This window comes from Diabrotica undecimpunctata, chromosome 1, assembly GCF_040954645.1.
Source record: "Diabrotica undecimpunctata isolate CICGRU chromosome 1, icDiaUnde3, whole genome shotgun sequence".
Taxonomy (NCBI): domain Eukaryota; kingdom Metazoa; phylum Arthropoda; class Insecta; order Coleoptera; family Chrysomelidae; genus Diabrotica; species Diabrotica undecimpunctata.
This window is the reverse complement of record NC_092803.1, coordinates 187,734,944-187,807,032: the sequence shown is the minus strand read 5'-3', so window position 1 is coordinate 187,807,032 and position 72,089 is coordinate 187,734,944. Positions and strand designations below refer to the sequence as shown.

General features: G+C 32.5%; 3 protein-coding genes across 4 annotated transcripts in view; 1 reads left to right on the top strand and 2 right to left on the bottom strand.

Moving 5' to 3' along the window:
- Positions 1-11,768: 11,768 nt before the first annotated feature.
- On the bottom strand, positions 11,769-25,134 carry LOC140432730 (uncharacterized). The gene is made up of 2 exons (XM_072520806.1): positions 24,906-25,134; positions 11,769-13,308 (listed from the first exon to the last, which is right to left on the bottom strand). Exon 2 carries the CDS (start codon positions 13,283-13,285, stop codon positions 12,335-12,337), a length of 951 nt encoding a protein of 316 aa, XP_072376907.1. The 5' UTR covers positions 13,286-13,308; positions 24,906-25,134; the 3' UTR covers positions 11,769-12,334.
- Positions 25,135-26,976: 1,842 nt separating this feature from the next.
- Positions 26,977-37,021, bottom strand: LOC140441768 (uncharacterized). Its single transcript, XM_072532678.1, has 2 exons — positions 36,764-37,021; positions 26,977-28,511 (listed from the first exon to the last, which is right to left on the bottom strand). The coding sequence occupies exons 1-2, from the start codon at positions 36,927-36,929 to the stop codon at positions 27,538-27,540; spliced, it is 1,140 nt and encodes a 379-aa protein (XP_072388779.1). The 5' UTR covers positions 36,930-37,021; the 3' UTR covers positions 26,977-27,537.
- A 24,580-nt stretch (positions 37,022-61,601) lies between these two features.
- The window catches only part of bdg (sodium-dependent transporter bedraggled), a 270,270-nt gene continuing 259,782 nt past the window's right edge, over positions 61,602-72,089 (top strand). For both annotated transcript variants that reach the window (XM_072520797.1, XM_072520796.1), the window contains exon 1: positions 61,602-61,949. The gene's annotated coding sequence lies outside the window, so the exon portion shown is untranslated. The remainder of the gene's footprint in view (positions 61,950-72,089) is intronic.

Here is a 72,089-nt window from a genome sequence, read left to right as displayed (position 1 = left end):
AGTTGTATGCAATAGTAGGATACTTTAGCTATTAATACTGAGAAGTAGGAATTTTTGTGTTGTAGGTTTCCGACAATGAATCTGTCAAAATATGCCCGAGCTAAGCGAACGGAGTTTATAAGTCCACCTTGAAATGTGATGCTATTCCTTCTTTGTTTCTGTGTTGTAATTTATAGAAACTACAGAATAGCCACTGTTTAACCAATTACATTTAAATACATGTAATTAGATTAAGTGCCAAATAGATGATATCCAACGAATTTCAACATGGAATGTTAATAGTCTTTACGAACCAGGAAAACTACACAACCTTATAAAGGAAATGAATTGGCTAAAAATAAATATAATGGGAGTCAGTGAAGTCCGATGGACTGGATCTGGACAGTTTACGAAAGATAAGATTACTATGTATTACTCGTGTAGTGACCCAAAAGATAGACATCACCGACATGGAGTGGCTATTGCTCTTGACAGGAAGATCAGTAAATCGGTGACAGATTTTGTTCCAATTTCCGAACGAGTCATGTTGATCAAAATGACAGGCAAACCAGTAAACATAAATGTGACACAAGCATATGCACCAACAGCAGATAAGTCAGAAGAAGAAATAACTAAGTTCTATAAAGATCTGGAAAAAGCAATAAGACTAACAAAGAAAGAGGATATAAACATAATAATGGGCGACTTTAACGCCAAGGTGGATAAAGGAAGATATGAAGACATAATTGGAGAGTACGGCCTTGGCGTTAGAAATGAAAGAGGCGACCTGCTGTGTGAATTCTGCCAGGAGAACGGTTTTGTCGTCATGAACACATGGTTTCAGCTCCCACCTCGTAAGTTATATACTTGGAAATCACCAGGAGACCGTCCAAATCGAATAATTAGAAACCAAATTGACTACGTTTTAATAAACAGAAGATTTCGTAACGCTATCAAAAGAATCGCAGCATATCCAGGTGCTGATATTGCATCCGATCATAATCCGCTAATAGCAGATGAGAGGTTAAAACTAGCAAAAATTAAGAGAACAAATACAAACACCAGCACGCCTATAAATACAAGAGAACTGATGAGAGACGAAAATCTGAAGAAGAGTTATGCAAATCAAATTAATGAAAGAATGCGAATAATAGAACAAAATGATGATATCGAAGAGATGGTCAATGATATTAAAGGAACGATTCTGGCAGTAAACAGGGAAGTTAAAACACAGATCAGAAAGAGAAAGCATAACGAATGGATGACGGACGAAATTATGGATCTAATGGAAAAGCGAAGGCAACATAAACAACAACGTAATCAAGACAAATACAAACAGATACACAAAGAAATTCGCCAGAAAATTAAGAAAGCAAAAGAACGTTGGATGGTGGAAAGGTGCAAAGAAATAGAACAATTGCAGGAAAAAGGAGATAGTTTTGGACTACATAAGAAGATCAAAGAAATATCGAATATACACAAAAGCCACCACAGAACAAGAATACGCAACCACAGAAACGAATACATAGAGTCAGAAGAGGAGATAGCAATGGCGTGGAAAGAATACGCAGAAAGACTTTTTAATGAGGAAAGACCAACACAACCAACGCGCAAACTTCCTTCCGAAAACTTATCAGGGCCATCAATAATGCGAAGTGAAATAGAATATGCAGTTAGAACCACAAAGATGCATAAAGCAACAGGTCCAGATGAAATTAATATAGAAGCAATAAAACTACTAGACGAGGAGAATATCGAAATCTTGGTAAAGCTGTTCAATAGAATTTATGATACTGGTTACATTCCGCGAGAATGGCTGCAGTCATCCTTTGTGATGATCCCAAAAACAGCTAATGCCACAAAATGCAATGAATCCGCTTAATCAGTTTAATGAGTCACTTGCTGAAATTCTTCCTTAGGATATTACACTCAAGAATGTACAAGATACTAGAAGAACTTAGCGGGTCAACACAATTCGGTTTTAAGGGAGGACTAGGAACAAGAGAGGCAATTTTATGTTTGAACACCTTAATACAAAACTGTTTAGATCAACGAAAAGATGTCTACCTCACCTTCATCGACTACGAGAAGGCATTTGACAATGTTAAACATGATATCATGATGGAACTACTACATAGGGCCAACATTGACCAGAAGGAGATCAGAATTATTCAGAATCTATACTGGAACCAAATGGCAAAGGTGAGGATTGAGCAAGACCAATATACGGATGAATTTGAAATCCGGAAAGGTGTCCGCCAAGGCTGCATACTCTCTCCGATGCTTTTTAATTTATATGTTGAAAATATATTTGCGGAAGCATTAGAAGACACGGAATTAGGCATTAAGGTGAACGGCATACCAATTAGCAACCTACGCTATGCGGACGACACAGTGATTATAACTGATAATTTGGAAGATCAGCAGTTATTACTTGATAGGGTGAATAGCATAGGTAAAAAATATGGCCTCAAAATCAACATTTTGAAAACGAAATATATGGTCATTAGCAGAAACCCTCCAGAAAACCCGATGATATGCATAGGTGACGATCGCATAAAACGCGTGAAAACTTTTAAATACCTTGGCACCACAATCAATGACCAATCGGATCCACAACAAGAGATAAAAACCCGAATACAAATGGCAAGACAAGCTTTTGTGAAATTCAGACCGCTCCTATGTAATCAAAACCTAAATTTCGAAATACGCTACAGAATGGTTAAGTGCTACATATGGTCCATCTTGCTTTATGGCATGGAAACGTGGACTTTGAAAAAAACATCTATCAACAAACTTGAAGCATTTGAAATGTGGTCATTGAAAAGAATGATGCGCATACCTTGGGTGGATAGAGTTCGAAACGATGACGTCCTTAATAGAGCCGGCGTGGAAAGAGAACTCTTTGAATTAATTAAAAAACGCAAGATTGGTTACCTTGGGCACATATTGAGAGGAGCAAAATATGAAATACCACAGTTAATCCTACAAGGGAAGATCGAAGGTAGGAGAGGAGCCGGCCGCAAACAATTATCCTGGTTAAGGAATATTAAAGAATGGACAGGAATACACAATACAGGCGAGCTGTGTCACGCCGCCAAGAACAGAATTCTAGTAATGAGATAGTCGCCTACGCACTTTGGTGTATGGCATGTTAAGAAGAAGACATGTAATTAATGTTTATAAAAAAAATAAAGTAGAAAAAGAACCAACGTTTGTTTTATTTTTGTAATCAAACCCTCAATATTAATCTTTATATTTGAAGAATTACGAGATTTTTTAAAAAGATGTTGCTTGCCTAAGGCCGCCAGATCGCGCATTGTCCAGAAATAACCTACACAGTTTTCTATCTATTCAATAATATTCTTTATCTATTTATCAATAATATTCTTTATCTATTATTTCTTAAGTTAGTATAGTTTTATAACCTAAACTGTTAACATCTAAATAAATTTGTGCATTTCATTCAGAGTTACGTTATTTAATTCTCCAACGAACACACATCATTCTATACAGAATAAAAGTTGAGTATCTGGCTAATCGTAATGAGACTGATACCTTAAATAGATCCTGTATAACTGATGATAGTTTGGAAAATGTTGAGCCTTACCCCTCTCAAAGTATAGTAATTTCAAAAGATGTACCAACAACTTCCCAAATTGAAGCCGATCGTATTGAAAAGTTTGATTTCGATAATGACGACTCAGTGGCCGACCCTAATTATATTTCTGACAGTGACATTGGTCAAAGAAGATCATCCACCGACCCTTCAGTCAGTCAACTAATAGTTGACTCTCCTGTGAAATGTACAATAAAGAGGCAAAAACCCCCACTTAAGAGGGACATTGTTAAGAAGTTGAGAAACGAAGAGAAAGCATATTCTTCTCTGACTAGCAAAAATGTTGTACAAGCAAGAAAAATGCTGCCTCCATGTCCAGAAAACTGCAAATTTAATTGTCCATCTCGCATTAGCCATAACGATAGACAGAATATTTTCCAAAACTACTAGGATATGGGGTCTTTGCAAGCACAAAGAAACTATATTTCCAGTTCCATGGACCAAACTGTCCCAAAAATCCGGTTCACGAACAAGGAAAAACCAAGGCGTGCCAACAATTCCTTTCCTTTCAAATAGCAGGGGTAAGGATTAGAGTTTGTAAGCTCTTCTACATGAATACTCTAGGCATCAATGATCGCCCGATACAAACAGTTATTAAAAAAACAAACGATATGGGCTTTCTGTAGCCAGAAGGAAGGGGTAGACATGGCAAACATGAAACTCTTAGCCCGAAAGTTAAAGATTATATACGTTATTTCATGAAGAAGATACCAAGAATCGAGCGTCACTATACCAGGGCAAAGTCTACCCGAGAATTTATAGGTGGTGGCAAAAGCTTAGCTAAAATTTACCGTGACTATTCTATGAATTAAAAAAAAGGAAGGGGAAGAATCTGCCTCCTTGGTTACTTTTTCTCGTATATTTCGGAATGAATTTAACATTTCCTTCTTCATCCCAAAAAACGACCAATGTGGTCTGTGTGAAGGTCTCAAAAATGACCAAGAGATTCAAGAAGATTATGAAAACTATCAATACGAAAAAGTGCTGAGCAGGATTGCCAAAGAGTTAGACAAGAACAAAGCGAAGGAAAATCCGCTCCACTATGTCTGCTGCTTTGACTTACAAAAGCTTATGCAATGTCCCATTGGCAATGTTTCTCTTTTTTACTATAAGTCAAAACTTAATTGTTACAATTTCACTATAACTAATATCATTAATTCAAACAACTTGTTACTTTTGGCACCAAGGCGAGGGCATGCGACGTGCTAACGAAATAGCAACTTGTATTTTTAATTATCTCACAAAGTTGTCAAAAGAGGTAGCTAATGATAATTTAGAAGTTACTTTGTACTCTGATAATTGTTGTGGCCAAAACAAGAACAGGTACATAATATCAATGTATGCTTATGCAGTAAGAACTCTCAAGATTAAGGCAATCAACCATAATTTTTTGATTGTTGGTCACACACAAAATGAGGGGCCGCTTATGCTGTCATTGAAAAGCAAATTAAGAAGACCTTGAGAAGTGGACCCATCTTCATACCACAACAATATGTCACAATTTTAAGGACATCAACAAAACGAGAGAAAGAGTTCACTATTAATGAACTGTCTTACAAAGACTTTTTAGATTTCAAATGTCTTCAGAAGCAGCTGGGATCAAATTTTGAGATTGATCAATCAGGCCAGAAGCACAAAATAACTGAAATTAAAATGATGATGTTTGAGAAGTCCCAACCAAATTCTTTTTACTTGAACACAAGGCCACAAGCTACGAAGACGCTTTATATAAATTATGTATTGACATTGACAATTATTATTATTTTGACAAATTAATCAACCAATATCAAATATTATAGGTTGTATATGATTACAGTGAAAAATAGTGCGATGCGCTTGGCCAAGCACCTAAGAGGTGGAGGCCAAGAGAGGTGTCAACGAGTACAGTCTGTGGAAAATCATTACACTTTGAACTTATTCGACGAATAACTAACTGTGGATTACAAATAGTCTACTAATATTCTACTAATAAATTTTATTCGACGATTAACTATTCAGTGATTTATTTGTTGTTGGTGAAACCGGTCCATAAGGGCCAAATTGTTCGTTCTTAAGTTATCAAAACGATTCTTTTGCTTTTTCCTTTGATCGCATTGTTTTTCCCTTATATTTTCTAACTGATTATTATACGAAATTTCATCAAATTCTCTATCATTTTTATAAGGAAATACTAAACTATAGGGTGTAGTGGATGTTGAATGATGTTTACTAGAATTATACGAGTGTATAGCGACTAAAAGTGCATCTTCTAAGTCACACTGGTTATGTTCTAAAAGATAACTTCGCAAAGTATCTGTTATCGTAGCATGGAAACGCTCAATTATACCGTTAGAGGCATGGTACTCAGACGAAGTAAGGTGCCATTCGATATTCAATGAATTAGTAAAACTTTGCACCTTTTTATTATTAAATTCACCCCCGTGATCTGACATAATCATCTTAGGAAGGCCGAAAAGCGAAAAATAATTTTTTAATTTACCGGACTAGCATTTTCAGGGTTAGTACGGATACTATATTTTATTCGACTGCTAAAAGTTAGATGTTCGTTAGGTAACGAGAATATATTTTGGAACTTCACGTGAATATCTTTTATCTTTGTTTGTAACCTTTTATCGAGATGGTCTAATTGTAGTTTACTTACAATAGTATCGATTTTTTCATTTAAGTCGATAACATTATCACTTCGGACTTGATGTTCGTGTATATTATTTAGACTAAATATACTATGTTCCCGATCAGATGAAAACAATGGGATTTCCTCACGATTAGCAAATAAAGTATTCGAACCAAAATCAATAACACATTTATTCTTTTCTAAAAAATCATAACCAAGTATTCCATCAAAAGGAGAATTTATGTCTACTATATAGAATTTTTGAACACTCGAAAATAACTTAAAGTTTACGCTTTTTGTAACTTGAATTGGTTTGTTATTAATACCAAATATTTTAAAATTTTCATTATCAAAGTGATAAGAATCTAAAATTTTACCTGGTTTCAATATTGATATAGCTGCGCCTGAATGAATTAATAACTTAATATTCAAATTTTTAATATGCGCGTAAAGAGGCGGTTTATTTGCTACTTGGTAAACTGTAAAGTTGTTAGCGGAACTTGTACTAAAAAATCCTGATCAACTTCGATTTCTATTTCTTTTCCGAACTATCAATGTCGCAATAGGTATTATGAACAACATTGTGAGATTGTGGTTTACGATAACATTTTTCTGCTTTATGTCCATATTTATGGCAAACAGTGCACTTGGGAATGGTTAATTTAATTGGTGGATTTATCGATTGATTTGTTGAACCGGGATCAGAAAATGTTTTTTGCGTAGAAATTTTATTGTCATTATTTATATTTAATTTAGAAAAATTGTCATTTGTTTGTTTGAAATATTGTTGGTTTTCATAATCGTTTAAAATTTGCTTAATTTGAATTAACGAAGTAGGATTTAAAGAGCGAAGCATTTGACACAAAGGTTCTTTTATGCCCGTAATAGCGGTCAGAATTGCAGTCTTACTATGAAAATTATTTAAACATTTTTTCTCAACATTGTTCAAATTTGAATCGTATTAGATAACTTTATTGATTCTTATTAATTGTTTTTCAATTCTATCAAAAAAATGAAAAAGACAGCAAAGATTTGATTTCACGTACAAAGCGTCTATGTAACTGTTCTGATGAGACTTATTAAGTCGAAATACGTATCAACAGATACATAGACGCTTTGTACGTGAAATCAAATCTTTGCTGTCTTTTTCATTTTATTCGGATCTACTCTATATGAGTACAAGAAACAAATTCGTTAAGGATTTCTGCTTAGTTGATTGACATGTCGTGGAATGCAAATTTTAGATTCCCCATGTCTCTATTAACATCTTTATCAACGTCTGTTATACCTTGCATTTATAGAAGGTTCAGATTAAAGCAGAAATCTGAATTTGTTTCGAAACTATCTTACCGATTTTTCTATCAACAAAATTTGTAGGTTTTTCATTAGAACGTTGCTTAAAATAACATAACTCAAAATTTACACACTGCAAATCCAAATTTTCACCAAACTGATAAAGGAGAGCATTTTTTATCTCTTGCCATGCATTTTCCCTCTAACCTGCTTTTTACAATAAAAGGAAAAATTTGCAATTTCGCTGGGTCAAATTTTGCAAAAAGGAAATCAACAGAATGTATAAAATAATATAATTTTGAAGAAGACCCATCAAAAATATTTATAAGCTTGATAGCTTTGTCACAATTAATATAATTATTAGAAGTGGTAGCGGAAATTATTGGCGTAGTTGCTGTTACGTCGTTAGTTGCCATTGTATTATCAAAAATAAATTAAACAATTAAAAAAAATGCAAATACTAGATATGATAGCTTAAAAGTTTGAAAATTGCGAAACAGAGTAAAATAAAAAAAATGAAAACAAATAAAAAATTAATATAATTCGACTAACCTCAAGTACTTCCGTGAGAACGTGGCTTTACATCGGAACGGGTAGAAAACGTTGCAGCGTCTCAGATCAAGTGGATTTACACTGGAACGGGTAGAGAACGGGTGGAGAACGTTGTACCTTCTGGATCAACTGGGTTTACACTGGAACTGGTCGGAATTCTAAACTGTATGTAGTCGAAATGGTAGCCGAGATGTTATTGTTTTTTCTGTGGAAATGCTTCACCGTTTCCAGGGTCGAGTGGCTTTTCATTGAAGCTGGTTGAGAAGATTTCACGAAGTTGCTAGTTGCGCCTCCCCAGAACTTCCGAATTACTTTGTGGCTTTACACAACAAGTGGCCTTACACTTGGAATTCTTCGAAGTTGCTTACGGGTTCATTCAGTTTTCCTTCCTCGTGGCCTTACACTCGGAACTCAAATACTAAGTCATTACACTCGGAACTCAAATACTAAGTCACTAATTCTCCAATTTTCCAATTAACGATTAAAATCGATTAAAAAAGGCTTTACTTTTTCTAATTGGAAATTCTACTGACTGTGCTACTTTTATTCTGTATAGAATGATGTGTGTTCGTTGGAGAATTAAATAACGTAACTCTGAATGAAATGCACAAATTTATTTAGATGTTAACAGTTTAGGGTATAAAACTATACTAACTTAAGAAATACAAACTATATCCTAAAAATCACTCATAGTTCTTGATCATATCGTAAACACCTCGAGATACTCAGCGTGGGTGTTTATCATCTTCTAAGTAGTCTGAATATTGAGATAAAACACACACACACACACAGTGGCGTGCTCGCCATAACACTCATCGTTCTCTTGGACTGTGTTTTCCCCAGATTCGAGATGAAAAGGTGTCGAAGGCTTAAGATAACATTGAATACCTAACAGCCATAGTTTTGTTACAGTCATTGTTTTCAGACTTATCAATATGATTGACTTCAATTTGGGAAGTTGTTGGAACAAACTTTGAAAGAATAACACTTTCTGTGTGGAAGGGCGCTACATTCTCTAAATTGGCATAGGTTACAGAAGAACTATTTAAGGTGTCAGTCTCGTTACGGTTCGTTAGGCACTTATCGGTCTCTTGAATTATGCTCTCTCCCGATCGCAGAAGAAATAATGGTTCAGCATGTTGTGTTACAGCCACGTCTTCTAGACACTCGATGTATCCAGGTCCTGCTTCATCAGGATGATCACTTTCAACCCCTAGAAGCAAAACATAATAATAATTAATGATTACGTTATACATTTAGGTCTAAAAAAGATTTGTGTAGCATTTGCACGTGTAGCAAACTCACAGTTAGAAGAAAGGCTAGGTAGATTAACTAGCTACTTGCAGTTTTACTTGAAGAGGAAAGTGGTGTCTCGTCTTTTTTCTGCTTCACTATTTCGTAGGCAGCAGCTGCGATAGTTTAAGCATTAATGCTCCCCTTGAGTTCATTTTATGGTCATAGACTTATGCTGATGCATCTTTAAAAAATAGGAATTAATCTGCTAGGCTACTCTAAGCACCAAGTCGATATCAAAGCCAAATACACAATCTGGAATAAACAATAAAATAATTATATGTCAAGGTAGAATGAGTAATAATAGTCTCGTTTTTACAAATAATGATAAAGTCACATCACCCTGTTAAGACAGTTATTATCAAACTAATTACCAAAATTGATCATAAATAATGTCACAACGCAACTGTTAATACTATATGCTACATAGAATCCAGTCACATCAGTCTACAACAATGCCATATCATAAAATATGACACTGTTTAAAAAACAATTGCCATTTTTTGCAATAATTTGGACCACAACAGTGCCGTAACAAACTTAAGTCAATATTAATGTTCCATATCGTGTATTTTTATTGATACTCACACCATATCAATAACGCATCATTACATAATAAGGCAATATTTATAATCGAAAAAAGCTTACCATTGACCGACAGCAGGGTTATGGCACTATTTCACTCTCCGTGTGCATCCTCACTTGTGTCGCTGGTCACGGACAAATTAGCTTGTCAGCTTGTGGCAGTGTAGCAGACTGGGTTTCAACAGAAAATGCTCGAGGCCATACCGACACAATGCGTTCCAGGTGGTTATTTGTGACACTGCAGTTACAACGTTAATGCTGTCCGAAGATACCGATTTTTAAAGTCATTTGCGACAAAAACCTCATTTTGAATTTTTTTTGTGTGTTATGCCACTATTTAAGTCGATGAGCGATATATACAGGTGTATAAGATTTACAACCATCTTTTTACTGCTCAGATAAGGTAAAAGTTTGCATGTAATTGTATTGGCGAATTTTTTTACTTTTATATTTCAACCATTTGTTGAAATAAATTGTTTTAAACTGACATAGGTATTTATTTATTCTACTACTAGCAAGTCTCGTGATTAAATATTACATTTAAACAAGTTGATAGTTCTATCAACGAATATAGACGTATATGCGTCTATATTCCTTGGTTCTATTTCTATCAGAAAGTAAAGATCAGGCTGTGCAAATCTGCTATTTGTTCAGTATATTTATTTACATTTAATCAACGATTTTAACTTCCATATTTTTTACAATTTTGGTTTTTAGAACATAATTTGTTTGTTCCTAATTGTCCTCTACATCAAAGGTTTCTTAACTTTCTCCTTTTATTCACAAAAATTTGAGTGGCGCCCTTTTTCTTCTTATCTAAGGTAATCTTGTCCATTTATCTTATTTTATCTCTGGTAATTTGTTCTGTTGTACCAAATACCAATTTCAAAACCTAGTTTCGAGCCCACGAAACAATTTCCATCAACTATGTAGCTGCCGCTCGCATTATATCAATTGGTGACTTTTCAAGCTACATCATAAAACGGTTTACACATTGGTATAAGCTTTAAACGCGCTTTATCCAATATTTACTTCCAAATTCGTTACAAATGATTTACTTTTAACTGGTAGAGAAAAGTTCTTAAATTGGTGCAGTTTTGGGCTTGAATTATTAGATAATAATGTAAAAAGTCCACCGAAGCCACTTCAGAATACATAGAGGTTTTGGTTATAGAGGTAAATAAAACTCAGCTTGTCTAATACCTGGCCGTGTCAAAGTCCCCAACAAGGTACTTTCTTACCTTATTTCTCTGGGTACTTATTAAGAATTAATAAGAGCTCTAGTGGAGGTGAAAATTACACTATTATGTGAAATATTTGATTTAAAATGAATTCAGAAATTTTTTTCAATTTGGCAACAATTTCAACTTAGATATCTCTGACATAGATAATGACGTGCATCGGGATTTATATTTAAATACAGTTACTAATTTTATAACTTTCAAAAATTTGACATAGCAAACAATTAATTCATTTAATCAGTATAGTATTCCATTCAAAATATATCTCAGTGACCTTAAGACGCCAACTTTAAATCAATTGTTTTAATTTAACCTCAGGTTTCTTCTTTAAGTTCTGAAATGCCTTTGACTTATAATAGTGTAAAAACATACATGATTAAAAGGAAATAAAAGAGAAATGCAAATAAAAAAAATCATATTTTATATATTGATAAAACACACTGAAAATTATTATTACACATGTAAAACAAACCATATATATATATATATATATATATATATATATATATATATATATATATATATATATATATATATATATATATATATATATATATATATATATATATATATATATATATATATACATGGTTTCAGTTGTTTTCCGGGTTTGACTCCGCGTTAAATATTTTTGGTTTTTAGAAAAACCATTGTTTTGGCGACGTTTCGGCAAGGTCACACTTGCCATTGTCAAGTCAGATTAGTTCTACTTCGTCTTGATGTTCCAGGCGAACTGATCAGATCAGTTAATTAAGAATTATCCTTATAGTAACTGGTATGAAACAAAAGGAATTTACGTAAAAAGTAACAAGAATAAAAAAACGTGCTGAAATGATTTTTAAGACAGTGGCGTAGATTGTGAGGGGAGAAAGGAAGTATCTATCCCTACATTACGCCTATCGTAACAGTGGAAAACTATCTTTCGCTAGTTAAAGTATGCTAACACGTGTAAACTTTCAAGTTTGAACAAAAAATATTGGTCTAAGATGATTTTAAAATATTTGTAATAAAACACGCTATACATAGGTGAGGAGGATAATTTTATTTTAAATTTTTTAGGTTAAATCTTCGTATTTTGTGCTAAGGTTTCTCCAGTTACTATATGGACAATTCTTAATGAAAGAGCCTGTACATATGACTGCTATCGACAATAAGAGGTTAATCGCCATGCGCCACAGAGTTGAGTAAATTCTTTAAAAAATATTTCGCACCGTTTTTAAAAGGTAACCGTAAAGGTTTTTCTTCAGTATGTGTCATCAAGTGTGATTTCAAAGTACTTGCTAGAGTAAACTGCTTAAAACAAATTTCACACTTGTAAGGTTTTTCTTCAGTGTGTGTCATCAAGTGCGATTTCAAAATACTTGCTCGAGTAAACTGCTTAAAACAAATTTCACACTTGTAAGGTTTTTGTCCAGTGTGCATTCCAAAATGGTTTTTCAAAGTACTTGACTGGGAAAATTGCTTAAAACAAATTTCACACTTGTAAGGTTTTTCTCCAGTGTGTGTTCTCAAATGTAATTTCAAACTGCAAGCATATGCAAACTGCTTGAAGCAAGTAATACACTTGTAAGTTTTTTCTCTAGTGTGTATTCTCAAATGTATTTTCAAATTACCGGCTTGAGTAAATCGCTTCAAACAAATATCACACTTGTAAGGTTTTTGTCCAGTGTGCATTGCAAAATGGTTTTTCAAAGTACCTGACTGGGAAAATTGCTTAAAACAAATTTCACACTTGTAAGGTTTTTCTCCAGTGTGTGTTCTCAAATGTAATTTCAAACTGCAAGCATATGCAAACTGCTTGAAGCAAGTAATGCACTTGTAAGGTTTTTCTCTAGTGTGTGTGTTCAAATGCCTTTTCATAAAAGCGTTTTGAGTAAACGACTTCAAACAAATTTCACACTTGTAAGGCCTTTCTTTAGTATGTATTCTCGAATGTAGTTTCAAATTAAATAGCAGTGAAAATTGTTTTAAACAAATTTTACATTTGTAAGATCTTTTTCCAGTCTGAACTTTCATATTTTCATTTAATAGTTTTTGTTCACCACTTGTACTCATATCTTCTTCTTTACAAGATGAATAATGTTCAGTTAATGTTTTCATAATGTTCATTTTGTCCTTTTTCTGCAGACAACCTAAAATATAAACCAACTATATAAATATTTAATGTTTATGTAAAATAACGTGAAGCACGTAATTACTTAAGAATAATATTCCTGAAGTGAGTAAATGTTGTGGTTATAAGGAAGTAAACCACAATTGACACTTTAACAATTACAATTTAACTTGCTACAAGAAAACAGTTTCAAAATCTTATTAAACAAGATATAGTGAGTAAGTTAGGTCCAATACAAATTGCATATTTGCGCAAAGACACAGCTAATAAAAAGTTGTTACGTAAAATAAATATTTAAGACATATTAAGTCAAATTTATATATATAATAAGTTTTTAACATCTTCTTTATCATCGTCTGGTCATGTCTTGCAATTTTTAGAAGGCTCCAGATTAAAGCAGAAATCTGAATTTGTTTCGAAACTATCTTACCGATTTTTCTATCAGATGTCGCTATTGCGTCCATAATGAAGCCATGTTATTGTTGCTTCTAATAAGACACAGAAGATTATTTTTCACGTTAAGAACGGCTATGAATAACTATTCTGATGAGACTTTTTAAGTCGAAATACGTATCAATAGATACATAGACGCTTTGAACGTGAAATCAAATCTTTTCTGTCTTTTTCGTTTTATTCGGATCTACTCTGTATGAGTACGAGAAACAAATTCGTTAGGATTTCTGCCTAGATGAATAGACATGTCGTGGAATGCAAATTTTAGATTCCCCATGTCTCTTTTAACATCTTCTTTATCATCGTCTGGTCATGTCTTGCAATTTTTAGAAGGCTCCAGATTAAAGCAGAAATCTGAATTTGTTTCGAAACTATCTTACCGATTTTTCTATCAGATGTCGCTATTGCGTCCATAATGAAGCCATGTTATTGTTGCTTCTAATAAGACACAGAAGATTATTTTTCACGTTAAGAACGGCTATGAATAACTATTCTGATGAGACTTTTTAAGTCGAAATACGTATCAATAGATACATAGACGCTTTGAACGTGAAATCAAATCTTTTCTGTCTTTTTCGTTTAATAAGTTTTTGTTTTGGTATCGACCATACATTATTTAAAATAATTTTCTTTGGTATATGTCAAGTTCTGTCGGTCTGGAATTAAAACAATTCTATTTTTATTAACTCTTTTAATGACAAAATACAATTTACTGTTAAAAGAGAAACTAACAATAGCGTACCTTTCTTGGACACTAAAGTTATCCGCACGGAAGACAATTATGTAATACTAGATTGGTATTAAAAACCTACTGCATCAGGCAGATTTCTAAACTTTTTTTCCAACCACCCAAAAAACCAGAAATACAGTACATTTCTTGCTATGAAAAACAGAATACTCAACATATGCGACGACTGGTTTCTAAGTAACAATTAGAGCAAATTACTTGAGATATTCATTAACAACAGTTATCCGAAGATACTCCTTAAACAATTAATTTACAACTCCCACTATTATGATAGACAATTGGATAGAGATGCGCCACAAAACTTTACATATAAAAGATTGGCCTTCGTTGATAATTTAAAAAATAAGATTACAGCCCCCTTCAAACCATACAATAACATCAGAATTGGTAGAAAGTCTATTTTCTTGTGTTAAATATAAAGTAATGTGTACTACCAATACGATCTATAAAATATCGTTTAGGCTGCGAAGGTTTCTATATTGGACAGACAAGCCAATGGTTAAAACAACGTATTACCCAGCATAAAAGTGACTACCACAAAGGTAAAAACACATGCGCGAACACTCCATCAACACAAGTCACAAATTTGACTATACTAATGTTGAAATCCTACAAACAGTAACTAATTATAAAAACAGGCTGTTTCTCGAAATGTGTTATATTACTGACACAAAAAATGTAATAAATTACAAAGCAGATACGAATCAGTTAAGCAGTATCTACAGCAATATTCTGGAATCCATTCAAGTCAAAATGAATTTACCATGTACCTGCTACTTTATTCTATATATAAAAATATAAAGAAATTCTTCTATTCCACTATACACTTTTTGTTGTTATATGTGTATTTTAACTTATTTTATCATATTTATTTGTCAGTCTAATTGTGAAAGTGTAAAACAAATGTTCGTCTTGTTTTTTTTTGTGAACAGTTCTACCTCTGTAAGTAAATACTTTTGTAACACTTTGTAACACTTTTTGTTGTTATTATGTGTATTTTAACTTATTTTATCATATTTATTTGTCAGTCTAATTGTGAAAGTGTAAAACAAATGTTCGTCTTGTTTTTTTTTTGTGAACAGTTCTACCTCTGTAAGTAAATATTTATGTAATTTTATCTTAATGTTGCTTATCTCTTTGTTTTAATAAATTTGTGCACTTCTGATGAAGCCAAAAATCAATATTGGCGAAATATTAAGTGACAAAAAAAATAGACTTGTTTTAATTCCAGACCGAAAAAACCTGACATATACCAAGGAAAATTATATTTATATAATATATTGTTATGATATGTAAAATCGAGAAAAATATTGGTTTGTTTAAAAATATTTCAAAGTTCAAAAACATTAAAATAATTCAGATAAGTAGGATAATATCCAACAAACATTTCGGAGAAGGAAAGTTATTAAATCCTTGGATTTCCTGTACTAAACATAGTGTAAGCTTTGCATAAATTATTTCTTTGTTATACTTGAGTGACCCGCATAAGTTTAAGTGAAAGCCACAGACAATTGAACGGGGTTTTTTCAAAATACATTAATGCAGTGATTAAAGACAATAGAAGGGATTATAGAAAGTGGTTTTTGTTAGTTTTTAAGAATTATAGAAAAATATTATTTGTAAATAAGTTTTAGGAAATTTATAAGTATAGGTAAAAATTTGTTTGTTATCGAAATGAAAAAATGGGGGAATTGTGATGAGTTGTGATTGGCGGAGATTGAAAAAAGTGGGATAAGTATGTAGGAAAAAGTTTAGCGAGATTGAGGAGGAGAAAAGATAGAGTCAGTTGGTTTCCAAGTCTGGGAGAGGAACGGTGATTGTTCTCTGGCGGTTCCTGAAATGTAGCAAGCAGTAGTGGAATGTTAGTGAGTTTTTGTGGAGTTAGTGTATCTGACAGAAGCTGAAGCAGCAAAATATTGTAAGTCATATTTCTCTACTTATATTCCAAGAGTCACTGTTCAGGCCAACGAGAGATTCAGTTTATCGTAAAGAGAAGATATTCCAAGAGTCATTTTTCACTCGGGCCAACGAGAGATTCAGTTTATCGAGAGGAGAAAGGCTATCATAATTTGAATGATTTGTGCTTTTGAAGGAGATCATTAAGGACGATATACTTGCAACAATCCGTGTAAGATTGCTGTTTACATAGGGAGCGGTTGAGAGGAGATAATATAGTCTACCAGGAACAAGGATTTGGACCACTCATCATCAGAGAGAGATATTTTGTTTTCTGCAGTTTTTTTCTTTTATTGATAACAAAATTTTACACGTAATTGAGAAAGGATATAAATATTTTGATTAAGAGAGTTAGAATAGTTTGGGATTTTGAGTTTTCAATTAATATTGTTTGTACCATAAATTTTGATTGTTCACGTACGGAGAACAAAATTTTGAGAATCCTTATATGAGATTTGTTTATTGAAAACTTTTGAGTGTGAATTATTTCATTATTTTTATTTCAATATATAGTGTTAGATCATATGTGTTTTTTATTATTCCGGTATTCTCTGGACCTTACCTTTCACATGTAATAGCATAGATATTGAAGCACGAATTTAACCCTGAGATAAAAGAATTAAAAATTGTGATAGAGTCATAATCATATCATTTAAATAATTTTAATTAATCAAAAAAATTAATTAGCTAATTATTGCTTGGCGCACCAAGACTATAAATATCACAATAATATATATATATATATATATATATATATATATATATATATATATATATATATATATATATATATCTAAGTCTAAGACTATCCAGAAGATACACCATCCAAATTGTGCAAGTATATGCACCAACCATATCCCACTCCAATGAGGAAATAGAGGAATTCTACAATGAAATAACTGAGGTGCTTAACAAGAACAAAAGCCAATTTAAGTATCTAGTCGGGGACTTTAATGCCAAAGTGGGTAAACAATCAAATCAAGAACAATGTGTCGGCAACTTTGGCATTGGAGAAAGAAATGAAAGGGGAGAGAGACTGGTTCAATACGCACATTACCAGAACCTCTCAATCGCCAATACCTATTTTAAGAAGAACCTCAATAGGAAATGGACATGGTTAGCTCCCAATGCAACTACCAAGAACGAAATAGATTTCATCCTAACTAATAAGTTGAAAACCATAAAGGATGTAAGTGTGCTCAACAAATTCCGAACAGGTAGCGATCACAGACTAATTAGATCTCGGGTCGTTCTAAACACTAAACTAGAAAGAATGAAATTACTCCAGAAACCAACTGCAGGGGTAAATATCACTAACCTAAGCAACAACTCGGAACGCTATCAAAATTTAATTCAAGAAAAATTACAAGACCCAACGAATAGCACACACTTAATGGAAACAATCTTAAATTGCGCCAAAGAAGTTGGAGGATCACAAGCACACAACAGCAATAGAAAACTTTCAGATGAAACAACAGCTCTCCTGAAACAACGAAGAGAAATGAAAATTAACTCCAATATTAATAGAATTGAATATACCGAACTGTGCAAAGTAATACGGAAAAAAATCGCAGAAGATATAAAAACCTACAATGAACGACTTGTACAAAATACAATCGAAAACCATAAAAACTATAGGAAAACCAAGAGGAAGTTGGCAATCGGTAGAAAGCAAATAATAGCATTGGGAAACAACAACGAAAGGATCACAAATAGGGATGAAATAATAAAACATGTAACCGAATTCTATGAGGGTCTATATAAAGCTCCGGAAGCACAAGAAATAGGCGAAGAAGAAATTGCGGTTCAAGAAGATGTACCAGATGTTCTCGTGGATGAGGTAGAGGCAGCTCTTAAGAGCATGAAGAACGGCAAGGCAGCCGGTAATGACGGTGTTACAGCCGAACTTCTAAAGATTGCTGGTCAAACAACTTGGAAAATCCTAGCAAAAATATACACAGACTGCCTAAAATCGAGACATATTCCAAAAAAGTGGAATTCAGCCAACATAATCCTTATTTACAAGAAAGGTAGCAAGGAAGACATTAGAAATTATAGACCGATCAGCTTGCTACCTGTGATATACAAGGTATTCACCAAAATCATTAACAACAGAATACAGAACACACTTGACGCTGCACAACCCCGAGAGCAAGCAGGCTTTAGAAGTGGCTTCAGCACAATGGATCATATTCAAACATTAAGGGAAGTAATGAGCAGAACAAAAGAATATGATCTACCACTGGCGCTAGCATTCATAGACTTCGAGAAAGCATTTGACTCCGTATACCCAAGAGCAGTCATAGAAGCTCTTGTCGACCAAGGAGTAGATAAACCATATGTCGAAACGCTAGCAAATATATACAAAGAGGCCACAGCTAGAGTAAGCATATATGAAAATACCCCAGAATTTCCCACTCAGAAAGGAGTCCGACAAGGAGACACCATATCCCCTAAGCTCTTCACTGCAACCTTAGAAAATATCTTCCGGAAATTAGACTGGAACAACCAAGGTCTATGTATAGATGGAGAATACCTAAACCATCTTAGATTCGCTGATGACATCATTCTAATTGCTAGAAATCCTGAAGAATTACAACTGCAAATTAATGACCTTAATACAGCCAGCAATGAGGTAGGCCTAAAAATGAACCTAGCAAAGACTAAAATAATGTGCAATGATCTGATCGCCAACGTGGAAATAAAAATTAATGAAACCTCGCTAGAAGTAGTAGATGAATACATATACCTGGGACAGCTCATACATAAATCGGGATCACTACTTCCGGAAATCAACAGACGAATAAAACAAGCGTGGTCAGCATTCGGACGAAATTCCATAGTCTTCAAGTCCAAAATGCCACTATACCTCAAGAAGAGAGTATTTGATCAATGCATATTACCCGTCTTGACATATGGATGTGAAACTTGGATATTAAAGAGAGAAATAACGTCGAAACTCCAAGTAACTCAAAGAGCAATGGAAAGATGTATGCTAGGGATAACAAAGAGGGATCGTAAAAGAATTGAATGGATACGGAGGCAAACCCAGGTGACTGATGTAATCCAAAGAATAAAATCCCTGAAATGGCAATGGGCAGGACATATGGCAAGAAGAACAGATAACAGATGGACCACTAGAACAACTACGTGGTACCCCAGGAACGCTAAGAGACCAAAGGGGCGCCCAAATCTCAGATGGGATTATGATATTAGAAAATTAACAGGAACAACGTGGTCTCGAATAGCACAAGATAGAAAAATATGGGCGCAAATGAGCGCAAATTATTAGAACAACGTATAACTAAGACATCGTCGAATAATAATAAGAACATAAAATAACATTGAAATAAGGGAGGCTGCACCGTAATTGGAAACGGTTGATAAAGCTGCACATGATGATGATGATGATATATATATATATATATATATATATATATATATATATATATATATATATATATATATATATATATATATATATATATAAAGTAGACTCCCTCTATAACGAGAACTGAAATGGCAGACTAATTACCTCGTTATAAGCGGATCTCGTTATATCCAACAACAATAATACTGTGCATACATATGAATATGTAGTTTTCTAAAACATTAACTTTCTATAGCGAAGACATTCGGAGCAATATAAGATGCTAATAAATATTGTTTGAATGGCGTTTTTGAAAAAAAGTTGTTTACTTTTATTGTCAATGAAATACATTAAAATAAAAAAGGGTTGTTTACTTTTATTGTCAATGATATACGTTAAAACAAAAAATCTGTACATCTGTAAATCTGTATAAAGCGTATTTTCAAGAATAACATAAACTACTGCGTCTGCAATTGGAAGAAGTCTGTCATTTTTAACTGCTTTAAATTGTCCAGTATTCTATTTATCATATTTTCTAAAGATGTGAAACAGTTTTATGCTTCTTCATTTGCGTTTTTTCTTTGGATAAAGTTTCTGACCACCTTTAAAACACTTTCCACATCTTGTCTATTAGGACCTATATTATTAGGTGTTAATGGTCAACCCCCTACAATGACACTTGTGAATCATAAATTATAAGAAGTTTATTGCAGACGGCATTTAAAAAGGTATTTATTTATAGCTACGGTCGGGCCAAAACCGACCCGAGATTTGCTCGTTATAAGCAAATTTACCTCGCTATAGAGGGTTATAGTTTAATAGAAATTTCACGTTACATCTAATGTACCTCGTTATAGGCGAAAACTCGTAATAACATTGTTCGATATAGAGAGAGTATACTATATATATATATATATATATATATATATATATATATATATATATATATATATATATATATATATATATATATATATATATATATATATATATATATATATATATATATATATATATATATATATATATATATATATATATATATATATATATATATATATATATATATATATATATATATATATATATATATATATATATATATATATATATATATATATATATATATATATATATATATATATATATATATATATATATATATATATATATATATATATATATATATATATATATATATATATATATATATATATATATATATATATATATATATATATATATATATATATATATATATATATATATATATATATATATATATATATATATATATATATATATATATATATATATATATATATATATATATATATATATATATATATATATATATATATATATATATATATATATATATATATATATATATATATATATATAGTGGGGCACCTAGAAATCTTTTGTGGGGTGGGGTTGGGTTGGGCAGCGAATTTTTTTATGCTACCTCCATTTTGAGTTCTTAAAATTTGGGTTTTAGTTACTAGTGTACCAATGCCAAAGATAGCAGTGCCAAATATTCAGGTATCTATATTTTAAGGGTTTAATACCTCTTCTTCATCTATTTGAATATCCTGATGGATAAACATCAAAGCTAAACCATTTAGTCAATCTTCGCTAGTACAATTTCTTAACCCTCCATTAGTCGCTATCGGTGTCACACACCGACGACAGAATTATTCATTCGGGATTTATAAATAAATGTTAGTTTTCTATCGCCACTTTCAGTGTATCGCCGTTAGTGTACATTCTTACCTGCCTGGGTACAGTTGTGCAAGTTTTATAGATATTTTCGGTGCGAGAGTCCGTAGCGACTAACTTTGTTGTTATTACTTGCTGGCATAACTTACAGATCAGGTAAATATTTAGCATCTTATTATTATCTCATTTTATCGTTTTTGTCAATTCTTATTTATAGATGTCCTTTGAAGCCGAACAAAAACGGTAAAATTGAATCGGAACAAGATGTGACAGACGATTAAGAAGAAAGTGGAAGTAATACCTTAGCGTTTCTCGGAAAAGATGGAGTTACCAGATAGAAAAAGGCTGTTCCATCGAGAAATGTTAGAACAAGACAGGAAAATTACGTAGTACGTTAGCCGATGTCGCGATTATCTACACGTGACTTGAAGACTCCTAGTGATATTTGGAAATATTTTGTGAATAACGCTATGTTAGAAATTATTTTGGAAAGTACAAAAAAATATATAGACTCAATAAGAAATAACTTTGTTCGTGATAGGGATGCTATACACACTGATGTATTAGAAGTGCAGGCAGTAATAGGACTGATTTATTACACAGCACATCTGAAAGGTAATCGTGTGAATCCAGATGAGTTTTGGAACTCTGGTGGATCAATTATAGAAATGTTCAGCCTGACTATGTCACTCCCACGATTTAAATTTCTCCTTTGGTGTATGCGACTCGATGACAAAGCAACTCGTGAAAACGGACAAAAGGAAGACAAGTTGGCTCGTATATGAAGTTTTTTCGACACTTTTGTAACTCATTGTAGAAGTTTATACAGTCTTTCTGAATATATCACCATCGATGAGATGTTACCAGGATTTAGGGGTAAGTGTCGATTTCGTCAGTATATCCCATCAAATCTGAACAAGTAAGGCATAAAAATTTTTGCTCTCTCTGATGCTAAAATGTTTTATATGGCTAATTTAGAGGTATATGTTGGCCAACAACCTGAAGGACGTTTTCAAGTTAGTAACAGACCTAGGTATGTTGTTCAACGGTTATGTGAACCTATTTGTGATTCAGGCCGAAATCTAACAATTGATAACTGGTTTATAAGTATCGAGTTGATCGGAAGCCCCCAAGGAAACAGAACAAGAGGAAGGCCCCGTAAAAGATGGATAGACGACGTAGAGAGGGATCTTAAAACCATGAACATCAGGCAGTGGCGAAGGAAAGTATCCGACAGGGCAGAATGGAAGAACATTGTTAAGCAGGCCAAGACTCACAAAGGGTTGTAGCGCCCATTAGAAGAAGAAGAAGAAGAAGTATCGAGTTGGTGAACAAGTTATACGAGAAGAAAATTACAGTAGTGGGAACCATTAGGAAGAATAAAAGATAATTGCGTTTGAATTCACAAAACCAAAGCATCCTATAAATTCAAGTATGTTTGGTTTTAATCAACATATTACATTAGTTTCTCATATTCCTAAAAAAAATTAAAATGTATTGCTTTTATCCTCACTACATCATGATGATGCAATTGATTATAGTAGGGGTAATTAAAATAAACCAGAAATTATCGCCATATACAATTCAACAAAAATAGGAGTCGACATGGTAGACCAGCTCAGTGCTAACTACAACTGTTCAAGAAGCACAAAGCATTGGCCAATGGTTATATTCTATGCCATATTGAATATATCTGGCATTAATTCAATGGTTTTCTTCAAAGCAAACGATAAGAAGGAGAAAAACGTAAAACGATGTGATTTTCTAAGAAACCTTGCAAATGAGCTTATATATCCTTATTTAAAAAGTCGAGTTACTACTACAAATCTGCCAGTTAGCCTCAAATGCCAAATTCGCGAAATTTGCGGCATCACAGATGTAACTCCTGCAATTCCAGAAAGAAATCCAACAAAGGGTCGTTGTGCATTTTGTACTACCAAAAAGCACAGGTGTATTTGCTTTTAATGCACAAAATGCAAAAATTCATGTGCCATGAACATATTCAAGGAATATGTCAGCTTTGCCTGAGTGACACTACAACATAAAATGTCTCAATTCACTTACTAAATCAAGTGAAATATTTACTTTATATTTTTGTTAAAAACCTGAGATATTTTTTTAAGTTAATCTATATTTCTCTTAACTAAAAATTACAAACTGTTTTTCCATTTCAAAGATTTGAAGAACTTTTTTTTTAAATTTAATTTAATATTACAAATAACAATATATTGTTATATTAGTGTTTTTCATTTTGTATCTGTTGTTTTTCAATAAAATATTTTCAAAAATATTTTTCAGTCATTCCTATACACAATATAAAATATTTGTATGAATTTTATAGCAATAACTATTTTTTATAATTGTCAGTCTCAGACACTGTAGCGACTCTTGATGCTCAGTTTTTCCTAGCAACTAACAGAGGGTTAAATAAGTCTTTAGTACTTTCAGCAATGAAAATGTAGAGTATAGTAGATTGCAGACGATAGTAGTAAAAAATATGTATTTTTGTAATTAATGTATTACATGTACAATGTAATTATGCACAATAACTCCACCTAATCCACTGCAAGACCAGAATAGGATTCTGCCCTAGAGGTCTATGCTATATAAAAATACTTAATAAATACTTGACCACATCAGAATATCCAATAGGGTATCTTTTGCTATTTCACTGAGTTATTAGACTGACAGAATATAAGGTAACTGTGAACAGACCAACATAAATAAATGATGAACAAAACTAAAGACGGAAAGGAAAACAAAGACATACCACAACAGATTTTAAAGAACTAAACAGAAAACGAAGAAAAAATAAAAAGATGAAAGAGATTACAATAGCACAGATATTTAAAAAACCTACTGAAATAAGGTACTAAGATTATAAATCTCCCCAGCAATAATTAGGATCACAACAATTAGAAAAGAACATAAAATACTGCTTGTGAGCATGGTGGTTTATTATCTTATAAAACATCATGAGATAATAAACGTGAGAGAGGACAACAAATGGAAAACAATGAATTTACAAGAAGACCAATTCATAAAAGAAATGTGAAATATGGGACTACAAACACTAGACACTACCATAAAGGTTATTTACCATAACGGATTTAGGAAAACACTTTAACACTATTATACTGTATAAATTTTAATAGAAAGAAAACGCACTAAATATAACTCTTCACTATTTCAAAATACTCTCTAAAAAATAGTGTTTTTATAAAATCTATGGGTATGCTAGAATTAATTTAAAATTTATTCTGATTATTACCAAAAATATATGGAAAACCAAATATTGTATTATTACCAAAGAATATAGACGCTTCTAGCGTCTATATTCTTTGTTATTAGGTACTTCTTGCCTCACCTGAATGTTCTTCCTCTGGTTCATTTTTTAAGTCTTGGATATCTACTAATGTCGTTAGTTGATCCTCTATATATGTTTGGTTATAATCAGTACATTCTTTCTTAATTTCAATAACTTCATGGCTAAATTAACTAAATGAATGAAAATAATATTAACAAATATTGATTTAATGCTCTATATACGATTTTAGCAAAAATGACAGCTAAACCGGAGTTAGTTAAAGTATGTTGCCAGATTTCACCTTGTCAACGCCAAATTTATTTTTCGCCATGAATTAGTCCACACAACACACATAAAGGTCTCTGATCACCTAACATCTTAACCCTAGACGTATATTAACATATTGTATACATGTATGTAACACATATATACAATTGTATAAGATTTAAATTAAATTATTAGGTTTAGAGTTTCCCTTCATCAACTCGAGTTAAGTCCTGACCCAGTAAAGATTAATTTTTTTGTTTTATGATTAACTACAACCATCTTTTTACTGCTCAGATAAGGTAAAAGTTTGCATGTAATTGTATTGGCGAATTTTTTTACTTTTATATTTCAACCATTTGTTGAAATAAATTGTTTTTGTTTTAAACTGACATAGGTATTTATTTATTCTACTACCAGCAAGTCTCCCGATTAAATATTACATTTTAACAAGTTGATAGTTATATCAAAGAATATAGAGGTATATGCGTCTATATTCCTTGGTTCTACTTCAATCAGAAAGTAAAGATCAGGCTGTGCAAATCTGCTATTTGTTCAGTATATTTATTTACATTTAATCAACGATTTTAACTTCCATATTTTTTACAATTTTGGTTTTTCTTAAAAATTACTTAACCTTTAGTTAAACTAAAGGTTTCTTAACTTTCCCCTTTTATTTACAAAAAGTTAAGTGGCGCCCTTTTTCTTCTTATCTAAGGTAATCTTGTCCATTTATCTTATTTTATCTCTGGTAATTTGTTCTGTTGTACCAAATACCAATTTCAAAACCTAGTTTCGAGCCCACGAAACAATTTCCATCAACTATGTAGCTGCCGCTCGCATTATATCAATTGGTGACTTTTCAAGCTACATCATAAAACGGTTTACACATTGTTATAAGCTTTAAACGCGCTTTATCAAATATTTACTTCCAAATTCGTTACAAATGCTTTACTTTTAACTGGTAGAGAAAAGTTCTTAAACTGGTGCAGTTTTGGGCTTGAATTATTAGATAATAATGTAAAAAGTCCACCGAAGCCACTTCAGAATACATAGAGGTTTTGGTTATAGAGGTAAATCAAACTCAGCTTTTCTAATACCTGGCCGTGTCAAAGTCCCCAACAAGGTACTTTCTTACCTTATTTCTCTGGGTACTTATTAAGAATTAATAAGAGCTCTAGTGGAGGTGAAAATTACACTATTATGTGATTTAAAATGAATTCAGAAATTTTTTCAATTTGGCGACAATGTCAACTTAGATATCTCTGACATAGATAATGACGTGCATCGGGATTTATATTTAAATACAGTTACTGATTTTATAACTTTCAAAAATTTGACATAGCAAACAATTAATTCATTTAATCAGTATAGTATTCCATTCAAAATATATCTCAATGACCTTAAGACGCCAACTTTAAATCAATTGTTTTAATTTAATCTCAGGCAGGTTTCCTCTTTGAGTTCTGAAATGCCTTTGCCTTATAATAGTGTAAAAACATACATGATTAAAAGGAAATAAGAGAAATGCAAATTAAAAAAAAAATCATATTTTATATATTGATAAAACACACTGAAAATTATTATTACACATGTAAAACAAACCATATATATATATATATATATATATATATATATATATATATATATATATATATATATATATATATATATATATATATATATATATATATATATATATATATATATATATATATATATATATATATATATATATATATATATATATATATATATATATATATATATATATATATATATATATATATATATATATATATATATATATATATATATATATATATATATATATATATATATATATATATATATATATATACATGGTTTCAGTTGTTTTCCGGGTTTGACTCTGTGTTAAATATTTTTAGTTTTTAGGAAAACCATTGTTTTGGCGATGTTTCGGAAAGGTCACACTTGCCATTGTCAAGTCAGATTAGTTCTGCTTCGTCTTGATGTTCCAGGCGAACTGATCAGTTAATTAAGAATTATCCTTACAGTAACTGGTATGAAACAAAAGGAATTTACGTAAAAAGTAACAAGAATAAAAAAACGTGCTGAAATGATTTTTAAGGCAGTGGCGTAGATTGTGAGGGGAGAAAGGAAGTATCTATCCCTACATTACACCTATCGTAACAGCGGAAAACTATCTTTCGCTAGTTAAAGTATGCTAACACGTGTAAACTTTCAAGTTTGAACAAAAAATATTGGTCTAAGATCATTTTAAAATATTTGTAATAAAACACGCTATACATAGGTGAGAAGGATAATTTTATTTTAAATTTTTTAGGTTAAATCTTCGTATTTTGTGCTAAGGTTTCTCCAGTTACTATATGAACAATTCTTAATGAAACAGCCTGTATATATGACTGCCATCGACAATAAGAGGTTAATCGCCATGCGCCACAGAGTTGAGTAAATTCTTTAAAAAATATTTCGCACCGTTTTTAAAAGGTAACGGTAAAGGTTTTTCTTCAGTATGTGTCATCAAGTGTGATTTCAAAGTACTTGCTAGAGTAAACTGCTTAAAACAAATTTCACACTTGTAAGGTTTTTGTCCAGTGTGCATTCCAAAATGGTTTTTCAAAGTACCTGACTGGGAAAATTGCTTAAAACAAATTTCACACTTGTAAGGTTTTTCTCCAGTGTGTGTTCTCAAATGTAATTTCAAATTGGAAGCATTTGTAAACTGCTTGAAGCAAGTAATACACTTGTAAGGTTTTTCTCTAGTATGTATTCTCAAATGTATTTTCAAAGTACCGGCTTGAGTAAATCGCTTCAAACAAATTTCACACTTGTAAGGTTTTTCTCCAGTGTGTGTCATCAAATGTGATTTCAAATAACTGAAATTAATAAACTGCATAAAACAAATATCACACTTGTAAGGTTTTTCTCCAGTATGTCTCATCAAGTGTAATTTCAAATTATGCGCTTCAACAAACTCTTTTAAACAAATTTCACACTTGTAATCTTTTTCTCCAGTGTGTCTTTTCAAATGTGATTTCAAACCAGAAGCATTTGCAAACTGCTTGAAGCAACTAATGCACTTGTAAGGTTTTTCTCTAGTGTGTGTTCTCAAATGCCTTTTCATAGAACCGTTTTGAGTAAACGACTTCAAACAAATTTCACACTTGTAAGGCCTTTCTTTAGTATGTATTCTCGAATGTAGTTTCAAATTAAATAGCAGTGAAAATTGTTTTAAACAAATTTTACATTTGTAAGATCTTTTTCCAGTCTGAACTTTCATATTTTCATTTAATAGTTTTTGTTCACCACTTGTACTTATATCTTCTTCTTTACAAGATGAATAATGTTCAGTTAATGTTTTCATAATGTTCATTTTGTCCTTTTTCTGCAGACAACCTAAAATATAAACCAACTATATAAATATTTATATAACAATATAAATATAACAATAACATAATAAATTACAAAGCAGATACGAATCAGTTAAGCAGCATCTACAGCAATATTCTGGAATCCATTCAAGTCAAAATGAATTTACCATGTACCTGCTACTTTATTCTATATATAAAAATATAAAGAAATTCGTCTATTCCACTATACACTTTTTGTTGTTATATGTGTATTTTAACTTATTTTATCATATTTATTTGTCAGTCTAATTGTGAAAGTGTAAAACAAATGTTCGTCTTGTTTTTTTTTGTGAACAGTTCTACCTCTGTAAGTAAATATTTATGTAATTTTATCTTAATGTTGCTTATCTCTTTGTTTTAATAAATTTGTGCACTTCTGATGAAGCCAAAAATCAATATTGGCGAAATATTAAGTGACAAAAAAAATAGACTTGTTTTAATTCCAGACCGAAAGAACCTGCCATATACCAAGGAAAATTATATATATATATATATATATATATATATATATATATATATATATATTGAAAAAGTTGTATTTTATTAATTTTATTTTTATTTATAATAAATGTTGTAATTTTTAAAATATGTGGTTCGTTGTTTAATTTAATATATACCTCAGCTAGCTCAATTATGTGTTCTAAGCAAACTGTCACTGTGTGACGTCGACTCTGTAGTCTCCTGGTAGAGTTCAAAAAGAAATTAAACCAAAATTTACTTTAGACTTTTGATAAATTAACCCAAATGAAGCACGTTATTTATTAATATTGAACAAATTTAATATAAACAATAAAATTCGTCTGCAACTTGGGTTGCCTTTAAAAATTTACAAAAATAGGAATCGTATAAATCTTAATGTGGTTTAGTGTCGTGACAATAAAAATGTATTACAAAATGTGGAGACTCTCTACAAGTACCTAAAAACTAAATAAATATTGCAACTTTATAAAGTGTTTAAATGAACTATAAAGAAAAAGAAAATGAACACTTTATTCCGCTGACTTTTAACTTGCATTCAAATATAATCAAAATTTCAAATGATCCCCAAAATTATTATCCAACCTCACTTTAAAACAGTTCTGATTTATTTAAAGAAAATTAACTACTCGCAAAATAATCGGTGAAACTGGAATATCAATCCTCTCTTCGGAAGTTAAGGTACGTACTATTCTATTTTTAATTTAATGATCATTAATATTTTTAATTTTTTTAAGACCTATCGCAATTATGTTAATTCATGAATTTTAATTTTCTCAATTTAAATGACATTTCTGTACTCCAATAATAATTTATAAGTCAAATTGTTTCTCTTACTCTCTGGAACAAATTCTGGATATCTCTGCTGTGGAAACTGTGGAAAAACTAAAATTCTAATTAGACGAGTTAAAAAAAAACTCCCGACCTATTCCACAGTTTCAGGGCTCCCCTTCGTCGAAAAATCCTCGTCGGCCTCCCCAAAAAACCTATTATCCGTTGCTAACAGCAACCAACGTTCTTTTTCTTTTCGTCTTCTATTTTTTTTAAACCATAAAACTGTCCTGTTCTGACACATTTGTCAATCCACATTAATTTCTCATAATCACTTTAATCACATCTAATTTGGGAATTTATAAAAAAAATGTTCAGATATAAAACTTATTCTATTACAATGCTAATACAATTTATTCTTTTCATCTCCACATCATTGTAATTTCTTATTTAACAAAACCCCTATTAATTTAGCTCCCACAGACTTGCTTGACAGTTTATTTTCTGACGTTTTTTTAAAATTTCTATGTTTAAATATTTTTTAAGAATTCTTCCTTTTTTGTTCTTTTTAACGTTTAGACGATTCACCTATACACTAGGCAACTATACTATTCAGAAATTATTAACACTATACCAGGTAAGTCAAAATTAATTTATTTAACAATTTACTAATCTTTTTCTCTCTTTTATTTCAGAGTCGAACCCACATTGTGATGGCTTCATGAAATTCATGAACAACAAACTCATATAAAAATCCATTTAAGTTGTATCCTTTTTAACATATTGAAATCATTTCAATATATATATATATATATATATATATATATATATATATATATATATATATATAAATAAATAAAGTAGACTCCCTCTATAACGAGAACTGAAATGGCAGACTAATTACCTCGTTATAAGCGGATCTCGTTATATCCAACAACAATAATACTGTGCATACATATGAATATGTAGTTATCTAAAACATTAACTTTCTATAGCGAAGCCATTCGGAGCAATATAAGATGCTAATAAATATTTTTTGAATGGCGTTTTTGAAAAAAAGTTGTTTACGTTTATTGTCAATGATATACGTTAAAACAAAAAATCTGTATTCTGTAAATCTGTATAAAGCGTATTTTCAAGAATAACATAAACTACTGCGTCTGCAATTGGAAGAAGTCTGTCATTTTTAACTGCTTTAAATTGTCCAGTATTCTATCTATCATATTTTCTAAAGATGTGAAACAATTTTATGCTTCTTCATTTGCGTTTTTTCTTTGGATAAAGTTTCTGACCACCTTTAAAACATTTTCCACATCTTGTCTATTAGGACCTATATTATGTGTTAATGGTCAACCCCCTACAATGACACTTGTGAATCATAAATTATAAGAAGTTTATTGCAGACGGCATTTAAAAAGGTATTTATTTATAGCTACGGTCGGGCCAAAACCGACCCGAGATTTGCTCGTTATAAGCAAATTTACCTCGCTATAGAGGGTTATAGTTTAATAGAAATTTCACGTTACATCTAATGTACCTCGTTATAGGCGAAAACTCGTAATAACCGTGTTCGATATAGAGGAAGTATACTATATATACATATATATATATATATATATATATATATATATATATATATATATATATATATATATATATATAGTGGGGCACCTAGAAATCTTTTGTGGGGTGGGGTTGGGTTGGACAGCGAATTTTTTTATGCTACCTCCATTTTGAGTTCTTAAAATTTGGGTTTTAGTTACTAGTGTACCAATGAGTACGAATACTAATTACGAAACGACTAGAAAATAAATTGGAATTTTATCAGCCCATAGAACAGGCGGGTTTTAGAAAAGGCTATGGAACAAACGATCACCTACTGGTAATAAAAAATCTTATAGAAAAATGCACTGAATATAATAAACCACTAGCTTTAATATTTGTCGACTATGAAAAGGCATTCGACACCGTAAATCAACAAAAAATGTTGGAAGCCTTGACAGAATGCCGAATTGACTATCGGTATATAAATATAATTAAACATATATACCAAAACGCAACAGCCAGTGTTAGAGTGGGTGATCGTCAAACCCAGAAATTCCCGATACAACGTGGAGTACGCCAGGGGGACACCATATCGCCGAAACTGTTCACTACGCTTTTGGAATATATATGTAAAAGGGCAAAACTGACCGACAAGGGTATAAACATAAACGGAGAAAAGCTTAGCCATCTAAGGTTTGCAGATGATATTGTACTAATAGCTGATAGGATAGATGAGGCCAAAGAACTTTTAAATCAGCTCTACCTTTCCTCGCTAGAAGGGGGATTGAAAATAAATATATCTAAAACCCAGATGATGACAAATCTTGTAGTCAGCGAAGATATATGCGTAGGAACAAGATCCATAGACCAGGTAATGGCCTATAAATACCTAGGTCATGAGATTCGCATAGGAAAAGATAACCAAACCGTTGAGCTTCTCCGTCGTATAAGACTGACTTGGGCAGCCTTCGGCAAGCTGAACCATATTTTCAAATCGTCTGATATACCAATATGCCTTAAAAGAAAAACGTTTAATCAGTGTGTTTTGCCAGTGTTAACTTACGGTGCCGAAACGTTGACCATGACAAGGAGAACAGTTCAAAAGATCCGTGTGTGTCAAAGGACGATGGAGCGTGCTATGTTGGGCGTTTCACTACGAGACAAGATTCCAAATCGCCAGCTACGACAAAGAACAGGAGTGGCTGATGCAGTAGAGAGAGTAGCAACACTAAAATGGAACTGGGCAGATCACGTGGCTCGAATGACAGACAATAGATGGACAAAGCGGATACTGGAATGGAGACCAAGAGATGATGCCTACCGAAGTAGAGGTCGTCCACCAACACGTTGGACTGACGATCTAAAACGTTGTCATAGGAATTGGATGCAAGAGGCACAAGATCGAAATAGATGGAAAATTATGAGGGAGATCTATGTCCAGCAGTGGATAAGCGAAAATTGAATGATGATGATGATGATGATGTACCAATGCCAAAGATAGCAGTGCCAAATATTCAGGTATCTATATTTTAAGGGTTTAATACCTCTTCTTCATCTATTTGAATATCCTGATGGATAAACATCAAAGCTAAACCATTTAGTCAATCTTCGCTAGTACAATTTCTTAACCCTCCATTAGTCGCTATCGGTGTCACACACCGACGACAGAATTATTCATTCGGGATTTATAAATAAATGTTAGTTTTCTATCGCCACTTTCAGTGTATCGCCGTTAGTGTACATTCTTACCTGCCTGGGTACAGTTGTGCAAGTTTTATAGATATTTTCGGTGCGAGAGTCCGTAGCGACTAACTTTGTTGTTATTACTTGCTGGCATAACTTACAGATCAGGTAAATATTTAGCATCTTATTATTATTTCATGTTATCGTTTTTGTCAATTCTTATTTATAGATGTCCTTTGAAGCCGAACAAAAACGCTTGTTGGAATTATGGGAAATGGTTCCTACCGACGATGAAAATTATTTTGACGATGAGGGAAGTGAAAACGAAATCGATCAAATTAAGGAACGTGATGGTAAAATTGAATCGGAATAAGATGTGGCAGACGAGGAAGAAGAAAGTGGAAGTAATACCTTAGCGTTTCTCGGAAAAGATGGAGTTACCAGATAGAAAAAGGCTGTTCCATCGAGAAATGTTAGAACAAGACAAGAAAATTACGTAGTACGTTAGCCGATGTCGCGATTATCTACACATGACTTGAAGACTCCTAGTGATATTTGGAAATATTTTGTGAATAACGCTATGTTAGAAATTATTTTGGAAAGTACAAAAAAATATATAGACTCAATAAGAAATAACTTTGTTCGTGACCGGGATGCTAGACACACACTGATATATTAGAAGTGCAGGCAGTAATATTACTGATTTATTACACAGCACGTCTGAAAGGTAATCGTGTGAATCCAGATGAGTTTTGGAACACTGGTGGATCAATTATAGAAATGTTCAGCCTGACTATGTCACTCCCACGATTTAAATTTCTCCTTTGGTGTATGCGACTCGATGACAAAGCAACTCGTGAAAACGGACTAAAGGAAGACAAATTGGCTCGTATATGAAGTTTTTTCGACACTTTTGTAACTCATTGTAGAAGTTTATACAGTCTTTCTGAATATATCACCATCGATGAGATGTTACCAGGATTTAGGGGTAAGTGTCGATTTCGTCAGTATATCCCATCAAATCTGAACAAGTAAGGCATAAAAATTTTTGTTCTCTCTGATGCTAAAATGTTTTATATGGCTAATTTAGAGGTATATGTTGGCCAACAACCTGAAGGACGTTTTCAAGTTAGTAACAGACCTAGGTATGTTGTTCAACGGCTATGTGAACCTATTTGTGATTCAGGCCGAAATCTAACAATTGATAACTGGTTTACAAGTATCGAGTTGGTGAACAAGTTATACGAGAAGAAAATTACAGTAGTGGGAACCATTAGGAAGAATAAAAGATAATTGCCGTTTGAATTCACAAAACCAAAGCATCCTATAAATTCAAGTATGTTTGGTTTTAATCAACATATTACATTAGTTTCTCATATTCCTAAAAAAAATTAAAATGTATTGCTTTAATCCTCACTACATCATGATGATGCAATTGATTATAGTAGGGGTAATTAAAATAAACCAGAAATTATCGCCATACACAATTCAACAAAAATAGGAGTCGACATGGTAGACCAGCTGAGTGCTAACTACAACTGTTCAAGAAGCACAAAGCATTGGCCAATGGTTATATTCTATGCCATATTGAATATATCTGGCATTAATTCAATGGTTATCTTTAAAGCAAACGATAAGAAGGAGAAAACCGTAAAACGATTTGATTTTCTAAGAAACCTTGCAAATGAGCTTATATATCCCTATTTAAAAAGTCGTGTTACTACTACAAATCTGCCAGTTAGCCTCAAATGCCAAATTCGCGAAATTTGCGGAATCACAGATATAACTCCTGCAATTCCAGGAAGAAATCCAACAAAGGGTCGTTGTGCATTTTGTACTACCAAAAAGAACAGGTCTATTTGCTTTTCATGCATAAAATTCATGTGCCTTCAACATATTCATGGAATATTTCAGCTTTGCCTGAGTGACGCTACAACATAAAATGTCTCAATTCACTTACTAAATCAAGTGAAATATTTACTTTATATTTTTGTTAAAAACCTGAGTTATTTTTTTTTTAAGTTAATCTATATTTCTCTTAACTAAAAATTACGAACTGTTTTTCCATTTCAAAGATTTGAAGAACTTTTTTTTTTTAATTTAATTTTATATTATTTAATTACAATATATTGTTATATTAGTGTTTTTCATTTTGTATATGTTGTTTTTCAATAAAATATTTTCAAAAATATGTTTCAGTCATTCCTATACACAATATAAAATATTTGTATGAATTTTATAGCAATAACTATTTTTTTTAATTGTCAGTCTCAGACACTGTAGCGACTCTTGATGCTGTTTTTCCTAGCAACTAACAGAGGGTTAAATAAGTCTTTAGTACTTTCAGCAATGAAAATGACCTTTCACATGTACAGGTTGTTACAGGTGAGGACACCATTATTAGGAGTAAATTATAAACTAGAGGAAATAAGTTCTTGTTAAATATATCAAGAGCTTCACAGGCATTTTTTGGTGTTGGTTTAAGTTTGCTACTATTATTTATATATTTTTTACTTTATATGCTTTATATAATATATATATTTTTTATTTATATATATTATTATATATATTATATTTATATATATTATTTACTTTATATAATATATATTTTTAGGGGTAACCCCTAAATCCCGTCCTATCATCTTCATCTATTGAGGCACCAATATTCATTCAGGCCAGCTTCTAGTTAGTGCAAAGATTCAAGCTAGAATCTCAAATACTATGAAGGAGAGAAGCCAAAACAAACCAAAAGAGGAACAATATTAAACTCCTCAAAAATCCGCAAATACCAGCAAGGTTTGAAAACTATATCAAAACTAGAAATATAATTAATGGGAATCTAACAAATATTGAATAGTGGGAAACATGTAAGAATAATATTAAAGATGCAGCAAATACTTTATTTATTTATAGAAATTGAGATGTTAAAAGATATTGGCAGTGGATAGGGCTGACTGACAAAATTTGGGAATGACAAGGCTTCACTATAGGGCTTTAGTGACAATGATGATGATAACATTAAGATGATGAAGATCAGATTGCACTTGTAGCGGATAGTAGTAAAAAATATGTATTTTTTGATATGTACAATGTAATTATGCACAATAACTCCACCTAATCCACTGCAGGACCAGAATAGGATTCTGTCCTAGAGGTCTATGCTATATAAAAATACTTAATAAATACTTGACCACATCAGAATATCCAATAGGGTATCTTTTGCTATTTCACTGAGTTATTAGACTGACAGAACATAACATAACTGCGACCAGACCAACATAAATAAATGATGAACAACACTAAAGACAGAAAGGAAAACAAAGACATACCACAACAGATTTTAAAGAACTAAACAGAAAACGAAGAAAAAATAAAAAGATGAAAGAGATTACAATAGCACAGATATTTAAAAAAAAACTACTGAAATAAGGTACTAAGATTATAAATCTCCCCAGCAATAATTAGGACCACAACAATTAGAAAAGAACATAAAATACTGCTTGTGAGCATGGTGGTTTAGTATCTTATAAAACATCATGAGATAACAAACGTGAGAGAGGACAACAAATGGAAAACAATGAATTTACAAGAAGACCAATTCATAAAAGAAATGTGAAATATGGGACTACAAACACTAGACACTACCATAAAGGTTATGTACCATAACGGATTTAGGAAAACACTTTAACACTATTATAAATATATGGAAAACCAAATATTGTATTATTTTACCAAATATTGTATTATTACTTCTTGCCTCACCTGAATGTTCTTCCGCTGGTTCATTCTTTAAGTCTTTGTGATCTACTAGACCTTCCTCTTTTTCATTCTTTAAGTCTTGGAGATCTACTAATGTGGATAGATGATCCTCTATACATGTTTGGTCATATTCAGTAAATTCTTTCTTAATTTCAACTTTAACTTCCATAGCTAATAAACGAATTTAATGAAAATAATAACAAAAACAAAATATTATAACAAAATATGACAGCTGTTAAACTAAGCGGCCATGTTGCCAGATTTCACTCTGTTAACCTAAATTTATTTTTCGCCATCAATTAGTCCACACAACACACATTTGGCTCCAAGCTTGGACAATAAAAAAATAGCTTTTTTATTGCCAAAAGCTCTAAAACTTTTGACTATACTGTCTAATACGAGTAAATGAGGGAGGCCACCAACTACATAGATTAACGGAGTCAGGCATCAATGATGACGACGCGAATAAGGTAAGCTTGTTTTGGAAACTGTTGGCTGCCAGGAAAAGCAAATCACCTTCTACAGAGTCTACCAAGCGAACCAACGATTTCTCCGAATGATAAAGGTTCTAATGAGTTCGGAATTCCACGTTAAAGGATTCTGAGAAATAAAGCAAAACTTTTGGAGAACAAAACGACGGAAAAATTCTCAATAATTGACAATACGCCTATCCAACAAATTAGATTATCCAACGTTTAAAAGAACTCCGAAATTAACTAGAAACTCGCAAAAATAACGGTAAACATGATTTAACAATACATGAATAGTACTCCCAGAATCACGAAATTTCGTTTATAATTCTTCTACCGACAAATTTAATGACTGTTTGACGAATTTGTATGCACAATGTAACTTCTTAAACCGGACATTATTTGTATTGCCGAATCCTGGCTTAAACCCTCAATTCCTGATTCATCTGTTACTATCAATAGATATACAATATATTGTATAGACAGAGAAAATCGTGTGGGTGGCGGTGTATGCATTTATTTATCTAATACTATTACCACAACTTTCAAAATTAACATTTTATTAAATTTTATTAAATTATTTTTGCCTTAATTTAGTATGTATATATCGTCCACCTGTTACACTACTTGCACACGATAATTTTTTTTTTTTACAAAATTTGAAGAACTATTATATCTTGATAATCTTATCATTACTGGAGATTTTAATTTCCCAGAGATCACTTGGCCAATAACTTCATTATCTGACGCCGAAAACGCTCTTGATTTATTTAAAAGCTTTGTAGTAAATTCGAACCTGATCCAACTCATCACAGAACCTATTAGACCTATTAGATTTAGAATTAATAACCAACCCTTTATTTTAGATTTAGTGCTTATTAATGACGAACAGCTAAAAACTCTTAGACAAAATTTTGAAGCAAATATTATTGAAAGTGGTAACATTAAAAAATCTGCAAATACATACGTTCCTCCTTAACGTCTAAAGTTTCCATTCCTCTACTTCGGAAACCCAACCAACTTTTATGCTCTTCTGACAAAGAATCTTCCGAAACTCTCTGTAGCATTTTCACAAGTTTTTACTAAAGAATCGAATGATGGCTATCTATCTGCTATTAACTGTAATCGTGTCAGCGCATCCTTACAGCAAGTTGAATTCACAGTGGATCATGTCAAACAACATTTAATTAAACTTCGCACAGTCGCTTCACCTGGTTTAACACCAAAACTGTTAAAATGCGCAGACACGCTTATTATTTCCAAGGAGATGACCAAATTCCTTCTCCAGGAATATGTTATTCCAACAAAACAACATGGAATTGTCTCTGGTCGCTTTATTCTAATCAATCTCCTACATTGTGTTAACGACTGGACGTCATCTCTTAACAGTTCGCAGCCGGTCGACGTTGTTTATCTATACTTCTCTAAAGTCTTTGACCGTATATCTAAGCGCAGACTTCTATATAATCTAGACCATTTCGGAATTCGCGGTACTTTACTTTTTTGGATAGATGATTTCCTGACAGATCGATATTACAAAGTTAGAGTTGGCGAATACTTCTCATAGGGCAGGTAGTGGAAAGTGGAGTGCCTCCGGGTTCTTTCCTTGGACCTCTGCTTTTTACGGTTTATACCACCGATGTTCCTTATTATGTTTCAAGTAAAATATCGCTCTACGCTGATGACACAAAAATATATGTCAATCCAATCACAAACGAATGCCTCCAAATGAACCTGGACTCTATTTTAACTTGGTGTTCCCAGTGGTTACTACCCTTAAATGCGGAAAAATGTGTAGTGCTTCGAATTGGTAAAAATAACCCACTTGTGCCGTACCCTAGCTGCCTGGCTTTAATGGCTGCCTGTTAAGGTATGTGTGATTCTGTGTCTTCGTATAGTGAACTTGGTGTTATCGTAAACAGCAGCTTAACTTGGTCTGACCATATTAACTCTGTAAACGTACGAACTCAAGACTGTATCTTATTCGGCGGTGTTTTTCGAGAGTTTCAATGCAATCATTCTGTAAACTTTACACTCTTTACTCATACTTGAATACGCTGGACCAACGTGGTATCCTTATTTGGTTCGACTTTGTTGAAAAACGTTCAAAGAAATGCCACCCGAATTTCTTTGGGACCGAGAACACCTTCTTATGCAGAAAGACTTAAGGCGGCTGCACAATTGACCGGAAACGGGAACGAGAACGGAAACTGAAAGCATCAGCAGATTCACAATTAAGGATAAACAAGGTGTTTTGTGCTAAGAATATTTAAATGTTTTGTGTCACTGTCACTTGTGCTGTTAATTATTTTTTTCTCAAAATAAATTTTGTGGAACAATATTTTTCTAATTTTATTAAAAGAGGATGTCTGGTAACTCTGAAAATATGGATTTATTTAATGAGGAGGAGCTTTTAATGTTTTCAACTTACAACTTACTGGAGGTTGGGAGAAAAAAAAAGGAAGAAGAATCTGGGATGAGTTAATTTTCCCTTAGAGGTAGTGAGAGCTATGTGGTTTAAATCTGGATATTACCTAATTTCTAATTAGATACTAACATATGTCAGTTTTATTGACAATATATTGACGGTTTTTATTTTATTCTACTTTCGTTTTATATCGGTATTCCCTAGAAGAGCAAATGATAAGCTTCAAATTATATCTAACTGCAATCTGTATATTTGTATTGTCTTTTGAGGTATTTGGCGATCAATCGAACAGCATTGAAGCAGTTGTTGAAACTGGATTGCGGGAAGGTGATTGCAGCAAAGCTGTGCTATCCGAAATGGTATTCCAAGATCATATCAGGAAGCCAACGATTCCGTTGATTATCAGAAATGCGTCTGTAAGTACAAAATTTATATATATATATATATATATATATATATATATATATATATATATATATATATATATATATATATATATATATATATATTTAGGAAACTAAAATTATTTTATTTATTTATTTCAACGGTAGAACCATTTACAATAACATACAGCAAATAGTCAAAAGTAAAGATAATGTACAATAAACATCAAAACAATAACAAAGAAACAATTAAACAGTAAAAATTTGTACATTAAAGCAGTATTATATCAAATCACAAAAGTTAAAAAAATATAATCCACAAGGAAACAAAGTTCCTGTACTTTCACAATAACTTTCACAACTTTCAGTAACTTTCACAATTTTAAACAACGTTGGCTTCTGTCTTAAATAGACATATACAGTTACACTGACTGCTCTGTCATAACTTCCGTCATAACCTGCCAAGATTGTCATTTCAATCAGTTGCTTTGATAAAGTCCTCGTAGACATACTGTCTCAGCACTTGCAACTTAATGTAGAGTCATATGTCGCCATGTTACCAATCCAACGGTAACTTTACCATCTTAACTGTAAATTAGACATAATGTAAACTAAATTTCATTTATTAATTGTTAAAGGGTTTTTACCCACATATTTAGTGGCTACATCCATGTATTAACTAGTAAGTATTAACCACATTTTACATTAACCTTAGTCAAAACTTTAAATTATTTCATGTTCTTTTAATTAAGTGGTTAAATACTATTTTAGGACACTGATGATGGAATACTTATTCCGAAAACGTTTTGTCAATTCAACATAGCCCAACTGGGTTTTTTATATACCTTTATATATATATATATATATATATATATATATATATATATATATATATATATATATATATATATATATATTTAGGGATTCTACAGTATTCACTGCCTTCCCTCGCTCAACCGTTTCCATCTCTCTCTGTTGTTCCATTCTCCATCGTTTAGTCCTCTCTTACTCATGGCGTCGTCTACTTCGTTCCTCCAGGATTTTCGGGGTCGTCCTCTTTTCCTCCTTCCTATGGGGCTCCATTCGGTTATTCTCTTTATCCATCTGCTGTCGCTAGTTCTTCTTACATGTCCATACCACTTTAGTCTTTTTTGTTCTATATATGTTAGTATGTCTGTTTCTATTGATGTTCTTTGCTTTATTTCGTCATTACTTCTCCTATCCATTCTTGTTACTCTGCAGCATCTTCGCAGGCATTCCATCTCTGTTGCTACTATCTTACTGCTGGTTTTCTTGTTTATGATCCAATTTTCAGCCCCATATGTCATAATACTTCGCACTAATGTTTTATAAATCTGCGTTTTTGTCTTCATATTTAGGTGTCTATCCCACCATACTGAGTTAAGTTGTCGGATTGCTGTTCTTGTTTGTCCTAATCTTTGTGTAATTTCTTCCTCTGTTGTTGCCTTTTTCGTGATTATAAACCCAGGTATTTGAATTTATCCTTTCCTTTGATTGTTACGTTGTCATCAATCTGTAGATCTATGTCTTCTTCACTTGTAGATAGGTACGCTGTTTTCGCGAGGTTAATATCTAGGCCAGCCTTGGTATATTCTTCTTGTAGTTTCTTCATCATGTAGCTGAGGTCGTCTTGGTCTTGTGCAATCACTACTTGATCGTCTGCAAAACTTAATGTATATAGGTATTCGTTCCGTACCGGTACTCCCATGCCTTCGCATTTTCTTTTCCATGTAGCCAAGTTCCATACCTTTTTATAAAGGATTTTATTCAAAAAAATTTAAAAAAAAAATATATCACATATTTAGATTAATTAGACTCTTAAGTTGCTTTTTGAAAACATTAAAAAACATTAATGTTTTGACAGAATGGATCCAGTAGGAAGTCATTGCAAGAGCTGAGAATTCTGGACAAGGGAAAATGACGAGCATAATCAGTCCTATGAAAAGAAATATAAAAGAGTGCAGTGTGTCGAGTTCTATGTATTGTGTTTAAGTACTCATTGGCTAACAACGGGGGACAAATAATAACGTTCTTTAGAATTGTAACCAATTTAACAAATGAGCTCTCAACCTGCGGTTCTTAAGTGTAGCAATGTTAAATTAGGACATTATTACAGAATAATCTATGAAATAATTTTCAGTATTTCTTATATTAACATGTGCTTTAAAAGCTAAAGATCTTAGAAACTTCCTCTGACTGAACGCTCTCCAATCCATCAATGTAGACTTAATGAAACGGGGACCAAACAACAGAGCAGTATTCAAAACCTGAGCGCGCGTGCCAGAGAGTAATACAATAATTTGAATACAATAGGTGAGAGATCATGACTGTTACGATAAATAAAACCAAGATTTCGAAATCCTGTTTCCTTAATTTTAAGAAAAAGGCTTCTAAATGTCAATACACAATCCAATAATTAGGATATGTTCAAAATATAATGTGCAAAAATTTTGATATCCGACACCTCTCTCTCTCTCTCTCTCTCTCTCTCTCTCTCTCTCTCTCTCTCTCTCTCTCTCTCTCTCTCCTCAATGGCGCTAAAGCCCAAATCGAGCCTTGGCCTCCTCCAAATTATGCCTCCAACCTTGTTGGTCCCGCGCCGATCGTCTCCAGGTTCTCACGTCTAGTAAATTCTGCGCGTCCGCTGCCACTTCATCCTCCCACCTTTTCCCTGACCTTCCTTTTGGTCTTGCGCTCTGCATTTTACTATCTAGGGCTCTTTTTGTCAATGTTCCAGTCTCCATTCTCACTACATGACCAGCCCATCGAAGTCTCTGAAGTTTTACGAATTCTGAGATCGGTGCCTCTTTGAACAGTTGTTAAAGTTCATGGCTGTAGCTGGATCTCCATACTCCGTTTTCAATAATAGGTCCAAATATCTTTCTTAGGACTTTTCTTTTAAAGACTTCCAGCTTTCGTTTTGTGTCTTCTGTCACCACCCATGTCTCGCATCCATACTATTCGTATCCGACACACCAATAGGTAAAAAAAGGGGAGAAAGAAAGAAATAATTTTGATTATATTCATCATCTTTAAAAAAAGAAGTATCGTTTTTACAAGAATTCAAGAAAAATTACACGCTTAAAATTTAACAAATTTGACTTAGTAGTACGAACATGGGCGTAGCCATTTTTTAGTTTCGGGGGTGGGGGTGGTTAAGAAAATAAATGACTAAAAGTACATGAAATAACCCTTATATTTATATGAAAAATTTCTAGGTAAGGTATTAAAGGTAAAAAAAGAACAACCATGCAACTAAATACCAATTAATGTAATCCAAGATATTTATATAAAATATGTAATAGAATGAGTCGGGTCAGAGATAAAAACCTATTAAAAAAAAAACAGAATTAAATTTTCCCTCCCTTATTGAACAATCTATTCGCTCCGTGCGTGACTATGGTAGGGGTACCTTGAAACGATGCCAGAATGCGTAGCGGCGAAATATGACAAAATTGGACCTTTTGGATCTTTTTACGCATAAATTTTATCAAAAATGGGTGGTGCAAATACATGTTGCGTATTTAATTGTGCTAATCATAGCAAAAATAGTGAGTGTAGCTTTTATAGGTTCCCAAAGATTACATATAAATTAGAGAAAAGAAAAAGATGGATTCGTGCTATTATTATGAAAAAGTAAATATCACATAATTTCATTTTTATGCAATTAAAATAGGAAAAATTTAAATAATTTACCTTAAATGATATTTCATAAGGCTTCAAGCTAACTGCAGCCTGCCAGATGACTTTAGCTTTTATATTATAATTTTTACTATTATTGTTTTTACATATTACCTACATGCTCTTCCACATGGAAAAACTTGATTTGCCAGTACTAGATTTTTCCCTTTCTTTTTCGTTTGGGGTTGAAAAGATAAAGTTGATGAATTTTTAGAAACCTAGTTTTTAATACTAAATTTATTTTATACATAAACTGAAAAAATATAATTTAAAAACTAATTATTAATAGTTTTCAATTTCGTATAACATATGTTATGTTTAACCTCAAATTGGGAGGTCCAAAACTGTCAGAGGAAGGCGGTAGATGTCGCGTCAGTCACGCACGGAGCGAATAGAAACTTTAATTATCCCTTCCCTATTTATAAAAAAAACTACTAAGTTTACTTGATTACATGCATATAAGCAGTTTACAATGATTGTAAATCAAAACAAATATCAACAATTTAGAGATATACAACGATTTACAGGTATATATATATGAATTTAAAATTACCAAAAGCTTATCTTTCCAACAGCTGATTTCACAGAAAACAGGTTCACATATGGTTTGACCTCTCGGCTCTACAAAAACCAACGACGATGTAAGGCTGATTTGAATAAGCCAAGCTGATTTTTTCAAGTGTTGTATATATCTTCAAATAATGTGCAATTATATGTGTGTATAGGTATATGGTGTATGAGTGGACGGGTGGCGAATCTACAAAATAACATCAAGAAAATTCCAATTGTTTTTAAGAATGGTTATAACAGTATTTTCACATCGGATAGTTCGATAAATGATCTACGCAGCACGGACTTTTTACCGTATTGGAAAAACGAATAAAAACTAATGAGTAGACTTCGGCAAATATGCAAATAAAAATGTAGAAAATATGCGCATAAATATGCACGTGTTTACCCGAAAATATGCAAATATTTTACAAAATATGCATACAAATAAATAAAAAAATCGTAAAATAGTAATTTTATTTAAAAAAAAAAGTGTACATAACTAAATATTTCCTACTATTCATTAAGATTTACATTTATTTTTAAGTAACTACATCATTTTTAAGTATGAATAAACTTATTTAAAATTATGGTAACAATAAATGACCAAGTGGTGTTCAAAATTTTCTAACAAAAACTCTGAGTACATATATTTATATATGGAAAAACTTCGTTCAACATCAACTGATGTAACGGGAGCATTTTTCAAACTAACCAAAACATTTGGTTCTAAATTAATTGTTTCCGAAATATTTCCAGCTAGAACACTGACTACTTCAGAAAGAATATGGTAACCTTTATTTTTTTCCATAGTAGCTTCAAATTTTTTAAAATATCTTTTCCAATATTACCTCTAACGTTCCGACAACATGACGCAAATTCTTTTATTAATGCTGCTTTTTCGAACAATGACAGTTTTGGTGATTCTAACTGAGTAATTGTTTTTTGAACAAAACTAAAATTTGATTTTATAAATGAAAGTTCTTGTTGAAGCAAGTTACTCTGAAAAGTTTGTTTAGAATCCAAAAGAGATTGGGAACTTTCATCTGTTAACGTATCAATTATGTTCTTTATTTTAACAAAATGATCTGCATAAAAATTAGCTGCTTCTAACCATGTTCCCCATCGCGTTAAAATAGGTTGTGGTGGAAGAGGAATGTTAGGTAGCATTTCTTTATAAAGTTGAATTCTTATAGGAGATTTAAGAAATACTTTTTTGACACTGGATATCATGGTATTTACAAGAGGAAACTTTTTTCGTATTTCCTCTGCAACTCTGTTTAATCCATGCGCTACACAAGTAACATGTATTAAATCTGGGAAAAATATTTTTAAATTTTGTCCTGCTTTCACCATATAAGGAGCAGCATCCGATAAAATAAGCAGTAATTTATTAGAAGGAATAGTTGTCGGAAGAAAAAAAGTTGCTAATGTTTCTTGTATAAAACGCGAAATTGTTAAAGCATTTGTTTTCTCAAGTTGCTGGCATGAAATAAGATGAGATTTTGGTAAGGTATCTTCTTTAAGAACACCAATCAATAAATGAGCAATATACTTTCCTGAGGAATCAGTGGTTTCGTCTACAGATATGTAAAAATAATTATCTGCAATTTCTTCCTTAATATTAATTAACACCGACGAGTATAGCCCGTTCACAGTATTTCTTCTTAGAGACCGATCACTTGGAACATTAAGTTTGCAATATTTTTTTAGAAACGAACTAAAATTTACATTTGCTAATTTTGAAAGCGGTATGTTTGCAGACACTAATGCGCGACACAAGTCTTCATTAAAAGTTTCTTGCTCATCTAATTTTTTTGAAGTAGATTGGAAACATTTAGCCATTGAAGTTTGATGTTTTCCTCCTATTTTTCCTTTTTTGCAATGTGTGAAGCAGTTCTCACATGTTGGTCTATCTGAAATTTCTTCTCACATGCTATCTATAAACAAAAATAAAAACCTTTATTTTAACCCAACCTTTAAAATATAAAAATATACAAGGTGTTTTTGGTTAATCAAATAACTGGTTTGGAAAAAAAAACACTCGCTAAGTGTTTTAAATGCAGTATTAATCCACAAATTAGTTTTTGTTACTAACCATTAGTACATCATATAACTTATTTTAAAATTCAACAAAAGTTTTTTTTTTGTTAATTCAATTACAATAAAAATAATTGTGTTTTAGAATAGCTGACTTCATAAAAAAAAGTAAAGGTGAAAAATTTTTGTAAATACACACCATTGTATTGTACCATGGACAATTTTTTCTCACTAAAGGAAGCTATTTTTCATTTAAAAACAACCTACGAGTACTAAATTTAACTAAAAGTAAAGTATTTTAAAGTAAAGTACTTTAACTAAAGTATTAAATTAACTAAAAGAATTTAATTTTTTTTAATTTTAACACCCTGTATCTCGAAAAGTAAATAAGTTTGACCCCTCATTAACTATATCGTTTTGTTCAATTTTTCGAGAAGTATCTACAGTCAAACGTTGTAAGTGTCATTTGGAAACACCCTGTATGTATGAAATATTAGATATTTAATAGAAAATATTAGATACTTACAATTTTGCCACAGACTGAACAGTAGATTTTTCCCATATCTATAGACAGCTCTTTATAAGGTTTAATCCAAGTTGAAGCACTGGTTGTTTTAGGCATTATAAAATCACAATCTTCCTTTTTGTTACGCACAACGAGTGTTTACGCTTTGAATATCAAAACAAAAATGATTTACAAATCTGAGCATCAAATTAGAAATGTTTAGGTACCTAATTCAATAAACTGGGAGATTTTGGAAAATCCCTAAATTAGGAACAAAACTATTAGCCGTTTACCTGCTGTTAAGATACAATAAATTGTAGATAGATTTGGGGATTAGATCATAAAATGCAAATGAGCGAACCCTTAGCGATTATCCAATAACTGAATGCCTCAGTGACCGAGACTTTCTAAGAATGTTGAGGGCTACTTAAATTGATCTTCTTTGAAATTGTAAATGTTTTGTACCTGTAGAGATTACGTACTTAGATCATTTCTTGATTAAAATGACTACAAAATTTTATACAAGAATTGAAATAAATTGGTATGTTTAAAAATTTTCAAATACAGTATAAAAATCTGAACTTTTATGCACTTTATGCAAACTTTTATACAAATATGCCAAAATATGAAATATTTGCATAAAATATGCACAATATGCAAAATATGCAATATGCATATTTGCCGAAGTCTACTAATGAGAAACAATACATGTTACAATAAAAATGAAGGCCATATGAAATTATGACAAAAAACGTTGATTCTATTTTGTTTCTTACAAAATAAAAAATAACGATATATATGGATATTAAAACAACCGATTTTATAAAATAAATAATTGATATTGCTTACCTGAGACGAGTGCGCAGCGTTAGAACTTTGGAGCGATTGCAATTATGGCATGGTTTGATATCTAGTTTATTATTGTTTAAGTTTTTTGCTTAATTTAAATTGCTTTAATATTTTATGATAGTATTAACTAAAATTTCGACATGTGTAAAAGACGCTCACTTCTCAAATTGGTCCCAAATTCGCCACTAGAGATGTGCAAAGCTGTTACGCACTATGTCGAGTCTTGATCTTTACTGGCAAGCTGATAGCTGATTTGTCTTGTCGCTCAGCCACAGTTGACACCACCAGCGACCTCTTACATTTTAATTTGAGCCATGGGCGTATTGTTAAGGGAGCAGTGTGGCAACTGATACACACTGCCAAATACATACAAAATGCCCCTTCAATTTCACAACCGGTCTAAAAATTTGACGGTAATACACCAGATAGTGCCTTCAACTGCCTTCCCACGATGTGTGACATAAGCTGTATACCACCATTTTCTTCGAGCAACACCTTTGCTTTTTCATAGAAATGGAGGTCCTCATCGTCAACTTTATGTCTCAAAAGTTAAAAAAATTAACAACATCATTAACGTAGCTGGTATGAGGTCTGTGTTAATTACATGTAGTTGCTTTGATAGCGACAGTGTATAGCTCATGACTTTATAACTCTCAGTCACTGAATAAATTTCGCTAAATCTTATAACGGCTTCATGCTTGTGAACCCATTATATTTCGTACATCGCAAGCAGGCTTTTTTGATGGTCGGACGGTAACAGATCCTCAATTTTTATTTTAGAACAAACAGGACAGAACGAATGAACCAACAGACTGCACGAACTGAACGCAATTTCGTACACATCTGTAACACATAGAGAGTAAGAGGACATTCTTGACAAATATAGGCTTGGACACCGTGCAAATACCCACTTTCAGCTGCAGCACCATCGTAATCTTGACCAACCACCTGAGAATATTCAAATCCATGCCTTTTCAGAGTTGTAACTATGAGATTTGCAAGTTGGAATATACTCTAATAAACTAAGAACTTCTTTTTAACTTTCATGCAAGGGACACAGCAGAATGACGCAGAAAGGTCGAGACAATTCAAGGGCTATAGCACCGTGATGATGAAGATAATGAACGGAATATGACGCATGTCTATTCTCATTCAATTTAAATTTATGAATGTTAATATCTTAACTTTTCGTGGGGGTTTGAAACTCTAAAACCACGTGAGTATGAGGGTGTATTTTTAGTAATATAAGGGTGTACTTAAAAAAATATATATCATGAACTCAAAATGAGAACGATTTCCGAAGTGGTAATCGAAATGTGAAAACAAAAGAAAGATTTTGCTTGCATGAGGAATAAGGCTAAGTAATTGTTGTCTATGGTTAGTGGTCCTTTTTTATGAATAGGGATACTATACAGATTTTTTATGATATACATGCCAACAATGGAATGAGACTATATCCAAATATCCACCCCAACTCAAGGCTTCATCGAATTAAATTTGCCCCGGCCCACCTGGGCGCGGCTTAATCGCATACGTACGGGACATGGTAAATGTGCTGACTCGCTGTTCAAATGAGGCCGTGTGGAGGGTCCACAGTGCGATTGCGGATCACCTAAACAGACCATAAACCACTGTATTTCAGCCTGCCCAAATTGTGCCTACCGTGAAAACCTACAGGACTTTGTGGAATGTTCCCCAGAAGCAATTAAAGGGCTGTACAAATTAGAAATTAATATTTAGTTTCATTTTATTTTATTATCTGTATATTACTCCAGTCGTCAGAGACGAACATACCACTGAATCTCTGAAAATTGTACGAACAAGCTGAATTTTGCTGAGAATGTCAATTTTGGAAAAAATCGAAAATTATCTCAGCTACATTTTTTATTTAAAACATTTTTTTCTATGGCGTACATATTCTTGATAAATCGATTTCTTCTGTTTTCCCTCCTACGAGGGGTTTTAGGAAGAAGCCTACAGCTAGGGGTGGTAAACTTTTGCAAATTTTTTTGTGGTCCCAAAATTGACATTCTCAGTAAAATGCAGCTTGTTCGTATGATTTTTAGAGGTAAACTTTCTGACGACTGAACTATATGCGTATTTATCGTACTGTTAAAATCCATACGCTAAATAATAAATATGTATAGGGATAAAGGTTGATTTGCACCACTCATCAGGACATTCACCTGTGATCCATATCATGTTATATATCCAGTATTACATCTATGCCAATCTCGACCATTGCTTTTAGCGTCTTCACTGGTATGCCATCTATCCCTGGAATTTTTTTGTTTCTTAGTTGCTTAGAGCCTTCTCTACTTCTGCTCGTAAAATGATTGGTTCTGCTTCTTTGGTTGCATCTTTCTTGTGTTTTGAGACTGATGAATCTTTTCATGCGTCTTTGTATAATTCTAAGGAGTAATTTTTCCAGGTTTCTACAAGATTTTTCCAATGCTGTCTATGTCGGATTTCATTTCTCCATTATAGTCTTAAATAACTTGGTTGTATCTTAAACTATTGGGCCAAATATTTTTTTTAAATAGTTCATGATTTTCATGGCGGTTTGCATGTGGCTCCAGTTCTTGACACACGTTATTTATATGGTTGTTTTTATCTCTGATGCATATACATTTTATCTTCCCGCTGAGCTTCGCCATTTCTTAAATGTTTCCTGTTTTAGTGGTGTGTTGTAGCAACTCTTCTTTTATCGACTAATTCTAAGGGTTCTCTGACATCCAATGTTTGTTCTTTTGGAATTGACGCGGTGTACATTCTTTTATTTCCTAGTCCTTGTCCTCTAATATTTGTGGTTTTTCTTTATGGAATTCTTCCGTATTATTTACCCTTAGCTTTGTTTCTGTTTTATTTTTTTAGTTGTTGTGAATTATCTCCTTTCTACAACACAAGAAGCGGGCCAAGTATGTAGACTTGGATTAAATAATCCTTCGTCGAAACCATTTATAAGTCGAACTGGTAATAATATTGCTGGTTGAATTTAAGAGCACTTTATTTTATGTTGCACTTCAGTTACAAAAGATTGTTTTTTAACAGAAGTATTTATGTAATACTAAACTATTTATTTTTCTGCAATGTGAACGAAGTCTGGCGCGAGTGAAAACTATCCTGCTTGAGGATCGAGGACGAAGTCTCGAATGTGAACTGTCCGAGTCGGTACGAGGACCAGTGGTAAAGTCTCTGAATGCCGCTTTATATCAACATTTTATAGGAACAGGAACCACCAATTTTTCAACGGTTTCAACGAACTAAACGTCCCAAACGGTGGGTTCTAAAAAGCCACTATTTTATACATTTACGAAGAAAATAAAACAATAAAACTAAAAGATTTATTGCCCTTTTACGAGTTCTGAGACCAAATAAATATTATTGACCCAGTTCTAGGTAGACAAAAAACATGTTTTTTCTAACGAATTAGCGAAGCGGTTGGTACGATGCAAAAAACATTCATGACTTGTGGTCGTAAAAATGATAATTTTTTATATTGAGAAGAGGAGAATTGGCGATAATATAACATCGAAGTGTGTTTAGATACCAAAAGAAACAACCTGTTTTCAACGGAAAACGAACGAGACAAAAAACTCGTTTTATATGAGTTGAGATATATCAAAAATAAGTAAAATATATTTTCGTGTTTTATTAATAATTGTAACCAAATAATGAGGGATTAGTGGTGGTATGTTAAGACTTTAAGACTAGTTGTGTGTAGTATAAGCCTGCAGTTCATTTTTAACAGCCATTGCTTTTACATTTATTACTGAGGTTTTCCATCTTTTCCGCACAAGCACGTAGTCGATTTGATTTTAGTGTTCTTTATTTGGACAAGTCTATGTTGATAGCCTTCTTGGGTGGCATTTATAAAGTATATTGGTTATCAATTCTGGTTAATTCTCAGTTTTTCCCTCCTTGGCGTTAAAGTCTACTATAACATAATATTGGCTTATTTTATGGAGTTTCTTCAAGATGTTTGCTATCTTGTTGTAAATTTCGTCAATGTCTTCATCTGGGGTATCTGTTGTGGGCACCCGAATGACATATAAATTTTCTGGTTTGGCTTCTAATGTTATTTTTATGAGTCTATCATTTATTGTTTCATATTGCCTGATAATTATCATTCACATACAGACGATTAATTTCTGTTTTCATAGGTGACCTGGCATGGCGACGCTAAAATTTACTGCATCATTGCCGAACCTGAAAAAGAACAAACTCCGGGCTCAAATGTAATCGTCAAAGATGGAGGAGTAAATCATACTTTTGTTAATTTAGAAATACATTCTAAGAAAGGCGAAGGTTTGGATTATGCCGTGCAGATTTTTGGAAAAAAGGTTCGATAAAGATCCAATGACGTACTATGTTTACTTATTTTTTTTAATATCTTGAATATTATCAATAGAATAAAGTTAGATAATATAAAAATTTTTCTTTTACTTCGTTAATAGCTATAGGCTAGAGTCATTCATTTTCTATTTAAATAATTTTATGTTATTATTAAAAAAAAGAAAAAAAAAGGAAATAGAACGGACCTAGAAAATTATAGACCTATTAGCCTGTTGAACCACATATATAAGCTCTTTACTAGTTTAGTGACATTAAGATTGGAGAAAATGAATGAAGTGAGTTTTTTTTTTTAAATTAAAGTGTAAACTAATTCAGGTAAATTAATTGTTAATTGAGTTAATTAATGTTCCGGCGTATAAATATTAGTGCGGGAGGTAAGGGAAGTAATATATCATTTTCAGATAATTGGTACAGCAAGTACTCATGGCTTACTGGAATGAAATAAAAAACAAACTTTTCTGATTGTTTTGCATTTTATTTTCGACAAATAGGGGCAAACATCAAAATCCGTGGTGTGAATCTGGTTACGATAATTTAAAGGAATTATTTAGGGCTTTATAGAAACATGATATTTCGAAAGATCATACATACAGTCAGATTAAATTAGATTTATTTGGAAAACAAAATATCTACGTTTCATTACATAACGAAGTTATAAAAAAATATTCACGCAGATTTACGTCGTTTAATTGACATTGTAATTTTTTTAAATTGTCAGGAATTATCTTTTAGGGGACACGATGAATCGGAGCATTCTTTAAATCAAGGTTATTAGAGAGAACTAATAAAAATGTTTAAAAAATACGCTTTGGAATTTTCTAATTTACTTTCTGATTCGAAGACATTTAGCGGTGTATCTAAAACAATCCAGAATGAATTAATAGAATCAATTAGTTACATTTTGAGTAACGTTATTGAATCTGAGATTCAGGAAACCATTTGCTTGTCACTAGAAGTAGATGAAACTACCGACATATCATGTTATTCACAATTATCAATATTGTTGTTCGATACCCGTTACGTGGTAATATTTATGAGAGGTTTTACAGACGTGAGTAAAAGACATAAGGCAGAATATATTTTTGGTGTTTTAAAGGACAGATTAAAATTTTTTTATATCAAAAATAAATTGGTAGGGCACACTTATGACGGCGCTGCCCTGATGCCATGCACATAGAATGCATTTAGTTTTGCAGAATACATGTAAAAAAATTAAAGAATGTCTTTTTTTCCAGTTTAAGCGGATTTGCTTCATTTTTCTCAAGCTCGCCTAAACGGACTAATGTTTTAGAACGGTTTGTTTCGAAAAAGAAAAAAAAAAAAATGCCAACAGTTTGTCAGACGCGATGGAATTTTAAATCTCAGTTAGTTTTCACTGTAGCAGATTTTTGTGAACAACTTTTGGAAGTTTTTGATTTTATTGTTGAATGCGACGATTTTGAAAGTGATGATATCTCGATCCGTGAAGCAATCGGTTTGCATTAAATTTTATTAAATGATTACTCTTTTAACATACTTTTAAATATATTTAAGAAAGTGTTTACCCAAACCGATTTGATATTCAATGTTGTTCAAAATCAGTTAACTGACATTATTCATCCCAAAAATAGAATAACAAAACTGCTGCAAAATGTCAGAGATTTTCGTAATAATAGTAATTTCCAGTATATAAGTACGCAGTGACGTTTTGGACTCGCTTGATCTCGAAAAACGAGTATATTTTGAAATTTTGGATACTATTATTATGCAAATAGATACTCGTTCTTCGAATTTTGAAGATTTTTTTACCTTTTTGACGATTCTAAATTTAAAAGTTACGCCAAAGAATTTCCAAGATATTTATTAGACAGGTTTATTAAAAATTATCCATCATTATTAAATGAAATAAAATTAGAAAATGAATTAAAAGTTTTATATGCTGATCCAAATATTTTCGGAAGGTGGGATAAGTTACAAGATATGTATAATTTTATATACTGCAATTCATTAGAACAAACTGTTACCGAAATTAATAAATTATTGTCATTAATTCTCTCATTACCACCAACGTCTGCCTCAAATTAACGAGATTTCTCTTTTCTCAAAAGAATCAAAACACGTACGTATTGTCGAAACACCATGAAATAAGAGAGAATGTCAAACTTGTCTCAAATGTCAATAGAAAAAAAAACTTTTAAAATCTCTCCAAAACTCTAATAAATTTTACGATGACGTTATAATCCATTTTGCTACTTCCAAACAACGTAGACCAGATTTAATTTATAAATATGTTTAGGTTCTAAATTTACAGGAAAAAAACAAAAAAAAAACAAAAAAAAATCTATGATGATTGAAGTCTTTATTAGACGGTATACCTATCTGAGGAGACAAAAAATACCTTGCCGACATTGTCTCTCAAGCATAAACTCGATGCTCTCAAGCCACGAGCCGCCACTGTATATGACAGTTTGTAAGTCAAATAATTTTTTAATAAAAACCGTACTATTGAAAAATACACATTTGCCCTTTTATCTTCAATAAATATATAATTCACAAAAGAAGACAATCATCGATGTTTATTCGATTATCAATTATTTAGTTGCATTTATATTACTGATCATAACGCACTTTTAACAATAAGTATTTAAAACTCTAGTTAAGCTGTTGTTATCGTTTATGCTGACTATAAAACGTGAAAATATATCATGGCCTTGTATTATATCACCTTGTTCGTATTATACCTATAATTTGTAGTAGGTCTCCATAATTCTTTATTATCAGTACCGCAATACATAACCACCTACCAGATAGTTGTATATTAATCAATATGCCCACAATCATATCCTGTTCATATTTATTTATGAAATTAAACGAATATACTTAAGTAGATTATATAGAAAATATTCTACTTGATTATTTATTTATCTCAAATACATTATATAGGATATTGCTGTATTCAGCCAACACTCTACCTTAAAGAATTCTCGTTAATTAATAATTGTTTTATAACTTATTAACCTAACATCATTCTTATTATATGATAAATATGTTTTTGTTTGCCTTTATCCCTTTACGGGTCAGTTTTCATTATAACATATTTCGTCATATTAATATTAATCCTCTTCACAGATATGTTTTATCTAACCATCTCCCATGGAGTAGCTGGTAGATACTCCTTTGCGATCCCGGCAGAGGACAGATCTACTTCAGGAATAGCAAACCTGCCCACGCGAGCTCATGGTTTTGCCCCTAAATACCTTTCTCCACGGGGAACCATGTTACGACCCATAAAATTTCTATCTACACCTTCTTTTCCTCTTCCCATCCTTCTTCTTCTTCTTAACGTGCCCTATCCCTAAGGACATTAGCGAACATCATGGCCCATTTGACTTTATCTGCAGCCGTTCTGAAAAGTTCTATTGACGTTTTCCCACTCCATTGTCTCAGATTCTTCAGCCAGGACGTGCGTCTTCTCCCTGGTCCTCTTTTGCCTTCCACCTTCCCTTGTATGACCAGCCGCATCAATTCGTATTTCTCCTTTCTTAGTATGTGACCAAAGTAGCTCATTTTTCTTGTCTTTATAGTATTGAGTATTTCTTTATCTTTTTTCATTCTTCGTAGCGTTTCCGCATTTGTTATGTGTTGTGTCCAAGATACTTTCCACATTCTTCGATAACACCGCATTTCAAAGTTAATGAGTTTTCTCTGTCGCCTCTGTAATTGTACAGGCCTCAACTCCATACAACAGGACAGAGAACACGTAGCATCTCAATCTTCTTCTTCTTAGTCGTTAACCTGATGCAGGTATCGTGATATCATGAAGCTATTAGCTAAATTTCCCAATGTTCCTCCACGTTTTTCTATCTTCTGCCATTCTAGCACATTCTGACAATGGAGCGCCAATGGTAACAACAATATGGCCCGTGTATCGTGTGGGAGATCTACCCCTATTTCTTTTGCCTTCTACTTTTCCCTGGATGGTAAGTTTTTCAAGACCATTTCTTCGAAGCACATGTTAAAAATAGCTTATTATTTGTTCTGATATTTGTGTTCTTAGTCTTTTCTTTATGTTTCGCTGGTCCAGTATGGATTCATTTGTTCTTCGGGCCACCCATGGTATTCTCAGCATTCGTCTCCAGCAGTACATCTCAAATACATCTATGTTCTTTTTGTCTTTCTCAGTAAGGGTCCAGCATTCCGATGCATAAGTAAAAACTGGAAAAACTAGACTTCTTACTAGTCTCATTTTTGTATCGGTAGTTATTTAATGGCTTTTCCAAATTTTTGTTAATTTTGCCATAGCGCTTTTAGCGATTGCTGACTGCCGCTTTATTTCTTCAGTACAGCCTCCTTTGTTGGTTATTAATGAGCCCAGATACACAAATTTATCTACAACAGCGATATTGTTTATCGTGACCAGATGATTTTGATTGTTGTTAGCTCTGTCAATTATCATGATTCTCGTTTTATCTCTGTTTATTTTAAGGCCCATCGTTAAGCTTACGTCTTCTATCCATTGTAGCAGGTGAATCAATTCAGCTTCAGAACTAGCGAGGATAGTAGTATCATCTGCATATCTCTAGTTGCAAATCTTCTTCCCGCCAATGGTGATGCCACCGTTCCAGTCCTCAGTAGCTTTCCGCATTATCCATACACCATAGATGTTAAATAGAATTGGGCTTAGTATGCAGCCTTGTCTAACGCCCTTTGTGACCCTGAAACTATCGGTTAGTTCCCCATTTATTCTAACTCTGGCATAATTGTTATTGTACAGGCTTTTATTTAGCAGTATCAGATGATTGGGGACTCCCATTTCAGACAAAACCTGCCACATTTTACTTTAGTTGACCAAATCGAAAGATTTACCGTAATCTATGAAGCACAAATATGTCGTGATGTTGAATTCTCTGGATTTTTCTACAATCTGCCGTACGTTTAAAATTTGTTCTCTAGTACCACGTCCGGGGACGAAACCTGCTTGTTCCTCCGCAATGTTAGGTAGTAAAAAGGGCTTTATCCTCTCGAGAATTATGTGTAAGAGTATCTTACTGCAATGCGCAATTGGAGCAATTGTGCGATAGTTGCTACATAAATCTTTCGCTCCCTTTTTATGTATGGGAATATATAGTGATTGTGTCCAGTCCTCAGGCCATTTACCTGTCTCCCACACTCTTTGACAAATTTGATGTATTATATCCACTCCAACGTCATCTAGGGCCCAAATCATTTCAATAAGTATGTTATCTGGACCGGCAGCTTTCTGACTTTTTTGCCTTATAATTGCTGCTTCAACTTCCGTAAGTTAATGTGGAGGCTATCGTGCTAAAAACTGAATTGTCACAGGTCACGCGGTCGCTAGTCATGCTCTTGGGGCACTGTGCAAAATTCCATTGAATATCAGCCTTGTTTCTGTACGTGGGGCTCTGCAAGAATCGACCAACGGTACCCAGCCACTTGTGGGAATAAATATGAATACTCACTAACATGCAAGGCAAGCACGGTGTTTAAATGCCAAAAACCCGACCACTGTAAACCAACCCTACTTAAAGTACATCAAAAAGATAAACCTCAACATCGCCTCATATAATGATCGGTTACTCTCTTCCGAGGAAAGATTCGAAGAAATGGAGGAAGAACTCTCAAAAGTGGGTTGGGATATGTTGGGTATCAGTGAAGTAAGAAAAAGGGGACAGAGTCTCATTACACTCCCATCAGGACATTTATGGTACTACAAAGGAGAAGAAGAATTGACAGTCGGAGGCGTCGGTTTCTTTATGCCTTGAAAATAAATGCCAACAGAATTGTGTCCATAGACCAAATCTCAACAAGGATGGACTACTTAAACATCAAAATAAGCGCAAAGTATATCCTAAAGATCGTTCAAGTGTACGCCCCTACTACAGAACATCCAGACGAAGAAATCAAAATATTCGACGATCAAATATCCTGTGCAATCAAGGAAAATCCTGGCATTTTCTTAATAATAGATGGCGATTTTAACGCCAAATAGCTAAGAAAGATTCCTTTGAAATAATCTTGGGAAATTTTGGAAGCGAACACGCCAACTGTTAACTTTCCTTTTGGAAAACAATCTCTACCAAATGAACAACTTTTTTAAAAATAAAAACCGTAGAAGATGAACATGGAAAAGCCGTTGGAAATACAAGGAACGAAAAAGTCAACTTACGAAAAGCCTTATAGATCAAGGGCGAAAGTAGAAAAAACTAATCAAGTAATAGAGCAAAATAAGGACGTAAAAGTTTTCAGAAGGAGCCTGCAAAAGGGAAAAATAGAAATTAACAAACTAAGAAACAGAGCTGCAGAAGAAACTACAAACAGAGATGAAACATTAACAATAGTTCAAGAGTTCTCATCCAGTGATGATGATATCCAAAGTCCGATTGGGAGACAGCACTTAAAAAAGAAGAAGATTTCATAACTAGCAGCTTTGACTAAATTCAGCTCTCTCGAAAATAAATGGAGATTCATAAAAATTAAATTAGAATGTGTAACGGCTAAATATATTTGTTAGCTATAGATTTAAATTTATCTAGATAAAATAATCATCTATATATTTAATTTATTCCCTTTTATTCAATAATCAGAATTTATATAAAAAATTTGTGTTAAATCAGATTAAAGGTCTTCGGCATTGCTGCACTTCCTTTACACTGATAATATACTTCGCAGAACTTCCTGCTTTTGAATTGCCAACTTATAATAACCACACAAATAAAAAAGATCCCAAGGTTGGTATATTTTCAATTTTACAAAAATATATGATCGGGAACTAAGAATATGTGCAAAAATTCTACATTGTCATATAAAAACAAGTTTCTTTTACTATAGGAGCAGTTTTCTGAAGGTTATATTGAACATAAGCAATCAGATTGTATTGTTTTTGTCACTTTAGTAGCTAATGTATTCGTAAATGTTTTTTATTTTAAAATTATTAATAAGTACGGTTTACTGTTATAGCACAGCGTCCGGTTAATCATAATAATTAACAAACATGACCTCGATGGTAGAAAAATATGCGGAAGGATGCACAATTTATGATTAAGAATATAAAAACTTAAGATTATATGCGTATAGTGGCATATATAAGGCTACAGAAATAAATTATAAAAGTTCAGAATTAACGTATTCTTCTTTTAGTTTGGTGTATCCGCTTAGCAGACTTTAGGTATCAGATTGCTAATCATTACCTTATTAAGGGGGTGTAAAGCTAGTTCACATCCCTAGTAGAATACTACACGTGCACCCTGGGTAACGCTAAATGAACTAGCAACAATAGAACCGCCAGACCTGTCTCTCGTAGATCTCCTGGCGAACACATTGCAATAAACAACAGCACACAACAAACAATTGATGGCTCTTGTCAGAGCCAGTTGACAATCGGACCAACAATTCGAGCATGCCAAATAAATATTGAAGACATCAACCGAAGCAAGAGCGAATATCTTAGCAAACTACTGGCAAAAAACAAAATTGACGTGGTTACTGTTCAAGAAACACATACTGCAGACGACCTACAATTAAAAAACCGTGGCCAAATTCCTGGATACACACTAATAGCTTCAATCAACCACGCTCAGTACGGTATCGCGACTTATTGTAGAGCAGACATCAAACATTACAGCACATGCCACTCTTACTCGACATAAGAGATTTTTATACTTGCTGTGAAAGTAGACAAAATAACTATAGTCAATATATACAAACCACCGAATGCTAAATGGCCACAAAACATACTTTCTACATTTTCTCACCCGACAATATACACTGGAGACTTTAACAGCCTCCATAATACATGGGGATATAACCAATGTAACTAACAGGGAGAACAAATCGCCGAATGGGCTGAGTTTCACTATTTCAGACTTTTATATGATGCAAAACAGAAACCCACCTTCCATTCTGCAAGATGGCAAAAGGGCTACAATCCCGATCTCACGTTTATATCTTCCAGCGAAAGGTGCTCAAAAAACGACTTTAAGATCGCAACAATGGAAGTTCTCGATAACTTTCTTAGATCCCAACATAGACCAATAATTGGGTGATGATAGTGCCCAACAGAATTCTACACGTGCCCTCTGGTTAACATTAATTGTGTTACAGCGAACAGGCGGTCAAACTATCCCACGATCTCTTTGACCTTGACCTTGACCAATATACATCCGCAAACATATCAAGACATGGAAAACGCCCAATCAAAGACCAGTCTTTCTGAGTATCAATCGACTAGAATTCTAGGAACAATCGCCTGGATTTGTCAGATAAACATACTGCTTTCTAACGAAATCAAAGTTGAAAGTGAAAAACTAGATTAAAAGTTGTTTAGAATTAGTCAACTCTCTTTCTGACCTATTTTGAAGATATGTTTTTTCACCCCTGAGCAGGGGTGGCTTTCAATTAAAAGCAACACTGGGCTTAAGTCAAATTTTGAAGTAGAGAGCAAGTATAACTCAAATCCAAATTTCCAATCAAATCAGTGATGACAAGCTATTCAACGATATTGTTTTAATTTTAACTATTCTAGGGGGTGAGATTTATGCGTTGAACTGCAATAAAATCTTAAATTATGTTGTTTAATGTTAATTTCCATTCATTCCCTTCATTAAAAGATGATTTGAATAAATTACCCGCTTTAATTTACAATTATAAGATTTTTTTCTAGTAGGGGTAGTTTTCATCCCTAAAAAATAAAAAGCAACCAACGGCACAAGTACAAAAGTGAAGTGGAGGGTAAGTAGAAGCTAAATCCAAATTTTCATTCAGTTTGGTGCAATTTTCCAACGCTTTTTCATGACAAAAATCTAAGATATGGACGTACAACAATTGTGCACAAAAAGTTTAAGATTGTGGGATACGTTATTAAGAGCGTAGGCGCAAAAATTTCGGGCCAATGCTTTTTAAATGGAATCATTTTTTTCGAATCCTGAGAAAACTAACAAATATTTTTGAAAAATTTAAACGCAAAATGAAAGATTACATTATTACCGAGGGCCGAAAGTCTCTTAGAATAAACAAAAAGTTTTTTTGAATGAGATATTTGAAATTAAAAATCACACTAAATTTTCTCCTTTTTTTCACCCCTGTAACTTATTAAAATAAACATTATAGAAGTTTTCAGGAACTTTCGGCCCTCAGCAATAATGGATTCTTTCATTCTGCGTTTAAATTTTTCAAAAATACTTATTACTTTTTTTTAGGATTCGAAAAAAATGAATGCATTTAAAAAGCATTGGCCCGAAATTTTGCGCCTACGCTCTTAATACTTTTTGATAAACTACCTACATTTGTGAACTAACCTATCCATCTACTCTAATTTTTTTAGTCATATTTCATATTTAACCCTACGATAATTTAGAAATTATAAAATAAGATATAAATTCTAAAATTGTACTTTTAATCGTTTATTAGCAAATATTCGTACAATAATATCCTGAAATCAAAATCCATTATAGCCTCCAAGACATTACAAACTCACCCTCTACGCGCGGATGACCTTTCAACCGACCCGTCTCCCCACCCGAGGCACGTCAATGGCCACAGCACATATTTTCCTCTAGTGTCCGTCGTCCGTCGGTCGGTGACGGCACATAGTGGTTTAACCAGTGGTGACCGTCTACAACTACAAGCGCAAGCCAACAGCCTCCGCTAAGCAAGACTTCTTCTCTTCAGAATTTTTTCCTCGTTCTGGTTTTTCGATTTCGCTTACCTGGAAGAGAGCGTCTTGTCTTGTCGTTAGTTCTTCGGTGTTTAGTGTCCGTGAGTAGTGTATAGTTATTGTTGTTTCTTTTGGATAAAAAATTGGTGATTTGTTGTAAGTGAACACTTGTTACCCCGGTTACTGGTTTTGTCGTCCTCAGGTGATATTTTACCCACGTTGGATTATTGTTGCCGTGGACACTCCTGAAAACCTGTAAGTTTTAAACAATTTCAATTTTTATTAACGTGTAAAATTCAACAACTGGTAATTTTTATGTATACACCAATCGTAGATACCAGATATATAATAAATACCATTATTTCGTTTTTAATAACAAATTTTAAATTGTTTTTGTACATATTTCAACTAGTTTAAACCAAAAATTTGATAGGTATAATGATACAGATACTTTGGTTTATTAGTAACAAGCTTTAAAGTATTTTTGTCAACACTGTGGGCATTTTAAACAAAAATTGTGATGTTTCCAATTATTAGGAATAGAAAAAACAACTTAAAATGCAAATTAAACTTTACGTTTATAATGTCATTGTTAAAAATATGAATATTATAATTATATGGAATTCCTTAACGCTAGCACCTAATAATCATAATTGATTATGTTTTAAAGTTAATAGGTACATGTAAATATCCGATATTTCATTTTGCTGGACAATGTGAAAAGTTTTGTAAAATCACGTGGTTGTTCGCTTTAATACTTGTACCAACTTGTACTCCAGTCAATGAAGAAAAAAAGCAGAAAAAATCTTATACAGATATTCGAAGGTTCTATAAGGTATACGAGGGATAGCTGATAAAATGTGAAGAAGTCCGTGAAGACTTACAGCTAATTTTGTTTTGTTTTTTTAAACAGTCTTAAAAAGTGAACAACATAGTTTTTTGCATATAAAAACTTTATTATACATCCTAGAGAAAAAATTTTCAAATGAAAGTTTTAAATCATAATAAGTTCTTTATTTTGAGAGTTTCTAAAATAAAATACATAAACAATTGGCCGAGATAACTATAAAAAAAACTCTTATTTTTGTAGTATTTTATAAATGTTAATAACTTTGTTTTTTGCATAAACACATGTAATATAAATACCTAAAATTGTGCCAGTTAATGAATTATTAAAGTATCCCAAATTTCAAACATAACGTCCAAATAGTTTATACATTATTCAATTTGTTTTATCCCGGAGATCGATTATTTAAACATCTGTGCTTGCCCAAAAAGTCACTTTAGAGGTATTTTGTAAATCGCAATAGATTCTTTATTGCTTTATTTATAAGGTTTATTAAAAAAAAACTTCAACATTTTATTAAATTTGTTATTAAAAAACAGTTTGAAAAAGGGCTGACTTATTAGCTTCTAAACATTTATAACTTTGATATTTTTTATGTCACACAGTTGTAAGTAAGCTCAACCAAAAGGAAAAAGCACACTTCCAAAAAAAAAACAGAACCTTCGACCAATAACAAGAAACAAGCTGAGATATTGCAGCAACAGTTCACCCCTCCACTTTTCAGTGGCGGTGTTTTACAATCATTTTAACGGGTTATAACTTTTATTTCGTCACTATGTATGCCATCTATCAGTTGGATCATAAAATTTAGATCTTCTTTTACAGTTTGTTAAGTTTCAGCTCTTAATCTTAATAAACAATGGATTTTATGGATGGTATGGTTTTTAAGAAAAAAAAATGCTATCTGGTCACAGAAGGTTACGTTTTTTTTTTTATAAAAGTGTGTTTTTTCACCAGATTTTTATTGAGCTTACTTAGGTACAAGTGTATGACATAAAAAAAGTTATTATAAATGTTTATAAGCTAAAAAGTCATCCCTTTTTCAAACTGTTTTTTAATAACAAATTTATTAAAATCTTGAGATTTTTTTTAATATACCCTAAAAACGAAATCTCAAAAAATCGGTTGCGATTTACAAAATACCTCTAGAGTGACTATTTGGGCAAGTACAGTTATTTAAATAATCGCTTTCCGAGTGTTCAATCACAAATTAATCCCTTAATTTGTAATCTCACATTTTTCTTAACTTCTTAATATTTTATAGTTTCACCGTGTATTGAAAACATATCGTGTAATATTTTAATAATTAGTTCATTAACGTACAACGTAATAAATTGCCGAATAAGATATCTAGGGAGACAAAATTCCTAAGTTGCCATAGAACATAACAGTGCAGACAATCTTCCCACTACATAATCAACGTGAGAGCTCCAAGACAAATTAGAATCCAGGTAAACACCTAACAACTTAGTGGAGTGGATATTTACCACTGACCCATTGTCAAGTTTTACTAATGGACTAATCTGCATAGTAGAAGGTGAAAAGGTTACTATATTGGTCTTTGATCCATTTAAGATTAGGGCATTATTTAAACAGTAATGAGTCATACTTTTTACAAGACAGTTTGCTTTTTGTACTACATGTTAAAGCTGTGGACCAGTCTTTGCGGACTATCTTCATCTTGGGCTATCAGTATTGCGTCATCTTCGTAACAGTATTTTTATTTCTTTGTTTCCCATTCTGTATCATCTTCATTTGTTAACGCTTTTGATGATTTCATCCATGATCAAATTGAAAAACATGGGGCTCTTCTGTAAGTTGTCCATCTATTCTGACGTCCATTTTGTTGTTTTGGTACATGTTTTCAATAGTTTTTATAATATTCAGGGGAACTTCTCTATTACAGAAGATGGATTACATCTTTGAATCTTACTTTGTCAAACGTTTCTTTAGGTCAATCAGACACAGAAATGCTGTTCTATTATACTCTAGTGATTTCTCAGTAATTTGCTTTATATTACAGAAATATGAATGCTTAAATGGATGAGTGGAATGACAAGAAAGATAAAATAAAAAATGAAGATATTAGGGAAAGTAGATGAGAAGCCTTAGAAGATTGTAATATAGAGAGACTCACCCGAATTCCCAACCATATGTACGATGAAGGCAACATCCCAGAGGAATAGTTTATATTACAAATGGAATAAATTATGATTGGCAGGGATAATCAGACCGATGAAATGAAGAGAAAAATCTGTCTTGGGTGTATAGCATATGGAAAACTGAGAGAAACTTTTAAAAGTGAGCTGTCCACATACTTGAAGAGAAAAGTATTTGATCAATGCGTCCTCCCAGTATTGACATACGAAGCAGAAACACTTATTTTAACAAAAGCCTCGGCTACCAAACTGAGAGTCACATGAGAAGAATGGAGCGATCCATGTTAGAAATAACACTGCGAGACAAAATAAAAAACGAAGAGGTCAGGAGAAGAACCAAGGTGACTGATGTCATCAAAAGGATAGCCAGACTAAAATGGAGATAAGCAGGACACAACTAGAATGACGGATGGGCGATGGACAAAGAGGTTATTGGATGGAGACCAAGGGAAGATAAGAGAAGCGTCGGTCGAGCACCTACTCGATGGGATGATGATTTAAGAAAACAAAATAAAAACTGGATGAGTATGGCGCAAAATAGACTGGGTTAGAAACACAAGGGAGAGGCCTATGTTCAGCAGTGGACTTTTGAGGCTAAACGATAATGATTGTTTGCCTACCAGTCCTAAATGATTGGTATTATAGATTTGTATATTTAAGTATACACACCAGTCGAAATTGACTGGGAGTGCTTAAGAAATGTGAGGGCCCCCTATGTATACGTTTTATAAGATTCAGGTGTAGTGATAGCATTATACATGTAAGAAACACACAAACTTGTGGGAAACTAGTACCAGGTTATGCTATCTGGTAAAACATAAAAAGAAATTCTTAAGAACTGCATTTAATATTCTCCAATAAAAAACTGAAACTTTATTGTGAACAAACATTGTGCAAAAATACATATTTATATAAAAAATTATACAAAAACTAAATGGTAATATTGTTAATATAAATATTAAAATTTATCTATACACTGTGTTTAACATAAAAACATGATAAACACTAAGCTGGTTTTCACTCGCAGATATCACAATATGTAGTGACTTTATTTACCTTTTTATCGTCGTCTTTACTTTTCATTGTTTCCCTCAGCTTTTTATCATTCCGTACAATTTCGGTTTTTTTTAGCACCTGGTCCTTCGGGTTTGTTCAGTTTACGTGTTTTCTTGAAGAAGACTCAGCGGTTATTTGTTCTGCAGATTCTGACTTATGAGGAAGTTAAAATCGATACTTTGTGTAATTTTGATTAGATTAGTTGTTCTCGAACTACCCTCTTAGTCCATTCTTTGACGATAAAATATTGTAAATCTTCCTCGGAACCTGGGGTTCCGTTTTTTTACCCCAGGGGAAACAGCGGCTAAGTTACTACCTTTTAAGATACAATATTGAATTCCCAGGGCTGGAATTATAATAGCAAAGTTAAACTATTCACAGAATGTGAAAAATATATCTCCTGTTATAGATTTTTTTAGAAGTCTAAGACTCGAGCTAGCAACAAAGATACAACGGACTAAAAATTAAACGATCCAATAACTGAAAATGGTGAATCTGTGACATAGCCGGTTATTTCCATGAACACTTCAACTATTTCGGAGCAGCAAAATACTCACAAACTTTTTTAAATCTAGTCTTTGTTTTTGAAGTTATACTTCTATACGCGCGCTCCACGTTGGAAATTTGTATGGGAGTGAATCTGTGAAACCATTACATATGTAAGATAATGAGTAAGAGAGAGACAGAAGCTATATTTTCTCTCTCTTCCTCTCTCGAATATAAAAATGTTCCTTTTGTATATATAATTTAATATTATATATATTATATAAAGATACAGTGTGGAAATCACTTATGGAATAAAATTGTTTGTGTCCTTATTATAGAAAATAATAAAAAACTCTGGGACACGTTAACTTTTAAATTTAAATGTGCGCTTTTTAAACATAAATCTAAATGTACAGGGTGATCCACGCAGGTCTGGCATAGTCCATAATCCTTATTTTTAATGAAACACCCTGTATATTTTTATGTTTTTAAAAGATTCTTAACAACCTGATTGCAACGAACTATATCATGTAGGGTCTATAATGAATAATACAAGGTGGAATTTTGAAATTAATAATTTATCACGTGTTATGGTATTATTTTTAATTAGCTAAATACAGACAATACACTTCTACTATAAGTGTCAGTATATTGGGGAAAATTTCTGTTTAAAGTTTATTCGTTTACCAAATTCCCATCAGTAAACATGAGCACGTGTTGATATTCGCCGTCTCATTCGTCAAGAGGCTATTTTTAAATTCAGATTGTATCGTGTTGATTTTTAAATTAATATATTGTGTTATATTTATGTTATAGTTATTGGTAAGTTATTTACTGGTCGTGTTATTTTTTATTCGTGTTTAGTTTAATTGTGATATAATGATTAATTTTCAAGAAATTCTTACACTAACAGTTTCAAAAGTAAATATTTTTAAAAATCATATGATACATAGGTCGTACATCAGTACGACCCTGTTTGGCTTACACGTGGTTCTATTGACGATTGGGAATTTGTAGAATGAATAGGGTTTAGTAACCGTGTTAGCATTTTTTGTTATCAATAGGTAAAAACTGTCTAGATAGTCTGCTAATTAAACTAAATCGGTAAATAATGCGGATTGTTATCAATCAGTTGTTGGTTTGTTGACATTTTACATTTATAAAATAATAAATTCCTAATTAAAAGCTAATTTCTTGCAGAAATAAAAATTAAATATTTAACTGAGACTCAACGAATTGACATTTTAATGATGATCGGTTACGGGGAGAATTGTAGAAGTAGCAAACTTTTTTAATCAGAGGTATCCTCAGTTGTCTAATATTGCACAAGTTACTGTGTCTAAAATTTATGCACAATTCAGAGAACTTGGACATGTCAAACTTTGTGCAGGAGCTAACAGAAGACGATCCAGATTTCTGCGAAAGAATGATAGATAAAATTAACACAAATGAAATAGCTCTTGGTCCAATTCTTTTTTCTGCTGAATCAACATTTACATTGAACGGAGACGTAAATCGACAAAACTATAGATATTGGTCAGCGGAGAATCCTCTGTGGAGGCGTGAGACACACACTCACCAAAAGTTGAATGTTTGGGCAGTTATTATAGGAGATCATATTATTGGTCCTATATTTGTAGATGGTAATTTGACAGCGGAAAAATATTTAAGCATGCTAAGAGACGATATTCTTCCTCAGTTGGCTAACTTATATCCCAATCCAATAGATCTGACCCTACCGCATGAAACTGTCTGGTTCCAGCAGGACGGTGCAACACCCCATTATGCTTTAATGGTGAGAAATTACTTGAATGAAATCTTCTTCAATAAATGGATTGGACGAAGGGGTAGTATTGAGTGACCAGCTAGGTCGTAAGATCTTATGCCTTTGGATTTTTTTCTGTGGTGTTATCTCAAGAACAAAGTATTTGCAACACAACCAACTAGCATTTAAGACCTCAAAGAAAGGATAACTACAGAAATACGGAATATTTTACCTCAAACTTTAAACAAAGTTCGGGACGAGTTTTATAGGAGACTGTGTTATTGCCAAATTATACTTAATTTTAAAATTTCACCTTTTATTATTCATAATAGACCCTACATGATATAGTTCGTTGAGATGAGGTTGTTAAGGAGCTTTTAAAAACATAAAAATATACAGGGTGTTTCATTTAAAATACAGATTATGGACTATGCCAGACTTGCGTGGATCACCCTGTACATTCAAATTTAAGTTTAAAAAGCGCACATTTAAATTTAAAAGTTAAGGTATCTCAACGTTTTTTATTATTTTCTAAAATAAGGACAAAAACAATTTTATTCCATACTTAAGTGGTTTCCACACTGTATATATACATATAATATTATACATATAATAAAATATTTATTAATATTATTATTTATGTGATATGTTTTGTATTATTTATTAAATGTTCATAATTATATTAGTCTTTTGTATTTCAAAATAATAATCTCAATCAATCACTGTATGATCCAGAACTGTCAATTTTAAAATATTTTTGTGTCATGTCCTCGATAGAATAGTAGTCAGTATCCCCGTCTGTCACGCGGGAGACCGGGGTTCGATTTCCAGTCGGGGAGGACTTTTTTATTAATATTGTTACATTATTGTCATTTTTAAATACTTATGGATATTACATTTTAATTTGTATTGTATTATTATACGGTATTATGTTGCACTGTATTGTAGTGTATTTTTTTTATGTATATTATTGTCATTTTTAAATACTTATGAATAAGGCAGTTTAATTTGTAATGTATTATTATATTAATAACACAATAAACAATGAATTTTACTGCAGAGTATGTGTAAAAAAATTTTTGCATTCAACTCCTTTCATACATATGGAAATAAAAATATACATTTTCATTAAAATATTGATTCAATCCTTCATTGTTAGTAAGTTGTTATTAATTCTGTTTCTCTTTCTGCTATGTCTTACTTATAGAATTACATATGTAATGATTGTGCAGATTGACTCCCAAATAAATTTGTAACGGCGAATGCGTGTATAGAAGTGTAACTTCCACCGGCAGTCCCACTGGACTGCCACACCCGTTTTTTTTAATCTAGTCATTTTAAAGTGGTTAGAACTTTAGTACACGTTGTTGATACATAAATAAAACTAATTTTACATGGAATAAGATTAATCTTCATTTTTGTGAAAAAGCCAATAACCGTTTTTTCTTTTTTTTTAATGAGATAATCGTGTTTTTTGTTAATAACTCAGACTTTTTCCATCCGAATCACTTATGCCTTAGTTCATTTTAAAGATCTCATTAAATACTTTTAAAAACTTTGTGAGGATTTTTTTTAAAAACTCTTCTTTTCACGTTATTTGATGATAACAGTTTCGATTGCAGGTTAATTATTTAAATAAATCCTCACCTTCAACAGGGTGTAACTCGGGTTGTAGAGCCGCGATAAAAATTAAAAAAACATTTGATCTATTATTTTGAAAAATTTCCATTTGATTGTTATGGCTTTTTGCTTAAAATGTAGTTACTGTTTGCAAGTTATTTTTAAAAAACCATCCAAAAACATTCATTTTTTAAGTAGGAAATCAACAATTTGATGCGTGAATAACTTACCAAGAAAAGTCTGCATAACATTTTTTTGTTATAAATTGAATTCTCTATCGATTTCGGGAGTTATTTCAAGGTTAAATATTTTCATATCGGCTCTATATAACTTTTTTCTTTAACATCTTTCCTATGTGCATTTCAGATTTCATGACAATCGAAGGGGTGCTTTAAAATTCTCAGCAAAAACCGTGAACGAATGGACTAAACTTTGTCTCAAAGTGACTAGTCTGTACAGGGTAAGATATGCAATGTTAACCTTATGGGAATTTCGCCAAGACGTTGCCAGTTTTATGCAGGGAGCGATGGCGTTCTCTATGGTCTATCTTTCAAAATAAACGGAATAAACCAGGAGTTCTTAACAAGTCCTCACGTACAATTTTATGTAATTTACAAATATTGTTTGCTAATAATTTTACATAATACTATACATTATTTTATTAGTAGCAGTAGTATAATAAAATGTGCATTAAATAAACATTTGTTTCAAAGTTTAAAATAATTCCGGTAATTTCTACTAGCTGCCAAATTTAAAATGTTATTTATGTTCCTGTGGTGCTAATTACTGCCATAATGTGTAAGGAATTTGTAATTTTGATTGATATCAACTGCAAATACTTTCTTCTAAGTTATTCAGTAATTAAGAAACAATTAGAGTAATTCTTGTACAGAATATTTTATGTTTAAAAGCTTGATACATCCAGGGCCTTAATTAGTCTTTATTTGTTCTTTGGAGCGCGTAAACATATTCGAGTTACGATTATTTGTACCATCTTGGATGTACTGTTACTGTTTTGTTATTGTTATTATTTGCTGGTGGCTGTTGTTGTGATTTGCTGTTGGCAATTATTGTTATTTTCTGTTGTTGGCTATTGTTATATTTGACGCCGAATTTTTCCGCAAAATGGAGGACATTGTTCAATGAAAACGTGGAAAAGCTCTGAAACTTTCAGAGAAGCAGATACTAATGAATATTATTAATTATCATCTTAATCAGGATAACAACGATTCTGTATCAAGTGTAATTAGGAAAGTGTCAGAAATGAGTGGTGTTTGCGAAAAGACTCTGTTTCGCATACGACAGGAATATTCATCACCTGCTGGATTACAATCTCCAAAGAAAAGCCCAAGAAGCGAAAGGTTGGTAATTCTCGTGACAACAAGTACGATGAAGGTGTCAGGGGCCAAATTCGTAGAATAGTTCATCAATTTTTTCGTGACAACATACCACCAACAATAAACACCATATTAGCTGTTGTAAATGTCGAAGAAACTTTGCCCATGTTTTCACAGGCCACGCTATATCGCTTGCTGAGTGATATGGATTTTGTGTTTATAAAACGTGGCAGAAATTCAATTTTGATTGAAAAACCAGAAATCATCTCGTGGCGTCATCGTTATTTACGCGAAATTCGTAAATACCGTGCAGAAGGATACAGCATAGTGTATTTTGATGAATCATGGGTAAATATCGGGCACAGTGTGAAAAAAGAATGGGTTGGTAAAACAATTACATCTCATCGCGATGCTTTTGTTCGTGGTCTGACAACAGGAGTAAAAGCTTTAACAGCTCGTGGTGCACGGTTCGTTTTATTGTACGAAGGATCTACCAGTGGATTTGTTGATGGAGCAGAGCTCACGTTTTTGCCAAAGAAAAATACTCAGGACTACCACGACGAAACGAATAACTTAATGCTAAATTTGCCAGAAAAAACTGTTGTGGTAATGGACAATGCCTCCTATCACAGCAGAAAGTCAGAACAAATTCCCAACAGTTCAACACTAAAAAAAGATATTCAAGAATGGCTTCTGTCAAAGGACCTATTTTTTGAAGAAGACTACCTAAAATGCGAGTTACTTGATGTAGTCAAGGCCTTCAAAGCAAAATATGACAGGTACATAATAGAAGATATTGCCAAAAAGCATAATGTGAAGAATCTGAGGCTCCCACCCTATCACTGTGAACTCAATCCCATCGAAATGGTTTGGAGTGAAGTGAAACGATATATAGCTGGAATTTTAAAGAAGCTGAAATGCGAAATTTAATTGCAGCAGCGTACCAGGTCATTACGCCAGAGAAATGGAAAAACTACGTAAACCACGTAATAGCAACAGAAAAAAAATGTGGGAAATTGACAATTTGTTGGATGATATCGAACCAATTATTATAAATATAAATAACGGAAATAGTGATGACAGTGACGATAATAACGATGAAAATGATAGTGAAGCAGAAACTAA

What these genes read in the sequence shown, in the direction of transcription:
- LOC140432730 (XM_072520806.1), bottom strand. Translation starts at nt 13,285, where the DNA reads ATGAACATTATGAAAACATTAACTGAACATTATTCATCTTGTAAAGAA.
- LOC140441768 (XM_072532678.1), bottom strand. Translation starts at nt 36,929, where the DNA reads ATGGAAGTTAAAGTTGAAATTAAGAAAGAATTTACTGAATATGACCAA. An exon ending in ACCAGCGGAAGAACATTCAG is followed by an intron (nt 28,512 to 36,763) that starts GTGAGGCAAGAA and finishes TTTATATTTTAG; the next exon opens with GTTGTCTGCAGAAAAAGGAC.